At 36.5% G+C, this 72,089-nt stretch overlaps 1 pseudogene; it reads left to right on the top strand.

The window, feature by feature from the left end:
• Positions 1–23,868: 23,868 nt before the first annotated feature.
• LOC100682863 lies at positions 23,869–30,413 on the top strand (annotated as a pseudogene).
• The last annotated feature ends 41,676 nt before the right edge of the window (positions 30,414–72,089 follow it).

The raw sequence follows: 72,089 nt of genomic DNA, 5'->3' as shown, positions 1-72,089 counted from the left end.
TGACTGAAAAATAAGTAGCATCACAGGGTCCTGATTAGGTACCACCTAAGTTAGCAAATTTATGTTGGGAATAATGAATCAGTGCATCAGAGACATCCAAAAAGATACCCCAGTGGGAAAAATCTACATCCAAAGTGTTGCTAAGTTGATTAATAGAATAATAATAATATATTGCCCCTGTAAGTTTCTGGTAAAGGGCACAAACAAAATGTAACTGAAACAAAGAAAGTAGAATGTGAAGAGGAATATGGCCAAAAGTCCCAAAGAATAATGTTTTTATAGTTATTACCTGTTGCAAAGTTTTAATGCAAACTCAACTTTAGATATACATGTATAAGTGTGGTAAAATTTCATTCAGTATTAGGTAACTAGACAAAAAAAATTGAGTTTGTTATGCAAAGGATTACGTTTATTATTTGAGTTTTAGTTTCAGCTGAAAACATTATTGAAAAGGATTACAAAAAGCACAGGACAATTGTTGTGACCGAATTTAACACTATAGTGATTTTCTTTTTTCCCCTTCCCTTAATTACCCGGTTTGTTGATATATTTAGCAGGTTGATTGAGTAGTCAGCATCACAAAATTCTATAATAAGTCACAAATAGCTAGTGATGGGTTCTGTTCCTATAAAAATATTCTAAAGAAATGTTTGCATGTATTTTTTAAAGCTTTATTGCAATTTTGCCATTAAGAAACAAAAATAGCAAAGGGTAAAATTCCACATTCATATAATAATCAAATATATTGTTCTCAGTGTCTACGAGAAGAAACATGGAACCAGATCACTTACTTTTCAGACATATGTTAGGATTCTTAACCAATAAAATTTTCTTCTGCTCTCCTCTTACAACAAACACAACTGATGTGTGAACTTTTAAGGATAAATAAGAACACTTTTGTTTTCTTCATTACATAATCAAAATTTCCAGATCTTATCATTCATTAATTCTATATCATTTTTTAAACTCAGTTTTTAAAAATAGTAATAAAGACTAAACATTTTTTAGAGCAGCACATAATAGGTTTTCAGTTTGGGGATTTTTTTTTTTTTTTTGATGACTTCTAAAAGCCTTTTGATGTGGACTCCAAAAAAGGCATATATTTTTTTTTCCCTTAGAAATGTATTTTAAAACATTAAAACCTTGAGAATTGTAGAACTGGATATTCTCAGCTGCAGCTCTGAAAAAAATATGGGTAGAGAGATGAAGCCTGAGAATAAAATTTTAGACACTGGATAACGAGGAGATTTAGTGTCAGAAGCAAATCAACTGGCCAAATAGCAAAGAGGCCCTCTCGGAGCAGGAGAGCTTGAAGCCAGTTGAGTTATTTGGGAGATGGGGAGAGAGGCCCACATGACGGGCGCACGGATGGCGTGCACATGGCACCTTCCCCCACTGTGCCTGTCCAGTCAGCTCTGCCAAGTGTGGGCTCATGATTCAAACTGACAAGAACCTTGCTCCCTCCCTGATCCAGAAAGAAAGAGCCTTGTCAAGTTGAATATCCTGCTTGCTACACAGGAGCCGTGTTGCCAGGAACAATGGGGGGGACTCAAAATGTGCTCTCAATCAGCAAGAGGCCTTGGGCCCTGGTGTGGCTGCTCCCAGGGCAGCAAGAAGTGTAATTGAAGCTTAAATGTCATTGCATTCTTTATAGAGGAAATGCCGGTTTGTTTTTGTTGTTTTGTTTGTTTTGTTTTTCTGTGGTTCTTTGCTTACTTCTGAACTTTGAGAATAAGTTCGTAATACCTCTTTTTTAAGGAAAACAAATAACTACTAAACAAACTCTTGCCCAAAAAACCAAATTCAATTTAACCAAGTAATACACACATTAAATTCCACTTATGCCAGGCAGAGGAGCCTTTGGGGTGTGTGGGTGTAAAGATGAATAGAATCTTTGGCCACGGGGAAACTGACACAGCCTGTAGAGAGTGACTCTGTGCATTTGGAAGACGCAGGAAAACTACAAATTCTGAAGGCTAAAGGCCTGCTTTTGATGGCTTTTTTACCTTTGCTCGCTCTGTGATCATTGGCCAGTCATCTGACTTCTCCCGAACCCTATTTTTCTAGATGTAAAATATTTATGAATAACTAACCCAGAGGGGAAGGTGAGAGAACTAAATGATACAATGTGTGGGGGTAAAAAATGCATTTTTTTATGTAAGAAGTTACAAAAGTTAGTTATAATTTGGCAGGAAGCAGGCAGGCAGGACCCATGGTTTCTAGCTTGCACTCCTAACTTGATCTTGCTCTGTATTTTCAGAGACAAGGTGTCTTTCAGAGCTCAGATTCTGTCTTCCAACAGACTATATTTCAAGAAAGAATTAAGTATAATAGATAAGAGGAAGTACCAAAAATAAATAAATAAAGCCCTGAGGAATAAAGGATCATATCCAACTGGGGCAATAGCAGAAGGCTTCTCAATTAGAGCTAACATGTACCTAATGGAAATGGCACAGATTCCCACAATGGGATGCTTTATATTGGTTTAAATGCCTAAAAACCAGTGATCACTTTCCTCGGCTTTCCATTCACAACTCCAATCCACTGTGTGTGAGCATTTCAAAGAGATTGGTCATTAACAAGTGAGGGAGCAGGATGCAATGCACTGGCACCTAAAGTTGGCTCTGCATTTCCATCCTTTATCTGGAACAATAGAGTGAAAGGCATCTGTGCTTGGAGCCTGTAATTCCCACCAAATACAGTTATGTCTTCCTGTGGTTTGAAGGGAGACTGTCTTCAAAATGAGAAAGATTTCTAGGAAAATAAATTTGCTGTAAAGTAGTGAGGAAAGGGTGAAAGAGAAGGTTGTTGCCAGATGGAATACAACCCAAAAGGTCAATGTTGACGTTTGTGAAGGAAGCGCTAGGTCTGTGGCCCTGCAGCATCAGAAATACCTTGAATGCTCGCTAGAAATAAATCTACTGAAGCAAGAGCTCTGATTAGAGGTTAGAGCCTGGAACTCTGCTTTTAAAAAGAAACCCAGGGGCGCCTGGGTGACACAGTCAGTTAAACATCCAACTCTAGGTTTCGGCTCAGATCATGATCTCTGGGTCATGAAATTGAGCCCCACATGGAATCTGCTTGAGATTCTCTCTCCTTCTCCATCTGCTCTTCTCACTTGTTCTCTCTCTCTCTAAAAATAAATAAATCTTTAAAAAAAATAAAATAATTTAAAAACAGAAAACAAAACCCACACTAAGAACGAGATTTACGAAGCTCCTGTCCCAGACAAAATTTTTATGTGTCTAAGAACTTGTACTACCCTCTGATACTCTCCTGATTCAATCGGTGGAAGACTTGCTTCTCATTAGAGAATCGCGGAATATACAAGTACCGGGGACCCTCCTGTGTCAGCAAGTCACAGCAATGAGGATGCCTCTTTTCCTTCAGTTTAGGTTAAATCCTATAACACCCCAACTGTGACACTTAGCACATTTCACTGCACTGATCTATCAATGTGTTTCTCTCCCCACCCCTAACTCAAAGATCCTCAAAGGTAAAAACCATCTCCTTCATTTTTATATCTAAGGTCCTCACACAGTGTCTGCCAAATTCCAGATGCTCAATAAATGTTCATTGACTAGAACTAAAACTTTGATGCCAAAGAAAGTTGCCTCAGCCATGAATCTTATAGGAGAGCCAATCCCAGAGTAGCAGCTGCAGTTGGCAGCCATGGAGCGATCAACAGGAGATGACAAATGGTTGGTTTGGCAGGAGCGTGGAGTTAAGGCTGGAAACAAAACAAGGCAGTCCCACAAAGGAATGTACAGTCTGTATCTATTATAAACTCTAGTTCAAAGAAAAACACAGAGGAACAGAATAAAAACAACTTCAAAGAGTCAAGCATTCAGCAATATTTATTAAGTAACCACTCTGCGCCAGGTACTCTGCTAGATGCTGGGGATGCAGCAAAAAGCTAAAAAGACATGCCTGCCCTTCTGGAACTAATGGTCATATACATATGAAGGTGCTATGGAGGAAATGGAGAAGGGGCTAGGAGAATGTGTAATAGGAAGGCCTGCGTGTAGCTGTAGCTGCCAACATAAGGACTGACGGGGTGCTAAGGAAGATTTTTCTGAGAAAATAAGATATAACCAGGATCTTGGAAGGATAAGTAAGCAATGATCAAGAGAAGAACAATCTAGGCAGATAAAGCTCTACGTACAAAACCTCTGACGTGGCAAAATTTTGTTGTGTCAGAGGAAATTTAAAGTATTTTAGATAAGTCATCAGAACAATAATTCTTAGTGCTTCTTGGTTCCCAAACAGATCACTACTATTTCCTGTGGCTGGCTGCTGCAAAATCTGCTTTTCCCTACCTACCAGAAAACCTGAAGCTCCAGGAAGGTCTTTCTATCCCTACACTGCTCCCCAAGTTGTTCCATCATGGTGACATCTTGAGCCACATAAGTTCCAAAGGAGAAGTCACTTGATTGGCACCTCCATGGTCTGAGGATGTAAGAGAGGGAGGATTTGGGGGTATTCTCAGTTGACCAAAATACTATGCTCTACAAAATAAGCTTTTTGGACATGAGAGAGAGTTTTGTGGCCAAATTGTATTTTCCCCAAAAGTAATGACTTATACAGAAGGTTCGTAAAAATCAATCTCTTATGCCTGTGATGGGTCAGATTGCACTTCAACGTCAAGCAAGCTGGCATGATGGAATACCACAAGAGTTGTATTTCTTGGCAACCCTTTTTGGCCCCCCCTTTTTTGCCACAGTTATTAAACCTATCTTGACCCTTCATATTATCTAAAAAATGTATTTTTCTCTTCTGAATGAAACTTCTAGTAGAACTACATTTCTTCAGGGGGTGGCTCAGCGGTTTAGCACCTGCCTTTGGCCAGGGCGTGATCCTGGGGTCCCGGGATTGAGTCCCACATCAGGCCCCCTGCATGGAGCCTACTTCTCCCTCTGCCTGTGTCTCTGCTTCTCTCTCTCTCTCTCTCTGTGTGTGTGTGTCTCTCATGAATAAATAAATAAAATTTAAAAAAAAGAACTACATTTCTTCTGGTTGGTATATACTTCATCTCCTCAAGATTATTTTAATAACATTTTTTGAAGACCCTGAATGTCCTCAAGAAATTGGGGCTCTTCAGTGGCTTCACTCTCATTATACAAAAGTAATTTGTATGCAATGTTTGTTCTTTGCCTAACAAAGAAGTACTAGACTCTTATTTTGATATATTATATGTGGTATATGCAATGTTTACCCACTAGCTGTTTCAGCCTAGAGAGAATTTTTATGACCAACTAACAAACCCTAAAAAAGTATTTATAATGTAAATACTGATATACCATTATTTATACTTCAGTTCAGTAGCAAAAATTGGTTCTATGATAAATAAACTCACGTTACCCAATCGTTAGTCTATTGTAGCCACACTGACAAGTCATGCCACAGGCAATACAATATCACTAACGAAATGAATTAATTTATCTTTTTCAAAGGCACATTGGGGAATTGGAAATGTATGTTTTATAGCAACACTCCAAATAGAAAAAATGTCTAATAATTCAACATTTTAGGTAGACATTTCAACCCATCAAGTTTATTTTATTCAACAATTGTTCACTGAGAACTTCCTATGTTCCAGGTACTTTTCTAGATGATGAGAGTAAACTGGACTGGGGAAAGGGAAACAGAGGATAAACAACAACAAAAAAGACAAGGCAATTCCACCTTCTGATAATTGCTATGAAGAGAGAGAGAGAAAAACCCAAAAAGCAGGAAAATCAGGTTGATAGAATAAGGAGTTACCAGAAGACTGTATTTCATAAAGTGACCAAAAAACACTTTACATCATTTCAAGGCCTTTTTCTGCTATAAAAGTCATGGTGATAAATTTACATTGGACCCCATGAAATTGCTTATAATCAACATTTTCACCCATAAAAATGACAATTTCATATGGTTCAACCTAATAGCCAATAACCCTGAGAACTAACAGAATTTTAAGAGCTATGATTTTTATTATTAATACTTTCTTTCAAACTCATAATTTCTCTGAGTCTGAATTCTCAAAGACTTAGTTTTTTGTTTTTGCTTTTTGGTAGACCCTAGATCTAGATGAAAAATCACTTCATAGGTCAGATAGACTCCTGAGCAGTTTGTCCAGTCCATAAATAGACTTTAAGGACATGATGTCTGAAGAAGAGGCTTTCCCAGGATTGGAAGGAACATGGTGGAGCTTCTGTAAACAATATAGTAGCAGAGCACTAGCTTCAAGGCTTGTGTGCACGGGTGAGAACATAATGTTTTTGGAGCAGTGCTCCCTCAAACTCAGCTTTGCCAGCTGCGAGATCTATAGCATGTCATTGAAGCTCCCCTAACCTCAGTGTTTGATCTTTTAAATGAGAATAATTACCCTACTCTGCAGGATTGTTGCAAGTCTTATGGATACAGTAGGGTAACATGATATGCACATTCACTTTGTGGTAAAGCAAATTCAAATTTACACTCTTGGGCCTCAAAAGTGAGGGGAAAGGAAAGACAGAGAAATAGCACTTTTTAAAAATGTAGGAGATTCCATCTACTTACATATTCAAAGAACTCACAAGCCAGTGTGAGTGAGCATTAGCCGAGAGGTGTGAATCCATACTTCCTTCGGCTGGTCTCAGGTCCCATGCATCTCGTGGTGTAAGCTTCTTGCCATCTTGAGTTATTTTTATAGTGTTTTAGGATAAGCACTTCCCTTTAAGTTCAAGCTGACTATTTAATCTGTGAATTAAAACAAGAAAGAACATTCTGTCCCAAAGCTGATAGAAAAAAACTGTTTTTTATTATTAAGAGATGGAGAGATTTTATTAACTGGTTTTATTTATTAAGAGATGGAGTTTCAGTCTCCATGGTAATGTTTTAAGAGATTTCCAGGAATAATTTTGATATTAATGAATTCGGCTCTATAAGATGACTTTAGAACCTAAACTCACAGAAGATGCAGTGCTAAAGTGAGATATGTCAAGTGGCACTAGTAGGGCCTGGCAGACTGTAGATGATGAACAAGGTTATTTTCTCCTTTGAGAAAAAAAAATGGGATCCTCATTCAGGAGTGGACTGTCAGAGAGTGGACATTCAGGCTGTCGCAATCTGAATGCCCATGAACAATGCACCTCCTTGGTGCAATTTTGCACTTTTCAAGCTTGTTCTTGTGTGTCACTGTGTTCTGACCAGCATAATAACTTGTAAATGATATCTCATACACTAGAAGAATTTGAAGAAATTCATATATTCAGTAAACATTTCTTGGTTGATTTAATTTAAAATTGATATTCTTTCAAAGTCTTTTTAGTTGCATCGCAAGTCCCAATTTATAAGTAAGCATTTTGTCCAACAGGAGGTAGATGGAAAAGCAAAAACTGCCTATCATCCTCTTTCTTTTCTGTTTCTCATCTAGGGGGAAAAAAAGCCATGTAAATCACAATAAGGAGCAACCAGCATGGCTGTATCAGAGTTAGTATCAGAGTTATTTATAAGGGACAATGCTGATTGGTCAATACTCCTTCTGTTTAATGGGCACCCGTGCCTTTAAGATTTACTACACATTTAAATATCACTCATGATTCTAAGGACATTAAGCTGTTGTTATCATAAGTAAGTTCTTATTTAGAAGTTTTATAGGAAAAGATAAGTTATTTTTTGCAATTTACCTTAAAAATTATTCTGTGCATTATTGTCGGGGAAAATAACTTCTTTGTTGTTATGAGGAAGACACATATAATTCTAAGAGTACATATAAAATCAGATAGAGAGGTCTTCACATTTCTATAGTTTTCATTAATTTGTAGGTTCAAATGGATCTGATGAACTAGAAATGTAGGAATAAGCATAACAAAATTGTTATGTTTTTGTGTCCGTAAATGTGATTCACAACTCTGGTGGCAGGAGTTGGAGAACAGAGGAGAAGGTATATATTTGAAGGAAGCCTTGAGAAAGAGATGGACTTCGTAAAATAAGCAGCTTAGATAATAAAGCTCTTATTCATCTAAGCTCTCCAACCAGTATTTATTTAAACAGCTAGATTGGCAGCCGTGAGAAAAGGACATATAGGCTGAGCATATATACTGAGCAATTTGAGAAAACCTCTCTCACACACTCTGTAGCATTTGGCAGAAATATCTTCCATTTGGAACATTCATCATTTTCAATTTTTCAAGGATTGTGGTAGCTCATTTTCAAAGTAAGAGCAAATTATGGTCCAGATGGGTTTTTTGGTGATTTTTTTTTCCTGTCATTGTTGCAAATGTATTAACAAAAAGTATTTTAGGCAGAGCGATGGCTTCATCAGTACATATGCATTAGCTGTGTCCAGGCTCTGACGAGCTCTATGACTTCAGGTGGGTGCCTTGTTCATCTCTCCCAAGAACTCCCACTCCGGCTAACTTTGGGGACCACAAGCAGAGGATTCTCAGAGCAGCCACACAATGTTAAGGACCACAAACAAGTGGACAGTAGTGTCATGGACACATTTTCCAGTCCATTTAGTGCTTCCCAAAACACTAAATAGAATTTGCTACCTTTGGTGGAGGTCTCCAGAGGTCATGGTCTTGGAGAACCGATAGGGGTAGAAAGAATTCTTTAGCAGGCTCTATTAGAAAATAAGTGTCCCTGGCCTCACAAAAGTCACAGCTTAGCTAGACATCAAGGCCCTGACCTGTCATATATATTATACCTGAGAAGTATCAGACAAGCTGTTGGACTCTGCCAAAACAGCATCTCTAACACAGGCCAGACGTGTGAACGACAGGTAAGGGAATTTTCTGCAGCTCAGCAAGGAGAACAGAGCCGAAGACCATCCCTGAGCTTGCAGAAGGGGAAATGTGATTCTTCACTGCAGGATACATTTCTTTGTTCATTTAGAAAGACACATCAGAGGTGGTTTTAAAAGTTAAGTTCATCAGTTTATAAATGCAAGCTTTACAAGGAGTATTTATTTAAACAAATTGTTTAAACACTCCACCAGCACAGTGGACTGAATCCAGACTTGAACTTAAAGATGCAGGGTGGTCTAATATTATGAAAGGGATGTGTTTCTGAAGACCTCACATCATTCGACTTGCACATGACTTAAGGTGGACTTTCCCATGGAAGTAAATATACAGGTTGTGTTTTTGATACGCGTAAATTTCCACCCAAGGCGGCTTAGAGACACTTGGCCCTGATTTTTGTTTTTTTGTTTTGTTTTGTGTTTTTGTTTTTTTTAAATCTTGCAGCCAAGTCAGGTCACACATTCTTTTTTCTTCCTGTTATTTTTCTTATTATTTTTGCCCAGTATACGAAGTGTATGAATCAAAAAGTGCCCTATTTTTCTTAACACTTTCTCTAAAACTACTCCAAGTACCTTCTCTTAAATTAAAAAAAAGCACGGGGTGTAGTGGGATTTCTAGATCTTCTTCAAAGAGTTTTTTTTTTTTTTTACATCTAAACATCTTTCCAAAGTCTTTCATGTTTTCAGCACGTTTTAACACCGCAACTTAAGGAGAACTCAAGCAACATAGTTTTAGGATTTAAAAGAAATTTTAATGTTAGTAATTCGAAAACTAATACTACAATCATTATCAAAATTACTCAGAAAATTTCTGATGCATGTACAGCATGATCGATGATATTGCCTATTTTGTACTTCTGTGTGTCAGAAAGCGATGCTGCCAGGTGACAGTAGCACGAATACAATTTCCGTTTTACTTCACCTATCCCTCTAAAACTGCACAGTTCTTGGCCATTTTCCAAATTTGGTGTACAAAATGAGACTAATACGCTATCGTGCTCTTTGTAATTCACTTGTTTCAATAAAATGACCTATACAATAAAAGCCACTCACTGACAGAGACTATATGATAGGTACTACATCCAGTGACCTTTATCCTTGATTTTTCCCATTTTAGAGGTAAGGAAATTGAGATCCTGATTGGGTTAAGTAATGTGAGAGAGCTGTAACCTAACTCTGTGGATTCCAGAGGTTACTTTTACTTTGCCACTGTTTCTGAATGTAGTGCCCTTTTGAGAAGGATTTAATAATGGTGATAAAATAACGGATATGGATGTGATGGCACTTTAAGACTAGATTTTAGGGAATTAGGAGGAGAGGAGGTGGTGAGGATGCAAAGTCAGTAAGAGCTGGCCTCTGGATGGAGCTATTTGGCATCAAAAATGAGAAGGAGAAAAACAAGATTACAGGAAGCCTCAGGTTGGAGAGAAATCTTTTTAAATTTAGGATGGAGATTTGTATATTCATGTACCTCTACAGAAAGTAGGAAACATTTAGAAAGGATTTGTCTCATGTTAACAGAGATACAGATGAGTCTAAATGTCTGAAGAGGCTCAACTATAGAGAAAACTGTGAATTAGGCAAAGAGTGGTTTTTCTTTTAACACTTTGCATGTTTTTACTCTCTTCCAGGGCTGTCTCCCTAAAAAAATAGCAACAATATTTATAACAGCTGCACATATTAAACTAAGTAAATTTAATGTTAATTTACATTAAATGTATGTAAAACTTTAAGCAATATTCTAAGCATTTAATCTACATTAACTCATTTAATTTTTACAACACTTAAAATAGGATAGTATCATAATCCCAGTTTTATGGATGGAAACCATGGCACAGAAAGATTATGTAATTTTCCCAAATTGTCCTCTGTCAAAACTATTGTGTTGTCTTCCAGGATCCTCACTATTTTCATGGCCCGTGGGTCTGTCTCTTTTCACATCTCTTCTTGCCTTTATCAAAATGTATGTGTCCTATGTCCCCAGAATCTAACTACAGAACTCATTGATTAAGTAGATTCAGACGAAGTCATTTAGCCCAATGTGTCTTATTTCCAAGATAGCCTATCTCTATCCAATAAAAGAAGAAGGTTAGTAATAGTTGGGGTTTTCTTATCAAAATACACCAATTCACAGAAGTAAAAATCATTTTACACATCTCAAACAAAAATTTATTTGTCTAACACAGACATTTCGTTACAGATTTAGAACAGAATTTGGTTTAGATTTCTTTTTGATTAAAAAATAGGGAAATATAAATGGACAATAGGTCTTACAATAATGTATTTAAAAATAAAAATATAAAAAACATATTAAAAAATAAAAATATAACAACCCTGCGGTTGTATATCATCTCCCTATAATGATGATTTAAGGGAATAAAAAGAAGGTGAAATGTACAGATCGATAAAGACAAAAATGTTAGACATATAGAGAAAAAGAAGAACAATCCAATTTCTTGCCCTAGCAAATGACTCATCCTTCAGGATACCACCTCTTCTTTTTTTTTTTCTAAAGATTTTATTTATTTATTTATTCATGAGAGACACACACACACACACACAGAGAGAGAGAGAGAGAGAGGCAGAGACACAGGCAGAGGGAGAAGCAGGCTCCATGCAGGGAGCCGGATGCAGGACTTGATCCTGGGACTCCAGGATCAAACCCTGGGCTGAAGGCAGGCACTAAACCACTAAGTCACCCAGGCATCCCAGCATACAACCTCTTCTTATAGGACCCAAATTCCTCATAGGTTTAGATTTCGTCTTCCAATTCTATCACCAATCCTTCTCCAGCAATATTAGCTGTCCTTCATGGTAAGACTTTCAAGAGCTGGAACAGTTTCCCCTGAAAGAACAAGAAAGTCAGAAGGCCAGATGTGAGTCCGAATCTCTTCTTTTTTTAGTTTGGTGAACTTGGTAAATGGCTTATCCCCCATGTGGTAGGCAGAACAACGTCCTTCACCCCTAAAGATGTCTATGTCCTAATCCTTGGAACTTATGGATACAGTAGGAGAATTAAGCTGCAGATGGAGTTAAATTTGCTAATCAGATGACCTTAAAATAAGAAGACTATCCTGGATTATCCAGATGTGTCTTTATTTAAAAGTAGAAGAGGGATTCAGAAGACAGACCCAGAGAGATGGCAGTGTTAGGACTCAGTGCCCTGTTGCTGGTTTTAAAGGTGGAGGGAAGAAGCCATGAAATAAAAAGTGTGTACAGTCTCAAGAAGCTGGAAAAGGCAAGGAAATGGATTCTCCTCTAGGGCCTCCAAGAAAGAATGCCGCCCTACTGATAACCTTGATTTTAATCCAATGACAATGGATTTCTGAAATGCAGAACTGTAACATAATACATCTGTGTTGTGTTAAGTCACTATGGCTGTAGGGATTTGTTACAGCAACCATAGAAAACTAGTCACTCCCTAAGCCTCTTTCATTTTTCTTGTGTAAAACAAAGATACAGAAAATAAGGTATAATCTCACAGAATTCTTGCAGTGGAGACAAAAAGTTACCATGAATGTGAAGAGAGCATTGTAAATTAAAAACACCACAAAATTTTTAGATGCTATAACTCATAGGACTATTAGTCCTTCAGGCCCTCAAACTTCTTTAAAGAATATTCCATTGAATTGATTGTACTCTCAATTTTATATTTGACATTAACTATTCTATTAGTATTTATGAAGAAGTCAGAAATTGGCATTTTTTATATACCATAATGTATAACTTGATTCTGAAAATAAAACATGAAGTACAGTGCTCTAAGCAAAAGTTCATAGATTTTGTTGGTAAATACGCCAAATTATTTCATGTTCTGGACTAAACAAAATGGCCCTAGCTATGATTTTAAAAATAAAATTGTCATTTGTAGTTCACAAAGCTAGATGCAGAAAACCTCAGAAATCAATGAAAAATGTTGGATTTTCAAAACCTAAGTTTTTATTCAAAGTTGCTAATGATAACTCTAAAATTTGTTCTGACATTCATATACAAATTTATGGCATTTAAGGAAGATGGCAGATCGACTAGACCTATATAAATGCTAGTTATCATAGACTAGGTGGTTCTCCAGTGCAGTCTGGGGACCTCACGGTTCCAACCACTCTTTCATGGAGTCTAAGATGTCAAAACTATTTTCAAAGAAATACTGTTTAATAGCAATGTTACTTAATTTTTCATTCTCATTTTCCTACATGCATGTAGTTTCATGCAGGTGACTACTGATAGATAAAACCTATATAAACAAGTCTAAGAGGTCAAAACTCTTTTCAAAGAAATACTGTTTAATAGCAAAACTAATTAATTTTTCATTCTTATCTTCTTGCATGCATATCCATACAGGTGAGTGCTGATAGATAAAATCTATATGACAAAATTCTTTGGAGTATTTCAGAATTTTTAAGAATAAAATGTGGTTGTGAGGTATACTGATAAGTCAGTTCTTCAGACTATCCAAGATCAATCATAGGTAGGGAAATGTGATGGCTAATATGTATTATACAAAAGAGCTAGGAAAGAGAAACAGTTGAAAAATTCATTAAGAGGTTTCCTTATGGTTAGAATACCATGAGAAGGGCAGCCTGGGTGGCTCAGTGGTTTAGCGCCACCTTTGGCCCAGGGCCCGATCCTAGAGACCCCGGATAGAGTCCCAAGTCAGGCTCCCTTCATGGAGCCTGCTTCTCCCTCTGCCTGTGTCTCTGCCTCTCTCTCTGTGTGTGTGTGTGTGTGTGTGTGTGTGTGTGTGTCTCATGAATAAATAAATAAAATCTTTATAAAAAAAAAAAGAATACCATGAGAAGAGCTTATATAGGGAAATGGGGTGGGGTTCAGGGGAGTAGCAGCTTATTCAATAGTACCCTGATGGCTTCAAATATATGATACAAACTTTCCAAAAATGTCTTATTTACTCCAGGGGAGTAGTTCACACCTCATTATGAGTCCACGATTGCAAATAAATGCACGATAATGAGAGCAACAATAATATTGCAAAAATATGCCAGGATAACTACAAAAGAACAAATTTGTACACAGAATTCTCCCCAACCATAGAGCAACCTTTGCCAATTACTAATATCCTATATTAACTATATAATCTAGTCATTAAAATCTTTCTAAAAATTATTTTTGACTCATTAGTTGATGATTACAGAATGAAACATCCTTGATATATTCTCCTTTGATTTCACTGCAATTCTGTCTCTTGTCAGTGAGGGGACCCCATTGATTTCTTTTATGAAAATGTCACAGCTGCCAATTCCTCTTTACTTTCAGTGCAGATAAGGATCTCCCTCCTAGGCCACTCTGAAATATGTTGGTTTTTTTTTTTTTCCCCATTTCATGTAAATAGATCAAAAGGTTTCAATGATTCATTATTTTCATTCTTCCAATTAAACTTATTTGCTACCTACTACATTTCAGGAATGCCTAAAAAAATGGTTTTTCAGCTTTGGAAACATGGTGAGGAATAAGACAAAAAGAATCTGTGCCCTCACAGAGTTTACATCTGGGTAGAGGAAGACAATGAATAAACAGGTATACAAATACATAAAGTATTTCACATAATGAGTAAAAAACAAGGGAGAAAATGCAACTAAGTAGTGTGACAGAGGATGATGATGGGGGTGGTATTTTAGGTAAGATGGTCAGGGAGGTCTTCCATGGGGACTTAACATTTAAGGTGAATCTCAATAATAAGGAGAAAGCCATGTGAAGAGGAGCAAAATTATTTAAAGTATACCAAAAGCTAGGTTCCTAAAGCCTATTAACCATACATAGTTTCTAGAAAATAAGGAAGACAAAGAATGCATGGCTGAAGCATGGTGAGACAGAGTAGATCTTGTAGGTTATGCAGGACTCGTAGGACATGGTAAGGAGTTTGAATTTTATAAAGTTCAAAAGGAAGTTACTGAAATGTTTTGAACACATATTGCATGGAGAACATCATGCAGGGGCCCAAAAGTGAAACAGGGAAAATAGTTTGTATTCGAATAGTCCAGGCAAGAAAAGACAAGTAAATTGGGTAAGATGGATGCTTCAGGGTATACTCTGGAGGCAGAGCCTACGTGTCTTGTTGATAAATTCAAGGTAATGAAAAAAAAAGATGGAAGAATCAAACAAGGCTCCCGTGGTTTCCAGCAGATGGGCCGTAACCTCTTTTGTCTAGCTTTCAAAGCAAGTGCCCCCTTTCTATCCACCCTGAGTTCCCCTCTCTGTTCTACAAAACCCCCGTTGCCATTCTTCCTTATTCTTGTCACATGTAGTGCTCATTCTCACTTTGCCCAGAAGGTTTCCAGTCATCAGTCACCCACGTTCTCCAGTGCTGATTATTACAGTTCACATTCATAGCTTGTATCTCCTTATTGAAGTTCCATATTTTATTATTTGTTGCTTCATATTAGTGAGTATTGTGTCCCCAGTAATAAACAAGGTTTTCAGAAACCACACACTGACTAGCCACATTTGAGAAATAAAGCCTTGCTGATTAATGATGAATTTTATTAAATTTAAAATTCTGTTCTCATCTGTTATGCCAGTCGGCCTTTGGCACATCTCTCTTTGTACTTCCTCTTGTCCTTCAGGCTTCAGCTCAAATGTTGCTTCTCAGGAATGCTTTCCCTGATCACTCAAGCACAAGTGTCCACTACCCCATGACCCAATTTTTTGCCATGTGTTTTTTATACTTATTCCTTGTAGCACTTATACCTAATCTGATGCTATCGAATTTACCTGTTTACTTGTATATTATCTGTTTTGCTCATTAGAAAGTTCACATAATGAAACTTATCACTTCCTGGACCCTATAGCAATTACAATAGTGCCTGCCCTAGAGTATCATATTTTTTGTCAAGAACTGTTCCAGGTTCTAGGAATAAAGAAATAACAAGACAACAAAGATAATTGCCTTCATGAATTTTATATCCCAGTGAAAGGGACCCACACTACGTAAGATCAATAAATAAAAATATAGAGTCTATTAGATAGTGCACTTGGAACTCTCTAGCAATGGTCCAATTTGCTAAGGGTCTGAAACAACATGAGGAAGGGGGAAAAGAGGTGGGAGATGCAGTCCGGAAAAGTGGGGGTAGAAGATGAGAGTAGATAATTTAGGTTCTTTGAGGTCAATCAAAAGATTTGGCTCTTACTCTTAGTGAAATGGGAAATGACTGGGAGATTTTACATAGAAAAGTGCCATGAGATAATTTATCCAAGTGCAAAGGCAGAGAGATCTACAGAGAGTCTACTGCAATGACTCAGGTGAGAGATGACGGTGGCTTCCAATGGAAGAGCAACAATGGGATGGGGAAAATGATTGGCTATGATCCTTGATAAATAGTTGTTAAACTAATGAAAAGTAAAAGTAAAAGGTTTCCCATCTCAACAGTGATGGGAAAGCTTATATTTAAACATATAAGCTCGTAAACTGAACAAAAGACATGTCCAAAGATTTTTTAATTAGATATTTTTAAATATCCATAAGTATACATTTCCACTTTTGTTAATATAAATTCATAGAATATTTATTCATAGACAGGTTACATTTGCTTTTATAAAGTGCCAAATGGATTATTCACCTCGTTTATTTACTTTAAAGGCATATATTTCCCTTTGTAAGTAATTCCAACAAGATGGTGGCATTTGTAGGAAATTCAAGAATATTTTTGTTTGGAAGGAGAAACAAATAAAACAAACTTGAGCCCTGCTATTATTCTGCCTGCTTTGAACATAACAGAGATGATAGTATCGTTTAAAATTCTAAATTAATAGTTTTATGAAAATGAAAATCCTTTTCCTGTCTGTAATAGAGGTGTTTTTAAATTTATTTTTATTTTTAGTGTTTTTATCTGACACTTCCTAATTGCTTCTTTTGGATGAGTGCTAATATATTTTCACAGTGCTACCTGGCTGGATGTCATCCTCAGACACAGACACTTGAGTTCTACTTTATGTTTACCAGTAGAACTGTTTATGACTGATTCTGTAATGAAGTGTATGTTCTTGAGCTGTCTTCAAAAAGAAAAAAAAAAACAAACACAGAATTCAGAACATGTGAAATTTCTTTTTTTAAAGAAATTAATTAGCTTGGTAAAATTGCCTCATTGTACCTCTTTGAGTTGGTTTACATTCAAATCATTGTTTTCAAAACAGAAAAATCTGTGATTAGGTGGAGTTAAAAATCTAAACAAGAGATCCCCAAGCTCCAAATCATGTAAATTGTAATATTCGTGACAGTTTACAACTTCTTTCCCCCCAATGGGAATATCCTATGTGGTTTATTACAAGCCATCAAAGGCAGAGCTCTCAAAAACTGCAATATGGTGTCTCAGCAGCTCTCACAAAACCCAGCTCAAGCTGATAGGTTGCAAAAAGTCGAAAACAAACAAAAGCAAACATAGTATTTTCAAAATATGCTGATGCGCACAAATCACTCATATTCTGTAGCCTCAGTGCCTATAGTTTGCTTCAGTCAGCTTTAGAAATGCTTTGGGATATTGCACACATTACAGCACATTTTACAATCATCCAAAATGCACTGGCTTTTGATATCAGTACACCAATCACATTCTCTTTGGTGCACAGAGGCAATCTTGTTTACATTTCTAACAGATCTTTGGTTACATTCGGGCAGTAAGGGCACTATTATGAATAGAATAGAAAAAGATGGCCTGTGTTTGTTTCTGAATTTTTGTGTGGAGATATTGGCTTGCCATCTCTCACACAGTTCATAAACAAACTTGGTAAACATCAAAGGCTCTAGCATTACAACCTGCTGAGCCTAGATTACACACCTCAAAAGTCAATGTTACCTCAGTGAAAACTCTTCTGAAATTTAAAATCAAATAAAACTCAAAATGTCCAAATGGTTTCTTTAGAACTCAGGCATTGTGTGGGAGGATGTTTTTTTTTTTAACAATGATTTTACAATGATTGGATCATTAACCCTACATTTACTCAATTATGTGCAATCCCTCATTTGTTTGGTGCACGTTTGTTGCCTCTCCATTTATCTTCACACCTATGTTCCACATATGCTTTGGCACTGGATATGGGAAATACTGGATGTAGTAGAAAAACAGGACTACAGGGGATCCCTGGGTGGCGCAGCGGTTTAGTGCCTGCCTTTGGCCCAGGGCGCGATCCTGGAGACCTGGGATCGAATCCCACGTCGGGCTCCCGGTGCATGGAGCCTGTTTCTCCCTCTGCCTGTGTCTCTGCCTCTCTCTCTCTCTGTGTGACTATCATAAATAAAAAAAAAAAATAAAAAAAAAAAATTAAAAAAGAAAAACAGGACTACAGATGCCCCTTTTATTACTTTTACCATGCACCATACTAGTCATGTTAGAATATAGGTATATTGGGGGCACCTGGGTGGCTCAGTGGTTGAGGGTCTGCCTTTGGCTCAGATCATGATCCCAGGATCCTGTCCTGCATCAGAGTCTCTGCAAGGAATCTACTTCTCCCTCTGCCCATGTCTCTGGCTCTTTTTTGTGTGTCTCATGAATAAATAAATACAAATCTTTAGGAAAAAAAATATAGGTAAATTGTTCTTGAATTTGAGATTCAAAGATCCTATCGCTAGCAGTGGTAGCCACTTACAAGCATATCATTGGCCTTCATGAAGACTTATTTTTCATGATTCCCAACTAACTCTGTTTTATTGATACCCACACACACATACAAATACGGACGCCATAAACAATTGACTAACTTCAAAACAAAGGCAGCATCAAAGTGAGAAAGAGTGACATAAAAAAAAAAAAAATGAGAAAAAAAGTCCAAGACATCTTTTTTCTGTCCAGTTTTGTGTTTCTACCACGAAAACACATCTGTGAGAATGAGAATTTCTCCTACGGGAATCCACAAGATCATGTTATATATTACCCTTAATTATATATCAAACACAGTTATGTGGGAAGGATTCCAAAAATCTGAAAGAATTTGAGAGAAAGTATCTCTTGATTCTTAAACTTCGATTGTTCAAAGTGACTCCAATCGGACACTAGTGATATATATAGTTCATGTAAATCTTCACTGCTAATATTGACTGCTAATAAGTCTTAAGTCTCAGATATTGTATATCTATAGTCCAATTTTTATCACCTTACTAGCTTGTGCCCTCAAAGAGAATTTATTGCTCCCTCATGTGTGATCTGATAGCACTGACCTAATTAATACCTGCGACATGACAACTACCAGACTGTATTACAATTACACATTATGTGTCTGCTTCCTCAGACAGCATGGGCTTCTTGAGAGCAGAGCCATCTATTGCTCATCTTTCATCTCTAGCCCCCATCATCATGCTTGGAACATAGTAGCTGATAAATGTAAATGTTGAATAAATAAATTTCAGCTCAAACCACTTTCTTTGTATCTCAGTGGAAAAACATCAGCTAAAAACATTTGGTCTTTGCCAATGACATACTTTCAAAATGTGATTTCCCAGTGAAGATGCTAAATCATTCTTGTGTTTATACTATAATGTTATGAAAATGATAATTTTTGCAGAACCTCTAGTCTGTGGTAAGTGTATTTAAAATCAAATTCAAGGGGATCCCTGCCCTGGGTGGCTCAGCGGTTTAGCGCCTGCCTTTGGCCCAGGGGACAATCCTGGAGACCCGGGATCGAGTCCCACATCGGGCTCCCGACATGGAGCCTGCTTCTCCCTCTCCCTGTGTCTCTACCTCTCTCTATGTCTATCATGAATAAATAAATAAAATCTTAAAATAAATAAAATAAAATAAAATAAAATAAATAAAATAAAATAAAATTCAAGAGATATATTGCTCTATACTTAGTAGCGTGGCTATAAGTCTGACAATACCCACTGGGATTCCCATATATTGCTGGTTGAAAGGCAAAATGGAACAGCCTCTTCAGAGATGTTGGACAATTTCTTAAACATTTTAACATATACTTATTATGTGATGCAGAAATCCCACTCCTAGATAGCTACATGAGAGAAATGAAAATTTATTTTCGCACAAAACCTGTACACTAATGATTAGAGAGCCTTTCTCTGATCACCAAAACTAGAAGCACTCCAAATGTCCTCCAAGTGATGAATAATGAACAAATTGTGATAATCCCTTCAGTGGAACTCAGTGATCCCTGTAACAATATGAATGAGTCTCCAATGCATTATATTGAATTTGAAAAGAAGCCAGTTCCAAAAGGCTGCATTTCTCTGATTTCATTTCTATGACTATATTAGTTTTCTATTGCTGCATAACAAATTACCACAAACTCAGGTGCTTCATCCATGTATGAGCTCACACTTCTGTATGTCAGCAGTCAGGGGAAACCCAGTGGGTTCTTTGCTTAAAATCTCACAAAGACAAAACCAAGGTGTCAGTCAGGCTAGGCTGTTACCTAGAGGTTCCCGAGAAGAAACTTTCTAAGCTTATTTAGGTTGTTGGCAAAATTCAGTTCTAGAATTCAGATTATAGGATTTGGGTGCTTCTTTCCCTGCTGTCTTCAGGAAAAGATTCCTCATGGCTTCTAAGGGCCATGCTCAGAGACTTTCCATGTGGCCCCCTTTATCAGAAAGCCACAGGGGAGCACCTTGAATCGCCTCCTGCTCCAAATCTCTGATTCCTTTTCTGTTACCAGCTGGCAACAGTTCTCTGCTTTTGAAAAGCCTGTGTGGTTATGTTAGGCCCACCCATATCATGCAGCATAATTTTGGGAGGTTTTATGGCCAGGTTTGTGCTTCCCTCAACAACTTCCTGGAAATGGCAAAACTAGGGAAAGAGAACAGATCTGTAGTTGCAAAGTGTTAAATGTTGGGGGAGGGTTTGGCAAGAGAACCTTTTTGGAGTGAATGAAAATGTTCCGTATCTGAGTTTCTGAATTTCTCATTACTCTGAACTCTTCACCAGATAGTGAATTTTACTGATTATTAATTTAAAAAAATAAATTAAAAAAAGAAAAATAAATGAAATGAAGTCTCTTTCTTCTAAGATTGACTGAGCTACATTAACTTTCATTCTAAGTGAATCTAAACCAATTATTTCTATTCTTTTTTTTTTAATTTTTATTTATTTATGATAGTCACAGAGAGAGAGAGAGAGGCAGAGACACAGGCAGAGGGAGAAGCAGGCTCCATGCACCGGGAGCCCGACGTGGGACTCAATCCTGGGTCTCCAGGATCGCGCCCTGGGCCAAAGGCAGGCGCCAAACCGCTGCGCCACCCAGGGATCCTTCTATTCTTGATCAACTTGGGGACTATATAAAGGACAGAATAATCTATAATAAAGCACTCTAATTAGAAAACCTAAACACAAATTGGAAAGAGTCGGAGTCCTTTATTTGTACATCACTTTTTAATTTTATCTCACATTTTTACCAGGAATTTTTGCTCAACATTCAAAGCTTCTAGTGAAATCTCATCCTCAACTACGTCAACATCTGATTGCTCTCTTCCCTGAACCTCAGATAACACTTGATTTTGTGTCTTCAGTTCTTCTTGTTTAAATTTTATTTATTCGGGTAATCTCTACACCCAACATTGGGCTCAGACTTGCAAGCCAGAGATGAAGAGTCGCATGCTTTCTGGACTAAGCCAGCCAGGTGGCACTGTCATCAGTTATTTCTTTTACTAAAACGTTTTCTCCTAAATTTTGCTTAATCGCAACTTCTGGGTATAAACCCGAAGTCATGCTGACCAGTCTCCCTTTCTAATCTTATGTCCAAGCAATAATCAGGCTTTATCCATTCTACATGGTCACACCTCCCACATTTACTCCTTTCTCTTCTCTTTCCACCATATTCACTAATGCATGACTCCATTGCTTCTTGATCCTTGTCATAAATTCATATCTACTTCCTGTTTTCCATTTCCAAGCATTCTGTTTATTAGTTTTAACTTCCTCTGCTATCAATTTAACCTTTCTAAACTACTGCCCCAACTATTTAGTTTTCTTCTTTAGAAATTTCAATATCATCCTTCACATCGAAAAAAGTCTGATCTCTCTAATGCTGACACTTATGATTTTCCCAAGTCTGGCAGAAAACTTCTTTTTTAGTATTTTCCCTTTCATATATTATATTATATTATATTATATTATATTATATTATATTATATACAATGAAAAGATTTTACTGGAAACATGCCCCAATATTTTAGCATGTGTCCATGCTATTTTCCCAATCTGGCATAACATTTCCCCTATTGAAATCTGCTGTCTTATTTTCAAGGTCCAGATGAAATAAAATTCCTTCTCAGAAGTCCTCCCTAGGGTCCCACCACTCTCAACTAAAAGTAAGTCTCTTTCCTCTCAACATTCACAGCATTTTTCCTTGAATATATTTTATAACACTCCATAGATTATATACTACATTAAATTTTTGTAGTTGTCTCATTTCTTCCTATTTATCTTGAAGTCCCTAATATTCTTCAGAAATAAGATTAAAGAATTTTTGAATGGATTAATTAAAACATGAATTTGTAGTAAGTGTCATGCAACCAACATTGCCTGGTAGAAGCAGAAAAGAGTAAAAAAAAAAAAAAAAAAAAAAAACAAAACAAAAAAAAAAAAAAAACAAAAACTTCCAACGTGGACTAAATTGGCAAGAACTGACTAAAAGGAGAGGTGAGGTACCACTTCTATCTCACAACAAATGGTTTAGTCAGAGATTAAGTGTATATGGCCTTATGCTGCTGAATATTGTGCACCCACACTTAGGCCAGATATAGGCATGACCTCTGCCTGGGCAAAGAATAGACACAGAAACCCAGGGCTGGAGAATGGCATGATCTTTGTCTCTGAATTGATGCGAAATTGGATGAAGAACAAACAATGTGGTTTAACATCACCTCAACTGACAAGAGTCTTCACCTTGAGATATGAATAAATAGAGCTGGAGTATATTTGGTAACATTTCCTCACCTAATTGGCCTCATCCTTTCCCCTAGATGTTTCTAACCTCAGAGAGGCAGGAGCTCCAGTTTTGTGCTAGACGTCTCCAGTAAGAAAAGAAAGGTAAGTTAATTACCAACCAACAGAACAGGATGTGAAAGTCAAATCTTCCTTTCTTAGTTTTAGCTAAAGCCTCCAAAATAGAGAATAAATATTATAGGTGTCGAGAACTCCAAAATGAGGGACTAGACCATTTATGCATGATGTGCAAAAGAAGGTGGTTAAGAACCAGTCTTCTAATTCCCACTTTAACACTATCCTTGTGGATATTTACAGGTTGGAGAAACCAAGAAAAATGACTATTTCTAGGGAAAGAATTTCTTTGGGGAAAACTATTGAATTTTCCATTGCCTGTGAGAAAGGGGTCAGGGTAGAAGAGACCACTTGCAGAGAGTTTGCTGTGTCCTCCCGTATCAGATAGCATTTGACCTGCACCTGGGAGATTAAAAGGCTAAAGACTGACTGGAAATGTTTGTGTAGCTGGAGAACAAAGAGATATGATGACGTTGAGGAAAACTTCACTTGGCAGAAGCAGAGGCATGAGTTTTCCATGAGCCAAACACGGACCAAGTGAGAGGGAGCCAGGCTCAAGTTGGCCTAAAGAGGACTTTCCGGAGAGAGATTCCTGGAGTAATGGTGGAGCCTCATCTGTGAGAGTCTGTGTGGCACGGACCTCCCACACCCTGGGAACTGAAGTTGTAAGCAGCTAGCCAAATGGAGACCCCACCGTAGGAAGTCATTGCAACTAGAGCATCCCAACAAGGCGTTCTCCAAATTATCCATATAATCACCCTCTGGGAGAATCAGAATTAGGAACCCCGGGTGTCCTTCCTAAGAAAACCATCACTGGATTAAGTTGCTGTCGTCAAATAAGATATTTACCATGTCAAACTTCTCCTTTTCCTCCCTCCATCTGTAAGAAGGATTAGAAACCTTAGTCAGCAGAGAAGTAGAGACAGGGTGGAGGCACTTAGGATAAGGAACAAAGATGGAGCCAACCATGCTCTTCGTCTCCCTTGCCCTATGCCCAAAGCAATACCAAGCTGGAATACCGAGACCAAGCATTGATTTTAAGTGAAATTCATGTTATTTTTTAATGTTACCATAAATAGGACATTTTCATAATGCCTGTGAGAACTTGTTTCTACCAACACTGACTGTAGGACTTAGAATCGAAGGATGTCCAGGGAAGTTATGGTACTTGCTTCAGTTCCCGTCCAAGGAGCAGAAAACAAGTCTGGAAAAGAGGTTTGGAAGATTAAGGTGAGGATGACAGGGAGTGGAGATAATAGGGAGAAGGGAAATAGAGTTGCATTCCTGGGGCACCTATGGATTCTCCCTTTTTCAAGGTGCTAGTTATCTTGCAGAGACAACAGGCCAATTAACCAAAGGAATATACAGTGGAAGGCAATCATTCACACAGCTTTAAGGTGCAATTTCATCTCTGTCTTTCTATAGGACATGTTTACTGATAATTATGTTTCCTTAATAAAGAATTTGAGGTAGAAAAAAACGTATTGATTATATTAGTTGTATTTGGTGAAATAGTAATCACTGCCTGGAGAAAATTGATGTTTATGCTCCCTAACAGACAAATACAATCATATAAAAGTGACCAATTTTTTTTTTTAAGATTTCATTTATTTAGGAGAGAGAGAGTGTGTGCAAGCACTCACAGGTGTGTGTGTGAGCAGGGAGAGGGACAGTGGTGAGGAAATGGATAAGCAGACTCTGCTCTGATGCTGGACATGGAGTGCCCTGCAGGATTTGATCCCAGGACCCTGTGATCATGACCTGAGCCAAAACCAGGGGTCAGATACTCAACAGACTGAACCACCCAGGTGCCCCCAAAAGAACCAAAATTCTTAACTGGAGTACCCATGATTGTTTGAAATAACTGTGCACAACTTTCACATTTACCTTTTCAAGCAAAAGCAAGTCTAAAATTTAATGCTCCCTTTGTGTTACTCTTGCAACATTTCAGTGATATTTATTTTACCTCTTTTATGCATCTAGTGCCTTCCTACTTTCTTAATATCCAGGTCCCGGAGGAACAAGAAAGAAACTAGCAAACCTTTTTATCTTAACTTTTCCAATTAGTGAAATAAAGCATTGAAACCCTTTATCTCTATTACTGAAATTGTGAATTCTCTCCTTTGAAAAAAAATTGCTTTCAGAAAACAGTTAAGAAGGAAGAAATCACTTGGGGGGTGTTCAGTGGAAAATTCTTATTGCTCCTAAAACTCAATATGTTGAGTGTCTATGTTGACCCTGAAAGAAAAATTATTTTTAACATTTTATAGCATGCAAAAGGTAAGGCCAGAGAAATAAAAATTCAGACTCCATACTTCACAATTATCAGTCTAATTGGTTTACAAATGTTAATTTCATTTTCTTGTGGTAAGGGATCATGATTCATATTTTCTTATCACAGTTCTTAGAACTTCCTTTGTTCCACAAATATTTATCAAATGATCGTTATATTGCAAGCACTTCCCTGGACATTCATATATGTGCTATGTAGTTAATTGGGTCTGTCACTAAGAAGACTATAAGTAATTCAAAAGTATTGATGTTTGCATTTTGTCTCCCAATCCAGTGGAGAACTGGTATACTCTCTAATACAAAACCTTTCCAGTAGACTAAGCCTGATTTCTGGTCAGTTTTGAACCTCAAGTTCCTAGCGATTGCTGGTGACTTCATTCAAGGGCAAATACAAGGTGACTCCAGGAATTTAGGTCTGGACTGACATTGACTATCCAAGAAAGAATCCACACAAGCTTCACTGGTTTTCAAAGATCCTGTTAAATAACAATATTTTATTATATTCTCACCTTGAATAAACTACCAAATCCAGATCCAGATTGTTACTAGTTCAGCCTCAGAGGGCTATGGGTAAACAGTTAGGGCTGACATGGCAACAAAAAGAAAACATGCCTTGCTAAATTTTCCTTTTTGTACCCAAAACCCTTTTTGTTATACATATGGCTCCAGTGGGAGTAATTACAATGTGTCCAATGTCATCCTTTAATAAACTTTTTTGTCCTATGCAAGACTAGTCTTTATATGTTCCATAAAGCACCTGGCATATTGTGAGCATTTAAGAAGTGTTTAATGATGCAACAATGGCAACTAAGAATCTAAACCTTGGTTTCCTGTGGCTATTGTAATCTAAGTGGAACTCTGCTATGACAAAGGAGGAGGAAACCTCACTTTGGTTACTGCAATTTTATAGCCTATTATCCCATGTGATCTGTTTATTAGAAATCCTCACACTCTATTTTGTTTTAAAAAAACACTTGGAACACAATCTAGTTTTGAGAATAAAACAAGTTCATCTTATACAAGCTCATAAGTATCTATAATTCTCTCATTAAACCTTATTGAACATGATGAGATCTGCAAAGGATAAAGGAATGTTACACGAGAAATGGCAGGACCATTAGAATTTGGTTTAATTCTTATAATTCTTATTAAGAATTTATAAATTCTTATTAGAATTTGGCTTAATTCTAATAATTGTCTTAATAATGAGACTCAGGAAATATAGAAAATTGACCTTTTCTTTCATTACCAAAATATATTTTTTAAGAAGAGGATTCCAGAAGCCTTGATGATAAAATGGCCACTATCAGGCAATATACAGACAGTTGCAAATTCAAAGGATGACCTGATCATTTTTCTTCCATAGGGGAAAAAAGTTTCTATTTTTAACTTGACACAAATAACATATGCTCATGAATTCTTAGAGGTGGGAAAATTTTAGAGATTCTTTAGCCCAAGTCTGAGACCAGGCATGTACAGATTATTTAGTTTAACAATCCTGCCATTATCAGATATTAAATGGTGGTCTTAGATGCAGAGGGTCATATTCATGTTTTTAAGGGTCAACACCAGCCAAATGATCAAATGATCATTTTTACCTGGAACAGGTAAAACAAAGGACAGAGGGAAGAGACTGAGAAAGTAACTCAGAAAGAAACATAAAATTGTCAAAGAAATGGCTCCAAAGTCAAAGAGAACTCCATCTCTTTCCCCCTCCCCCCACTTTTAAGAAGATTTCACTTTATCTAAAGAGTAAAGCACATGCTTTTAGATCCAAGGGTACCTGGTTCAAATCTCAGCAGGGGCAGATTTCTCACAAACTAAAAAGGCACTCTCCCTATTAAAGGAACTGACTTAATACAGTTATATGGACCATTACTGTACAGAATGGGGATTCACAAACTATTTTCTAAATGGGGCCTTTTTGTGCATGTACAGTAATTCCTATAGAAGCCTTTTACAAATAAAAAAAGGAAAAAATGTAGGGGAAATCTAAGAACCCATGATTTGAGCCTTTAATAACTATTGGTGTATTAGAGACAGCCATCTGCAGTAATATAGCAGATCAGGTCTTCCTGGAAATGACCTGAAAAAGCATTCTAACGATAAAAGCTTAATATTTGTGCAGACGTCAGATGCCTAGAAAAGATGAACAAAATACACCTTGAAGTTTGGCCTCAATGTTGGACCTCAAAATGCATGGTTTCCATGGAACTTCATTTAAACAGGAAGTAGCACTCAAACAGTTCCTCAATAAAGACACTATTTTGCTTGAGATTTCCACAAGAAGACTTTGTTGAGCAAAGTTTTATATGACATCATAATTTGACTGCTGAAAGTCTTCCTTAACAGTGAAACCATGGAAGACATGTGGTAAACATTCTATCTAATCCACTTTAGAAAAGAACTCTGAGGAAACTATTAGAAATCTACCATAATTTTATATATGGAGAGCTAGGCTTCATTTGGTTCCACATATTTGTGATAATTTATATCACTCACCCTGAGAACAATCATTTAGAACAGAATAATATTGAATTCTGAAAAGACTTCCTTCTTCACCAGTTTCATTGTATATATACTTCTCTGGAACCTACTAGAATCTAAATAATTCCAAAATTGGGCAGAGATTCCAAAATATGAGTGACCCAACATATAAAGTCTTTTCAAAAGTAAAATTTATTTCCTACAGAATAAATCTGAGCACTGGGTCAACATTTCAGGTAATAGACATCAGAGAAATTAATTTATTTGTCACCTACAATTCATCCCCAAGTTTTAGGAACATCTTATCTTGATCATATTAGCTTCAAGTGACAAAAACAATAAAATTTTAAAAGCTCAAACTGGTTTAAACTGGTTTAAAGAAAAGATGTAGAGAAACATTTTGGGTTTTATTTATTTTATTAATAAGAACTGGTTTGGGAGCAAAGATACACACAAAAGTTTGAAGGATGACCTCAGAAGTCAGCCTACTTCTCCCTGCCCCTCAGGTGGTCTTCTCCTTAGGTTGCTCCTCTCTCAGACAAGCACCCCTCTCAGTCCAACAGGAAGGCTGCCAGCACCTGCAGGATTGCACACATGCTCACAAACTCAAGTCCTATTCCCCTCAACATTGCAAATCAAAACCTTCTCTTGAAAACTCAAGCCTCAATTATTGTTTGATTGAACTGGCCCAGGTTTAAATGTTAAAATGCACAGGGATTTCCTTTGATCTTAGCCATTGGAGATAAAAGCAAACCATGTGGATTTCTTTGGAGTTTGAACAAAAAGAGTGACCAAAGGACATTCTTTTGGTTCCAAAAGTCTTCTGCATAACAATGACTGACTCCATAAATTCTGACCTGGAGGGGCACCTGGGTGGCTCAGTGGTTGAGCGTCTGCCTTTGGCTCAGTTTGTGATCCTGGGGTCCTGGGATTGAGTCCTGCATCAGGCTTCCTGCAGGGAGTCTGTTTCTCCTTCTGCCTATGTTTCTCCCTCTCTCTGTGTGTATCTCTCATCAATAAATAAATAAAATCTTTTTAAAAAATTCTGAACTGGAGTATATCTAGGAATACACATGTGCATACACATACACACACATATCACACACACACACACAACAAAATCATACAATTTTGGAAACTAAGGCTGAGCAATAATGTAGCGTCAGAATCTGGAAACAATTTTAATGACATATAAAGCTACGGAGTCCTGCTAAAAATATAATCTTGATAACAAAAAAAAGTAGGAGAAGCATAGCTGATCCTCAATAAACATGAATAAAAAATGAAATCATGAGAAGAAAAACAAGGTGAGTGGTGTGTCATGGAAGCTGACAGAAGTAACTACTTCAATGAAGGCAAAGAAAATCTCATTAATAGTCGGAGTGTATTAAGAACGTGGGGACACCTGGGTGGCTCAGTGGTTGAGAGTCTTCCTTCAGCTCAGGGTGTGATCCTAGGGTCCTGGGATCAAGTCTTCCATCAGGCTCCCAGCAGGGGGCCTGCTTCTCCCTCTGCCTGTGTCTCTGCCTCTCTTTCTGTCTCTCATGAATAAATAAGTAAAATCTTTAAAAAAAAAAAAAAATGTAAAAGCGGCTTCTTCTTTAGCCAGACTGCACACTTTTTGGATCCACATCTAGTCTTCCCATTGCTTGAATTTCTCTCCATAGGAGAGATATATAATGAAAAAGAATTATTACAAGGGGAATTAGACCTTCTTCTTCATGATACCAATGTGGTAGGCTTTGTGGGTGATGTATACAAAACCTTTATTCTGATGATATTCCATTTGTTTTGAGAGAAAAAAAGAACCTCAGCTGTTGCACAACTGAAACAGCTTCAGGCAGAAACGGGACCAGTCATGATAATGTTTGATCCAGAAACTACAAGGAAGATGCTGTCAACCAGAGATGGTCAGATGTTGGTTGACTCACTGGAGGACAAGCATGATTTTAGGCAGGAATGTTTAGATACATCTCACAGGTATGAAAAATTCCAATATGAATGTGGGCATTGGGCATTACCCTGGAATGTCTTTACTTCTTTAGAGTGTTGGTTCCAGCAGCAGATAGAAGTGCTTTGAGTTCACTCTGGGAAAACTGGCCTCTGAGATCTTAATGTGGAATTGGGATGCCTCCATGGAAGACCTGACAGGGTTAAAAGAAACCACAGAAGTAATTCTGTGAGCTCTCCCTTTCAGCCTCTTCGGCAGCAAACATGGCTCATCCACTGGTCTTGGTTTGTTTTCTTCACCCACCCCAAAGGGCGTGATAACTTTATTGATCTCTTCCTTTACCAGCCACAGTGTCTTGATGTAATTCAGATGATGTGTCCACTTATTCTGCACCATTTGACTACACCCACCATAACAAACAAAACATCTGAAAACCCCAACAGGTGTTAAAAGATTCCGTTAAAGTTATTCAACAGGAGTCTTACACATAGAAAGACCCAGTGACAAAATTAGTTGAATGTTTATCTGTTAACTTTGGCTTCAGTAGGGCTCAGGAAAAGCTGAGGGACTGTGAATCAGTACTTATGAATGACTTCTTGGTGGCTTGTTTTGAAGATTTCACTGAAAATGCACCTCTCATCACACTTGAGACTTTTTATTCACCCACCAGTGTATCAACATTAACATGTTGGCAGACAAACTAAACATGATTCCAGAAGAAGCTGAAAGGTGGCTTATAAATGTGATCATCAATGCAAGACTGGGTGCCAAGATTGATTCTAAATTAGGTCTTGTGGTTATGGGTAACAAAACAATCTCACCCTATCAGCAAGTGATTGAAAAGACCAGAAGCCTTTCATTTAGAAGCCAGATGTTTGCCATGAATATTGAGAATAAACTTAATCAGAATAGTAGGTCAGAAGCTCCTAACTGGGCAGCTCAGGATTCTGGCTTCTACTGAAGAAGAAGCCATCTTGTGTAAAGACAAGATGAAAAAAACTATAAAATAAAGATGAAATAAAAAGCCATTTTATAAAAAGTGACATACATTTGAGAAACAACATATGGAGTACACATTTTAAGGAATTTGAATCAAATTGGCTATTTTATTTTAAGTGGAAGTGAGTTTGGGAAGCTAGAAAAATCCTTCATGAAAAAAATCAAATTTGATATTAAGCAACATTCTGTCCTGATTAACATTTAGTTACGGTTTGAAAATTTTAAATCCATAAGATAATTCATTCATCAATTTGGCAAATGAAATAATTATTGACCTTCATGATACGCACTTGGGATATAAACTGAAATTAGGGAACTGCTTCTCAGAGTATCCCTATGAACAACAAGCAGGGGAAGGTGGGCATTTGTAGAGTAGGAAAAACTCAAAGAGAGTTCGTTAGACTTGGAGGTTAAGTTCAAGGAATACTAAGTGTTGAGTGAGGAATAACTTAGGGAAAATTAAACTATTGACTCTAAAAGAGAGTTGATCATGTTCCTTTCACAATAAGAAATTAATAGACTGTGCCTATATATACAAAAAGAGTGGGGTTGAACATGATGTCTAGGAGATAGATGTGAACAAATGTCTGCGCCAGGGGATATGGCAATAAGGTGCATAAGTAGGACAGTGGTATCCAGAAAGAATCTCAGTAAGGCAGGGCAGTTTCTAGACAAATCTCAAATATTATCCAGTGAAGCTCAAAAATTTCTTCCAGATGGTCTTTCTAACATGTTTACCATTATATTTATTCTTTGACTTGTGGGATTAATAATTTATTTAACAAACTCTGTTATTAATTTTTGCAAGGCTCACTGAAAGGAGCCATGAAGTCTGGAAAAGCAGTTTTCCAGTAGCCCACGGGATAGCCATGTTTTCTAAAAACATCTTTGCTCTCATCAAAAGAAGGTGGAGTTTGGTTTGGGAGAACAATGCTTTAAGACTGGCTAATTCAAGAGATTTAATCCAATAATATTTAATTTCAGAATTCCAAATCATAGTGCAAAGCATTTTAGCCATAAAATTGCTTGGAGCCTCACATGCCTCAACTGGATAATAGAGATAATGGGCACTTCACAAGGTCATTAGAAAAATTAAATTAGATAATATATAGTAAACCACAGCACAATGTACAGCACTGCATAAATTAATTTTTTAAAATTTTGCTTTGACTCGATTTCCTAACTACACACTAAAAAAATCCCCACATTTGTCTTAGTTTCAATAATCCATATTTAAATTTTCTTGTCATCCTAAAAAAATCCTGGCAGTGAACTTCTCAAGTGGTTAAAGTCACTTGACCTTTAGCCTCTGGCTTTAAAAATCTCTCAGGAGATATGTTAAATGGCCCAGAAATATATTGCCTGTCATGTCTTATTGCTTAATTAATGGCCAACTACGATGCCCTGTATGGACTGCCCTGAAGTAATTGTGAACTGATCTTGTACTCAAGGAAATGAATTGGCTTCACATCAGCAGTTGTCATAGAACATTCACTGTATTGAAATTTCTGTAGCCCTTAGAGTAGACAGTGCATGCAAGGGCTGGCTAGCTGAGCACGCAAACATCAGCTGAGCAGATAAAAAATGTTTTGTCGCTCACTGTACCAGACGGCGAATCATACATTACCGGTTTCTGAAAACTGCTTTGGGTATCGAATAAAAAACTACCAAGTAAGCATTTTTATTTTAGCCATATTTGTGATAGAACCGGGTGTCACTGGATTCTCCTAGTAATGATAAAAAAAAAAAAAAAAATCATGGTTTGAAATTGTTCCCTTTGAAGACAGAACTCTGGAGAATGGGAAGGAAGCAAATATATTGTGAAAGTTCATGACACTAAATGAGTGGTAGAAAATTAATCCCAGAATAAAGGAACTGGCGCTACTTTAAATTTTCTTTCAACAGAGAGAGCCATATGACCTGACTTGCTGATAAAATGTCACCAAATAATTCTGGAACTGTCTGGATGGATACAAGATTATTTACAATTAAATACTGAATTTTAATCCTCTCAGAGTCTCTGATCTACTCATCTGTAAAGAACTCAGATCACTAGTGCTTAGACATTCATAATAGTATCCTCAAAATAACATTTTCAGGATATCTATGGAGCTATGACATCTCTAGCTTTAAAAACTTACTTTGAGCCACTTTGAGACTGGAGGGTAGGGTCCAGATGGATCCTTCCATTTAAAGCATCCATCCCTTTACCTGGGCTCTGGTTAAGGAAGACAGGGGGGAAAAAGGAGAGAGAAATAAGTGGCAGGTAAAGATATGAAAAAAAAAAAAAGAAAGAAAGAAAGATCAGTGAAAAGTAGAAAAATAGAGAGAGGACTGGGTGAGTAAGCAAGCCAGGATAACTTAAAGTTCCTCAGATAGGAGAAAACTGAGGCAAAGCTGTCAGGGCCAAGAAGCAGTGCCATAGTGCTATTTATAAATCAAAATGCTGCGTTTTCAAAATAAGATGATTTTTTTCAAAAATCGTTAAACTAATTCTTAATTTCATCTTGGCACAATGGCACTTTCCCCATTTCCTTGCACGGATACCCCACCCCTGTGAACAAGCCAGATCTACTCACGAGGGTCAATGGCCATGGCACATGACCAAGAGCATTAGGGCTCCGTGGCAGTTACTCAGAGGCAACGAGGCAACTGCAGAATGCATTTATTTAGGACACCACCCGTCCCTAGGGTGAGTATGTTTTATGGTCTTGGCTTCTCAACCTGACCCCTATCCGGGTTGCCAAAAGTAACATCATTCAATTTGTAACTCAATGTTTCACCAACAAGATTCCTGTTTTGTAGAGGCACAGAAGACAGAAATCTTTGAAACTAAAAGGTGCCTGGATTAATGGGGCTGACACACAGCCCAGCACTAAAGGGCAGAGGACCAATGAAAACATTCTCTGGGGCCTGTGTCAATTCTGTGTCTAGGTAACTTTGCCTTCCTGCCTAACACGTGGATTGTGTATCATCCTTAAGTTGCCATCATATTGAGACATGAAATTTGGAGGATTTGAAATAAATGGAGCTAAATGGAACTTTTGGACAAAGAATCTCTGCTTTGTTCAGATCTGTTAAAGTAATAGGGAAAGCCACAAAGGATCAAGGCAAGAAAGGCCCTAATCTTTGTCCGATGAGTGATAAAACAGTATTACTCGGGGAAAAATTGGCCTGACCTTCCCCTGTGTGATGCTTCCGCTGCCTCAGTGATTCTCACTTTGCTCTGATAGGTAAAGATTGTCCCCTTTCCCTGCAGAAAAAGTCAAAGAACAAAAAAGGGGGAAAATTCTCAACTTGATTCTGAAGGGTTTATTATTTTTTTTAATCACAGTTGGACTCGTACAAGCCAGTTGGTAATCTTATTTTTGTAGGCGAAACAAAACAAACACCTGCCTTTTAAAAGAAATTCTTTGGATCATTTTCTTTACAACCTCTACTCTAGATGTCAACTCACATTTCTTGGATGTATTAAAAAAGGGGGTTGCGGAGGCAAAAAACTCTTCCTCACTTGAAATGATAGCTTTTTCATTTCTTTTAGGCTCTGGTCTAAGCTCTGCCAGGAATGGACGGAAGGGAGAAAGACACAAGGCCCCCTCAGCTGGCTGGAACTGCAAGTAAAATGCATCAGTTGGCAGAATTTTGCCACCGTTCCAAAGAAACTCAAAGCGGGTTCCCACCCCCACCCCTCCGTGGATGCCCGTGGAAGGCAGAGCTCCATGGAACCATGATATTAAGTTGCAGACTCTGTTCATACAGACCAGAGCTTTTCTGTGACATTACTGTCAAACAGCCCCCTGTGTGACTAATATTTTTAACAGCATGCTATTTAAAATTTGACAAGGATATAATAATTCATTCTTCAGATAGTCAACATACTACGAGAGTAAGTCATGTCTTCAAAGTATCTTTCAAAGGGGCTATTAAAAGTAGGTTAAATTTTTCCCCCTACAGCATGCAATTTCATTTTGGCTCTAGCACTTCAACCACATAAAATTAAATTTTGACTCGAGAGTGACCTACTGAAAATTAGATGGAAAAATAAGGGGAAAGATGGAAATTACTGATTCAAAGGAAACTAACATGTCTGTCTGCAATTTAGCATACAGTTTGCTAAGCCCTCTGAGAATCTTATGTTTCTGGTAGTCAGTATTTTCCTCTTAGGATTCGGATTGTATTTTTAATGGAAATGTTGTAGAACTTAATGGAATGTAATATCTTGTGATATATAGACTTAAGGCAACACAGGAAAAAATTATCCACACATATTTTCTGCCATAATCCTCCTCTCTACTCCCAGCCTTCTTATAACCTATGATCTAGCCACCCAAATCAACCAGACATTCTCTAAACTAAACCATGCTCCTTAAAACTCTTACAAAGTTGTTACCTGCTAGTCCTACTCCTTTGAAATTCTTCTTTTCACCAACAATCAAAACTGATCCTAAATTTTTATAAAAATGAAATGATGCTGAAACTCTACTTTTAGACGGGTATAAGGCAATAGAAAGTGATGATCATCCATACAGAGTACAGCTTGAGTTCTACTCAAGAAGACTTAGAGACATTTACTGCGGAACTACGTATGGTATATTCCAAGAGGCCAGTGGGAATCACAAAAATGTCATAGAATATTTCACCAGTGGATTTTTGGTCTTCTTCTTTGAATTGTTGTATTAAATTTCTTTAAAATTTTGTAGGTATATTTAGATAGACACACATGCACAAGCATACAGGTTGGTCAGGAGAGGCTGGGTGGTGCTGTGGTAAGGAGGATAATGTGTCCAAATGTCAATGGTTTAACAGAACCAAAATTAAATTTTCGACCAGGCAAATCCACTGCAGCCTCCTTGGTTATTTTCCACTGCACCTGTACTCCACATGTTTACTTGGCATTCTGATGTGCTTTGCTCCCATAACACACATACCTCTGTGATCATCTCTGCAGAAGAAGGGCGTGAAGCGAGTTCAAGTAATCAAATGCTTCACTCAGCCTCTCTGCTCATATTTCATTGGCCAAAACATGTCCCATGGCTAAAACCCACCATCAAGGGGGCAGAGAAGTGCAATTTTCCCATGCACCTCATAGAAGATGAGAGAGATTGGTGATCAGTAGTAGCGCCTACCATAAATGCAGACAGAATTTCTCAATCAAAAGCCTTGCTCTTCTTGTATCTCCAAATTACTCTCATCTTTACTCTGTGGCTTATAATTATTGCCAAGAGCAAAGTGTATTACAATGCTAACACTACTGGCATTCATCCACAGATGCAGATTTATTTTACCATTACTTAATTTTTTTTTTTATTTATTTATGATAGGCACACAGTGAGAGAGAGAGAGGCAGAGACACAGGCAGAGGGAGAAGCAGGCTCCATGCACCGGGAGCCCGATGTGGGATTCGATCCCGGGTCTCCAGGATCGCGCCCTGGGCCAAAGGCAGGCGCCAAACCGCTGCGCCACCCAGGGATCCCTATTTTACCATTACTTAAACAAAGAAGGACATCATCCTTCAAGATCTCAAGTGTTTTGGGCATCTAAATATATCTGTGTAACATAACTTTTCACAAAACATTGAAAGTATTAGAAAGAATGAACCAAGTAACGAGAATATGTTACAAAATCACCCACAGTAAAAATAACCTAAGTGGAATATGAGATAAAATCCTTTAAAAACAGGTTGATACTTTCCTTTTCTATTCTTTTACAGGAGAAATGTGTAGTCTATACCTGCCAATTTTAACGGCTTGGCAATTCTTCCAAGGATTTACTCATGCCATGCATTTAATGACAAATGTATCGGCATCATCTGAGATGGGAATTGAGATGCTCAAAACTGCAGTCAGTATCTCCTATTGCTTTATACTCCATCAAAGATGATGCAAGCTGACTTCAAAGGGAGCTCAGTACTTGCATCAACTCTGCAGGGGTGTTGAGTAAAATGAGGAATGAAAAAAAAAAAAAAGGAACACCATTATGTTTTGAATTTCAAGTCCTAAATCATTATTTCCTAGCTGTGCATGAGGTTACGTAGACAGAAAGTAGAATATGACAACTGGTCATGTCATTGGGATGATGATATAGGAGGATCGCGAAGCTTAAGAAGGGGAATTTTTTTAAAGTCACATTAAAAAAAATCTCTCTCCCCTGGTGTTCAGATATTCCTAGGACATTTTTCAGTGATGGAGTGACACTCTGGTACCCCCATAATGTCCAGGTGCCTGCTGAGGATTGACCTGTTTCAGAACTCTCTTCTCAGGAGCAATAATGTGCTACCCCTGAAGATAATTAAATGTGAGGTATCCAAATAGTCACTTACGTCTGCCGTCGGGCCTCTATTTCTAAACGGGAATTCGTATAGCTATTTGTCAGTAATGGAGAATTCACTTGTTATTAATCTTTGAAAGCTAAAAGTATTCAATTTTATTTTAAAAATACATTTATTTTGCCATTCCAAAGTGTGTACAAAATGCTGTCTCCGACTTGGTGCTAAATTCATAGTGCGGACTTAAAGGCCTAAAAGAAATTTACATGATCCATTTATTTAAAAAAAAAATCTTTGAAAGTGCCTAAGTATTTAGTTACAGTCAATTTCTAAAATAATATTTATATCGAAATGTGTGTGTGTATGTATGTGTGTGCATATTTAGGGACGAAAGGCAAAATAATGTATAGTACTAATTCTGGGTATATATTTAAACAAGATAGAATTCATATTTATCTAAAAAGCAAGAATGCCTCTGGATTTAGTTAAGTATCTCAGTATAGTAACATGTGATTTATAACGTTCCTGGAAGTGTTTTTTATAGCAGTACTTCTGAAAAATAAATGAGGAAAATTTCAGCCAAGGCTGTACTTAAATTATGGTGTTATGATACAGCATGAAAGCACTAGGAAGGCACAAAAGGCAAAATGAAGCTGGAACTCATTGTGTTTCTCCTGGTCTCATTTGAGGAGAAGCGGACTTTACCATAAACGCTTGGCTCTTTTTGAACTAAACTATATTAGGTGATCTTCAACATTTATTACATAATGGCTTTTTGTTCATTCCACAATTTATTTATTTTTCTTTTTTTTTTTTCATTCTACAATTTAGAAAACACACATCTACATCCCATAGAATCAGGTGATGGTTTTGCTACAGAAGGATAAGAAATCTTGATAGTACTTAGATTCATTGCCTCGGTACTGATTACGCTGCTGGGACATCCCCGTTTTCCCAGAGCTGGTCCTGTCACCATTCCTCATTGAAGTATTTAGTGTTTTCGTCGTAGATATTGCTAAAAGGTCCCTTTTCACCATAGTTCCTGAAATGTACCTTTTGTTCCTTATGTACATTTACCATTATGAATCTGATAGCCTTTAGATCAGCGGTTTCCAAAGGAGGACACGTGGAACTTAGCATCTGTGCAAGTCAATTCTTTATATAAAGGTAGATATAATTATGCTTCATCGTTTTTAGTGGTGTTTATCCCTTATAAACTAAATGGTAAATTACATATAAAAGTACTTGTATTTCATTTTTTATCTATTTTTGCTTTTGTTTTTTGTGTTTTTTAAGCTTTTAATTTACATTCAATTTCATTAATATATACCGTATTCTTAATTTCCAAGGTAGAATTCACTAATCCATCAGTTGCATGTAATACCCAATACTCTTTACTTCAAGTGCCCTCCTTAATGCCCATCACCCAGTGACCCCATACCCCCCCACCTCCCCCTCCAGCGACCTTCAGTTTGTTTCCTATAGTTAAGAGTCTCTTATGGTTTGTCTCCCTCTCTGTTTTCATCCTATGCTATTTTTCCTTTTCCTCCCCTATGTTCATCTTTTATTGTTTCCTAAATTCCACATGAGTGAAATCATATGGTGTTTGTCTCTGACTGACTTGTTTCTCTTAGCATAATACTCTCTAGTTCCACCTGCATAATTGCAAATGGCAGGATTTCATCATTTTTGATGGCTGAGTAACATTCCATTGTATATATATATATAACACATCTTTTTTAGCCATGTATCTATCGATGGACATCTGGGCTCTTTCCATATTTTGGCTGAAAATATTTGTATTTTCATTTAAAAAATAGATAATATACATTTAAACATTTATAATGGGGCAGCTTGGGAGGCTCAGTGGTTTAGCACCACCTTCGGCCCAGGGCATGATCCTGGAGACCCGGGATTGAGTCCCACATTGGGCTCCCTGCATGGAGCCTGCTTCTTCCTCTGCCTGTGTCTCTGCCTCTCTCTGTGTGTCTGTCATGAATAAATAAATAACATCTTTAAAAATAAATAAATAAGCATTTATAATGAAAAGGACATACATAAAGTTTCAGATCACTAGTCCAGATATCATTAAGCAAAGCTTAAACATATATTTATTATACTTTAAATTTATTATACTTTAAATGCCCAAATGTAATTTTAGATTAATACAGATTGTACCTAGATTGGCAATGGAAAAATTATTGGTATCAGACAGTAATTTTCTCAGAGATTCAGCATGACATCACACAGGAAACTATCCTAATGGACAAGACTCACACTTCTCAGATCCACTAGATTTGTTTGATAATTTTGTTTCCCAATGTAAAGTGCCTGATCTATGAAATTACATTAAAATTTTGGTGTAGAAAATTAGTTTTACATGTAAAGTTGTTGACTAATAATCTAAAAGTCAAATATTTCTAAATAGAACTAATAACTTTCTGATTGAATATCTTCTGCTCCTGGTATGTATCTACATATGATGATGAGTAGAGAATAACTGTCAGTAAGAGCCTCCCCGCCAAACCAGAAACACTGAGACCTGCTATGTACCACCTAACATTTCATCTTTGTACCTGCAAGATTTCGTATAACATTACTCCAACTTCATAAATAAATTTTGGTAGAAGTAGAATGCTAAGGAGTATTTTTAAATTAACATGCCATCCGGACAAGTTTATAAGAGATGATTTTTTTTTTTATACCTTCAAAGTGACGAGAAGATACAATTACTGAAATGCTTTGGTGTTATAGGAACGGCATTGCTTATTTCTCCTTTAAAAAATATCAACTACTTTAATAAAATTCACAAATCTCTATATTCTAATACGTAAAATGATATGTATATATATATATGTTTAAATTCCTGTATCATCAGAGCAGCCTTGTCATTCCAAAAATACCACAATAGCTTTACTCTCTGCTACTTCAATTCTCTTCTTCCCCTTGTCCCTTCCTTTCTCTCTCTTTCCTCCCCAATCCTATCCTTCCCTTCTTTTCTGCCTTCCCCTCTATTTTACTCTCTTCCCATTACTGGCTCAATCACCACACAAAATATAGGATATAAAACAACTTTTTATTTCCCAATGTTTTCTTCTTGGATTTCATCATTTTTGACATCTGGCCTCTTTCCATATTTTGGAAATCACCACACAAGATATAGGATATAAAACAACTTTTTATTTCCCAATGTTTTCTTCTTGAACCTATAGTCTTTTTCCCTGAGTAATTTCCTTTAAATAATAGTTACATCTGCCTTTTATTTTAGAGCAGTAGTCTTAAAAGCACTAACATTTCCATTATTTTATTACATACATTCTTCTCCCGTATGAAGAAACACATTTTAAAAATATATTTTCTACAGTGAGTAATATAGTTTGATCAATCATCAATAAAGGCCTAAAGGAACTTCCTACTTGATATATTGGCACATTAGGAGATGAGGCTAGGCACTGTGTCAAGCTAGGGCAATAAGGCTAAAAGATAACAAAAACGAGGCCGAGAATAAAAGGTGTTAAATTCTACGTTCCATATAGAATTCCTGAACAAACTCAAAAAAGAGAAAAAGAAAAGCAACACACACACACACACACACACACACACACACACATACACACATTCTGATGGAGAGATTGGAATGGCATCAGTAGAAATGTGAGATTTTACTACAACCTAGATGGATGGATAGTTGTCAAATGGTTAGGAAAGACTGCGTGTCAAAAGGAGGCCACTGACTTCAGTAGATGGTATGGCCTGGGCATGTTTAAATTTTGGGTCCAAGCTAAACAGCAGATAACCTTGCTGCCCCTTTCTGCCTCCATCTTCCACAACCCTTCCATGGACGTAGAAGTGATCCACATATGATTTGGGCATCAAATCAACAGATGATGTTTATTAAGCACCTACTATATTCCTGACACTATACTGTATATTAGAAGTGTATCACTGGAGGAAAAAAAAGGAAAAAAACCCTCTCCTTTACCCCTACCCCAGTCCATTTGAACTAGAAGAGCTCCTCATAAAAGTCTAACTTAAATGACAGAAAATATTCTAAAACATCATAGCTATGTTTCAGTAGTTCTTGAGGTGACCAGTGTCATAGACTACCCTGATATCCATTTGAGATCCCAAAGCTTAACTTAGCTTTTCTACACCCAGTGTAGTTTGGCATTAGACTGGGAATTGGCCTGTCTCTGTGCAGTAATGCTGCCACTAAGCTTCCAGCCTGCCTCACCTGTTACAATTTAGTAAGAAAAATAAATGACAGCAGATGTTATACCCAGTTACATTAGGGAGAATTGCACCCATTTAGTTCTAATCAAGCCATTTTTCACCCAGCTGAAGAAAAGATAAGTTCCTTTTAAAGGGTTCTGAATCAATGGGAAAATATTTGCTGAAGCAATGAACCCGAAAGAGATAACCTGACTACTCCTGGGGGAAACATTTTCTAAAATTTCCCACAATTCGATATGCTATTCTGTAAGAACAGAGTGTTATAAAAAGGATATATTCTGGTTTATATGAGGATGAGAAGAACTCCTTTTATATTATTTTATTTTCATGCATTTACTTGAAAAACATTATTTGGGTTCATTATACAAAAAGAATTGTGAGCAACAATGCTCCAGTCCTTGAAGTCAATTCAACTTAATGTCTATTTGGAAAGAGAACTTGGAGAACCAGGGAAAGTGAGACAATAAAATAAAACCAATCAAGCAAGATTAAAAGACAAAGTCTGATGAAGTTGCCAGTCTTAGATATGAATCTATGCGACCTTGGGAAAGTTAATTAATCTCTCTCATTAAGAGAGCAATTGTTACAATCATAGGTTCAAAAGAAGCAGCTGTGAGTTTTGGAGTGTGAGACTTGCTTGCTCCTAATTGTGTAATCACCCTGAACCGATATGAGCAGGCTTTTTTCAGATCCTCATACCTCAAGTTGGCTATTCCAAAATGGAAAATTATTTTTCTCTTTCTCTCCTACTTTCCTTTTTCTTCACTTGCTCCCGGAGTGTTGCTTTGTGCTTGTTGTATGCTAGGCAAATGCAGGGATGACTGCTATTCACTCAGTGTGGCATTCCCTACGCCAATATCCAATTGTCTTATTCCCACTGACTGTCAGGATACCCAATGACTGTGCATGAAAGCTCCAGCCTTCTCACCTAACAATTACTGTTTCTAATAGACAAGTGAAACATCAGAGTCAGACCGTGATGCTCTATTTCTAACCCCACATTTAAGAAAACCCACAATGGTGGATCTCCAGTGGAGGCGGGATTGAAAAGGCTATATATTTAACAGGCCTAGGTTATCAGTACAACAGGACACCACCCTATGACTTCCCTACTTTCCTTCCTTCACCCCAGGCTTTTTTGTATCAGTGTCAGTTATAGAAACTATGGAGACAGTCCACGGAGGAAATTCTTATTTGTTATGTTTATGTTCATAGTCAACTCCATTCCCTTCAAGTACTACTTTCATACAGAGTGGATAAGAAAGGAAAACCTTTTAGAATTCAAGTGCTTCAGTTTCTCGGCTTTCATAAGCTTCATTTTTTATCTATAACTGGCTGAATTTTTTTTAAAAAATGGCCCATATCAAGTAGTTCCCAAACTTATCTTCCTTCTTGTAATATTGAGATAATATGACAAACACTTTTGTTGACCCCCCCCACCTCCACAACACACAACTGTTCTCACATGGATGCTCAACTCAACTATATGTCCCTGCCTCCCCTGTGGTTAGGAATAGGCACATACCCTCTCTCTGTCTAGAGTACTCTTCCCCAAATAGCCAAGTGGCTAATTTTTCATTGATGAAATGTGAAAAAAGTAAGCAGAACTTCTACTTAAAAGGCACTAGCCCTGAACATGCTGTTCCTTTTTCCTTCCCATTGACTGAAAATGAATAGAAATGGCTGGAGTTATCTTGGAAATCATACATAGAAGATGGATCTCTAGAGTTTCAAATGTGAAGCTCAGTGATGAGGACTCTTGACTGCGTGTGGAAATCATGTAGGGAGCTTCTCAAAGGAACCAATGGCTGAGCCTCAAACACAGGATTCTGATTTAATTATTTTGGTTTGGGGCCCAGGAATATTATTATTGTGCTATTGTTTCCCTGGCTTTCTAAAGGTAAGAACACTGAAGCAGAGTCCAGTGCAATAAATGGCTACTACCTAATTCGCTCTTCCACACTTCTCCCTTCCCTTGAGATGGATACCCTTACTGCCCTCAAACACAAGATTCAGCAAATCTAAGCCTACAGAGAATAGTCTCCCCATAGAGGCTAATTGAGATGGGAGATTATATAGGAGAGAATCAGTTATCCATTTAAAGCAAACAATACAATGAAACTTCCTCTTCAGTGACTGAATCTGTCTCTCATGGGTCTCTGCTCTCCCTCTTGCCCAGGCAGCCAGAGGGATCCCTTGAAATGATAACCAAATCATGCCACTCAAAGGCCTGCATTGGCTCTCCATTTTAATTGGAATAAAAGCCGAAGTTTTACAATGTCTCACAAGGCCCCACACACTACGGTCCCTCTGAGCTCAACACCTACTTCTCTTCCCTCTGCTTATTCTGCTCTTTGTTGTTCCAGGAATTCGCCACATACTTTCTAACTCAGGCCATTGCACATACTCTCCTTCTATCTAGAACACTCTTCCTTAAATAGCCAAGTGGCTAATTTCCTTACTTCAAGTATTTGCTCAAATGTTGCCTTTTCAATGAGGCCTCACTCTCTTCCTCCTCCCCTCCTACTTAAAATTTCAACTTTCCTACCTCTCAGCATCCCCAAATTTCCTTTTTCTATTCTATTTTTTAACTTGAAAATTATTACATTACTGGAAACTCTATACTTTACTTTTTTATGATGTTTACTCCATCATCTTCCCCCTACTAGAATGTAAGCTCTATGAGAATAAGGATTTTTTATTGTCTAATTTGTTCATTCCAATATGCCAGGCCCCTAGAACAACATAGAGTAAGTACTCAAATATTGAATGAATGAATAAATGAAAATACCTAACTCGTTTTAGAAAAGATTTATTATTCTACTATGGAGAGACCAAGGAAGTAAAAATGGTTTCTGTCCCCAAGGATGTCAAAGAAGGGTATACAAATTTGATTTTGGAGATAAAGAAAAAGGTGCCAACATTGTGTGATCCATAGGCCTTCAAGTAGAACTCTCACTCCAAAACACCTTTCTACATATTTACATACAAACACACACACACACACTCACACACACACACACACACACACACACACATTGCCTATTGCTTTATGTTAGCATTGGATTTTAATCTTGGGACTTTATATGCTAATGTTTAAAAGGAAATTATAATTGAAAGGAGAGAATTAAGTGTTAGCATGTGGGATCGATGAATGATAATTCTGAGAATGGAAGAGGCAGGGTCTCAGAAGAGGGAAAAGCAAGGTCTGTAGAAAATTCACTTGCTTTCACAATATTGCCTAGAAATGACCCAAATCACACAAATCCATTCATTCAATGGAGGAAGGTGAGAAATCTGCTGTGGCACAATGGCCAGCCAACACATAGTAGGGACTCAATAAATATTTCTTTAATAAATGGATGAAGGAAGAGTAAGCAGTGTGATTTATCATTGTCTTTTTCTCATTTACTTTTCCCTATAAAAGAAGGTCTCCTTATTTAGATTAGTATGCTCACTTTTTTTTGCTCTTCCTCTCCCCACAAAAAGGCTGTGAGGTAAAAGTATAAAACAAATGTTTCAGCATAAAAACTATGTGTGATATCTGTGCAGTATCTTCCATCTGTACCTGCTGTGCATAATTTCAGAATTCACTGCTTTCATCAAGTAAAGAAAACCCATTTGCTCTTTCATCTGTGTATCATATCACACTAATTTTCATCAAAACCAGCCAAACCTTTATGGGCTACCAGTCCTCAGGCTTCCTGCAGGACTCCCCTGTCTGCCTCTAGTATAAGCAGAATTAGGCTATGACTCTGAACTGTGGAAAATTTCAGTTTTTGTAAGCTACAATAAGCACAGTGTTTATATCTGGAAAACTGACTTATTGATTATTGATGATTATTTTCCTAAACAGAGAGTCTCATGAATTTCACATGCTCATGCCTTTTTTGGTCTTTATTCTAAATTCGACATCTTCACATGCATAAAGTAGACCAATCGTAAATACAAATAAATGGGTTATCATATTAATGAGAAAATAAATACTTTTGCTCTGACTATGCATCCCACCTCTTTTTCAGGAAGTTCTTATTCTCCATTCGAATCCTCATTCATTTATTTGTAAGTTCTTTGTCTTCTGTGCCTCAGATGACATTCTGATCTGTTCTTAGTTAAATCTGAACACTGATTCGCAATCTCGTGACAAAGATGATCAAGATGACAAAGCTGCTCCAGAAGTTGGTGATGCAAAGGTCTACATCGAAGCTGCTGATATTTATTGCTGAGAGGACTGCCTCTATAAAAGCTAAAATAGCTATGGTTTGACCACAGAATGTCATCACTGAAAGAGCTGGGTCCCAAGGCCATAAAAACTCTAATAAGCCACTCAATATGCCAAGGCCACATTATGTATTCTGTAACCTACCTATGTATTCTGAAACCTACAATGCTGTGTTTCATACCAAAATGACATCAATCATTCCTTCTCCCATTTGAATTTCAGTGCATTGAATGCTTTGAGTTTTGTGCTTTAAACATCTTAAAAAGTTTTTAGTTACAGCTTCCATTTATTATGGTTTTGGCTAAGTGCCTTAGTGGCAAATGGTGTGTATATCAGAGAAGAAGGAAACACATGAGGAAATCAGTTGGGGTAGTCAGTAAAGGAAGACAGTATAAATTAAATATTACCATTTTCCACAGCTTTCCATGACAAATCCATTGTATGCTTGGTCTCTCTCTTTCCACAAGATGATTTCCTTCTAAAGGGGCCTCACAAATCCCTGAAAAGTTTAACTTCCTGGCAGTCTTGTCCTCAAGCTTCCCCAGTTACTTCTGTACATATTAACTCATGATAAAATATAAGATAGCATCATACCATCTCCAGGCTGCTATGAAAAAATTTTCAGAGACTACAGGTTTTATTGATAAAGTCAATCAAATATGGGATTATTATATGGCAGGTATAGTGACAAAACAAACTTTAAGTATAATTTAATATTAGTTATATATTGTAAATTATAATTTATCTTTTCACAAAAAGAGAACAATCCTATCAGTGTCATCTTCAAGTAAAAAGTACAGAGTTGATGTACTGTCTTTGGTAAAATGAAAGAAAAGTACAGAAATCAGAACACTAAGAATGAAGATTATATATTTGGAGGAGAGAGAATGGAGTATAAGTATTTCTGAGTGAAAAAATACATAAAAACAGACAAAATAATTAATGACATAATAAAAGAAAACTTTCCTGAGGTAAAGAAATACTTTATTCTATAGATTAAAAAGTATTAATCAGTTTAAAATAAATGATTTAACCAAGTGTGCTTTTATAAAAGTAGACGTGCCTAAACTCAATCCCTGAAGATTGATTGATAACTGTATTTTTAAATGCTTCAGAAGTGATTGTGATATGTATCTTTAGATTGACAATGATTCTTCTAAGAGTACTTATTATAGAGAATAATAAGTACATATCTAGATAGTTTCTAAAAAAAAAAGTGAAGGAAGTAGGAGAAGAAGGAGAAGGAGGAAAGAAAAAAAGAAAAGAAAGGTAGTTCATATTTTAAAATCAGGAAGAGAGTAGGTAAGAGTTGTTTATATGAGTTAGATCCTTACCTATTTTAATATGAGGTTTATAGATATTGTACAAAATTAATAATTCAATAAATGGTAATATCACATCATCTAGAGAAAACGTTTTAATCACTGAAAAACAGTTACAATTGGTACAAGTGGCTACTTCCGCAGGCTAGGACTTTTGGTGTGAAGAAGAATAGGCAAATATTATAAGAATGTGTATAACAGTTCTATCATGCCTGTGCATTATTTTCAAATACAATGTAAACAATTAAAAGGTAATAACATTGATATTTATAATAGTTACTAATATTTATTAAACATTTATCCTTTCCAAGTTCTACTAAGCAGTTTAATTGCATTACCTAATTAAAATTGAAAAACATTTATTTTTTTCATTTATTTATTTTTGTTGTTGTTGTTGTTTTGAAAAACATTTGAAAAGAAACCCTAGATGGTAGGTAAAATTATACCTATTTTCTGTAGTAATAAACAGGAGGCTTAATGAAGTTGAGTAACTTGCCTAAATTCACAGAATTAAAATTTCCTTCTAGAGTTCATGTAAATATCAATGCTCATGACAATTGAAGAGAATTATGAAGAACCTCTTTCATATCAACATATTTGCCATCTTTTAAGAGTATTCTGGGAAAAATAAGCTTTTTCTTCAGTTTTACACTTCCAGAAATTATATGCTGACTGCTAGTCTTCATTTTGTTCAGATTATGTTAAATTTCTTAACAAAAATAACACAGTAATGAACATATTAAAGAAGGTGTCACTTTTGCATTCCTCTAGAGAGTCTCAAGGTTGCAACATCATTATTGAGAGACTGTCAAGGGATCCATGGGTGCCTCAGTGGTTAGGCGTCTGCCTTGGGCTCAGGTCATGATTTCATAGTCCTGGAATCAAACCGCATTGGGTTGCTTCCTCCCCTTATCCTCTCAGCTCACTATCTCATGCTCTCTCTCTCGCTTTTTCTCTTTCTCTCTCTCTCAAATAAATAAATAAATAAATAATAAATAAATAAATAAGTTAGTTAATTAAATTCTTTTTTAAAAAACAACTTAAAAATAATAAAAGATTAAAAGAGAGAGAGAGACTGTCATATATCACAAAACAGCTTTCCTTTGAAAAAAAAAAAAAAACAAAATATAAATGACTTTGCCTTCTTGGTTTGATGTTTTAGCGCAAAGACTAGTTCCTCACTTCTTCACTGCTTGTGTTCTCCATTCTCCATCTTCGAAAAAAATCATTAACCTCTGACATTCAGTATGGAGAAATATGTATGCGGATGCTTCAAGAGGAACAAAATATTACACCAAAAATAACATATAATGAACCAAATTATGGAGTAAATGTCTGTCCAAACATTTTTCTAGAATAGGGATTGGCAAACTATGACCCATTGGCCAAATCCAACCCAGTGCCTGTTTCTGTTTTGTGTATCCCAGCAGCTGCAACTGGGTTTTTTTTCGGGGCGGGGGGGAACTGAAGGAAGAATAATATTTTGTGACATATGAAAATTGGGAAAGATATAAATTTCAATCTCCTTAAATATGGTTTTATTGGAGCAGGGTCACACTCTTATATATATGTATTGTCTATGACTGCCCTTATACTACAACAGAGTTACAGTTGCCATAGAGACTAGATAGCCCTCAGAGCCTACAATATTTACTATCTGGACCAGAAGAAAAAAAACTCGCAGAAAAAATTACCATCCTCTGTTTTGGGACAATGAAAACTTTCTAAGCGCGATATTAGCTATTACTTTTTTTAAAGATTTTATTTATTTATTCATGAGACACAGAGAGAGAGAGAGAGGCAGAGACAGGCAGAGGAAGAAGCAGGCTCCATGCAGGGAGCCTGACGTGGGACTTGATCCCAGGTCTCCAGGATCACACCCTGGGCTGAAGGCAGCAGTAAACCGCTGAGCCACCTGGGCTACCCCTATATTAGCTATTATTAATGGGAAATAAACACTGTCCAGTTGCAGAGCTCTTAATGACATCATCACCACTTCCAGGTAAGTAACCAAAGGTGACAATGCAAATGTAATGTACTCAAGCATGTGTATGAATTCACACAAAATATTAAGAGAACAAATGTAGTAAGAAAATAGTTCATTTTTATATTGCTAACATTTAGATATATGCTGGATAAACCTCAAGTTTGTTGGGGACATTTTCCCCCATAGTTTCATTATTTTCAATAAAGAGACAATTGCCTCTATAGGAAGAAAAGCATATCCTGGTACAGCTGTATCAACAGAATATTCTTTCCTTTTGGAATGCAGTTGACATTGCATGTCAAGTTTGACATACTTGGCCAATGATGCAAAATATGACCTCCATTGTCCATGAGCATAAGTTTGGAAGACTTCCCCTGAGTGAGTTTTATTTATTTTATTTATTTATTTTTTGTTTTTTGGAGGAAGGGGTCTAGAGGGTATAATTATGGGTCCCTATTTTATGATTCTATAATTTATCTAGTTTATTTAATTTATAATTCTATAAATCATTTAATTAAACACAAAAGCATTCAATCTTCTACAACATATTTTTCTTATATAGAATTATACAAACACTATAGATCTGTAACTCAAACTACATACTAATCAGTACCCATGGCCAATATGAGGAGAAATGTGTGGAATTATTATTTGCTGTTGAAATAAGAATATTCCTCTAGCATCTACCTATTTAAATAAACATTGTTTTGGCTTTTAGCATTCATAAATTCTCTTAGTGAACAATAAAAGACAACAATAACAAAAACAACAATAATAATACTTCCATGTTTCAAATGTGTTCTTAAATGGTTCCACCTAATTCTCCCAAACTCCAGGTCTGGAAACACACCAATAAAATCACTTTCAGTTGGTTAATCTAATATTCGTGGTCTATATTGTATCAAAAACCCTAATTTGAGAAAATTTCAAGATCAAATTGGCTTCATCCAATAATTCATGAATTGGGTAGCATTCCATTTAGCAAATTGAGAGGAGATCCAAAGAGCTGTCCAAAATGGAAGACTTTAATAAGCAGAAAGGAGTAGGAGCAGATAAGCCTCCAAAATGGAAGACTTTAATAAGCAGAAAGGGGTAGGAGCAGATAAGCCTCATCTTTTGGGGGGACAGAGGCAGTCTGTTAAGCAGGTTACCTCACTGCTGCTGACCAGGAAATTTCAGATTGAATGGTTTAAGATAATATTCTTAGGAGACATTGAATTTCCAATCATGTTAGATACCAACTCTTGATTTCCTGAGGTGGAGTTTAGCACACTTGACTCCAGTTTGCATCTCTCTCTCTTTTTTTTTTCCTTTCTTTTTTTTCCTTTTTAACACTACCAAACATCTTAATTGTCATTTTAAGTTGTTACAATAAGAACCTACTAAAATGTTGAAGGCTTCTTCATTATAGTTATATTATAAAGTTATATATATATATATATATATATATACATATACATATATATGTATATATATGCAGACAGGCTACACTGACTTCTAGAAGAATTAAAATTTATATGCATATACAACTGCAGGTTGATAGTTGATATTCACCTATCTAAATAAGTAACCATAGCTTGATTTATTAACCATAAAGAGATACTAAGATTGAAGAATTCAGAAAGTCACATTCTCTATACAATCATTAACAAACTGAAGAGCAAATTTAACTTTATCCATAGTTCCTGGAAATAACAATGACATCACTAAATCATTACTGTAGGAATTAAAATATTTTCCTAGTATATCTAAATAATTGGTGGATGAAACACATTTTACATGATATTTCACTCCTTTGATGTATTGAAAGCATCCGATGTTGCTTAGGCTTACTGTGAGAGTCAGGAGTCCGTTGTGAGATATTAAATAAATCATTTCCTTGTTGAAATGATGTAGCTTTACATGATAAATATACTTTTAAGAAGAAAGGTGAGTAATGCTTCTTCAATGGACACTGAACTTCCCACTAAATCCTCTAACCTTAGAAGAACTCTAAACAGATTTCTTCCTAGACCTCTTTTTCCTTTCTACAGGGAACATCACTGAGATGCACCAGGTTCTACTTGCCATCCATTTCTTCTTCCGTTTTTTTTTTTTTTTTTGTCACAAATAGATGGTCAAAAATAAAAATTGCTCATTAGAAGAAATATCTCCAAGTTGTTGCCAACTTTCAGAGATTATCTAAAGACATTATCTGTGGGTTTCTTTTTTAAAAAAAAAAAGGTTAAAAAATAAATACCTAGAATCTAAAATTATATCCACCACCCTCGATTCTTTCCAGTTATGGTGGATGAAGTCCTCTTGCAAATGTTAAGTTCTGATGACTCATCCCCTTAAATTATTGTTCTGAAAGATCAGTGCAAAGTATATTAGAAGTGTTTTCAATAAATTGCACTAAAAAAAATAGTGTCCATATTTCTCTTTTCTCTGATTTCGTATGTTCAAGAGAATCACATGGATGGGACATCGGAAGCAGTTGCTTGGATGCATATGGCAAATCTCCCATCTCTGAGTTTATGATGGATGTCAGTAAAGTTTGTAGCTGGATAACAGTAGTTCTACATCAAGGAGATTTATGGGGAGGATGCATTTAGTATTATTCATGAGCCACTTAACAAGCTTCAGCCAAGGATACAATATAGCCTTTGTTTATAGTCCCAGGAGGTCTTCAGAGGGCCTTTGAAAATTGAAGAGATTTTTTGATAAATGGTAGAGGATCTTGAGGTGGGCTTGAGAGCTATAAGTGTATTTTCCTGTTACCTTGAAGAGTCCTACATTTCATCCTAACTTCCCTGTTTCCTCAATAAAAAATTATCAGATATTCTGCTGGTATTTTGTTTTGCTATTGTTCTGCTACATTAAATAACCAAGAGGGACACATTTTGTAGAAAAATGTTCATTTCACTCTCTATTACAGGAAGTTGGAGCATCTTAACAGGCTATCCAGACTATTTGAACAGAAATGAAGCAACATATGTTTGAAACTGTCTTTTATATTATATTCTTTATGTTTATGACCCACATTCTTCTCAATGAATCATTATTTATGGCAACTTATGTGTATAATAGTTTCGATTTAACCAAGAACTTCAGTTCCGCAGCTAACTGAAAGACCTGGGAATCAGACGATTGCATTGGTGTGGCTGGGCTGAATTAAATTAGGAAAACAATTCCACCAGTCTTATTAGTGTGAGAAAGAGAAGGGAGCTACCTGATAGGGCTGTTAACTAAGGGCGATAGTTGATATATTTCGATAAGATGTTTAAAAATATTTTGGAATATCACCGGTTTTTTGAGCAATTTGCAACCAAAAAACAAAGGGACCTTCGGAATGTGACCATATTAATAAGCAAAAAATGAAAGTATTTTTATTTTAGTGAAAGCACAGGACATGACAATGATTTCACCTGACTTAATTCTTAAAAATGCTTCAGAAGCATGTTTATTCAATCCATTTTATGGCCACTTTGCATAAGGTCTGGAATTGGAGTGTGCCTGAGATTGCAGTTTGAGGTTTAAGAAATAGCTATTACCGTTGGAGAGGGAAACCTCATCGGAACGGCATGGTTTACAGGCTTTATTTTATAGCTAATACTTTTTATGCAGAGAGCTTCATGACACATAAAATGCTTCACTCTCAGCCCATCTTCCCTTCCATTTTCAATTATGGAGCTCCGGTCAAACTGCAAGAGGTAGGACCTCAGACTTCCCATCCACTACAGGGTCTGATATGACTCCAGCATGGAAACGATTCACAGAATCTTCTGATCAAGTCCTTGATTTTTTAGATGCAGACATGGACAAGTTACTAGCAAAACATCGCACCATTTGTGAGGTGAAAGAAAACTTTTTTGTAAGAGTTTCTTAATCTATCTCTTATCAAGTCCCAAAGATGTCTGAGGATGGTTTACATGCCCTCTGAGATAGTCAGCCAAACTACTAAATCAACGTACCTGGAGAGAATACATTTTTTTTAAGAAGGCATATCCATCTCATAACTGCTTGGAATGGAAACCAAGTTTAAAGTATAGCAATATGAAAGCATAGAAACTTAAATATAGTGTGGCTGTTGGAAAAAATGTGAAGCCATCATAAACAATATACTGGCTAGATACTGAAAAATACACCACTTTTAATAATTCAACACACACACACAAACATGCTAAAATAATTTGAAGGTTAACACATAAAAGCTGGGACAGAGAGAGGAGGGAAAAAGAAGGCTCACTCAAAAATTCTATTAATCCTCACTAATGTTCTGTTTTGCCTCCCCTAGGCACTAATTCTTCGGGAGAATGCCAAAATGCTAGATGATATTACCTTGAGTTTCCTGAGCAGAGAGCTCCTTTTAATAGTATGATACAGCAATGTTTATGTTATAAAGGCTGGCAAGCAAACGGGGGCTAATATCTGCAAAGTGGAAAGCCAATCTGGAGTTCAGGAAAGGTATTTTGTTTGTACTCAAATGAGCCCAGAAGCTGGTCAAATAATTATCATGGTCTTCCTTAATTGTTGACATCAATTACCATGAGTACATGACATTGGGTGTTTTGCCGGGGCCAGCATTTGAAAATCGAAGACCATCTCTAGGAACATATTTGTTTATTGACTCCTGTGGCCAGTGGCAGCCAGCCCTAGCTTGGGCAGTGAAAGTGGTACATTTCTTCACTTAGTCATAGGCATTTTTAACATCCCGCTAATTCAAATCTTCAGACTAATAACCTATATTGTGCAAGGCAGGTGTGCTTAAAAGCAAAGGTGCTGACAGTTTGCAGATAAAGGGAGCAAATGTCTTTTAAAAATCTCTCCAGGTGCTTATCAAATTCTATCAAGGCGGTGATTATAACAGGAAAATATGATAGGGTTCACTGACAAAGGTGATGCGAGTGACTGCCAACAGAAGCCCCGCCATAAGGATCGGGGCCTGGTATTATGTCTATTTTCAAAGTTAAACTTATCCATATAGTCATTTCTCTGGAAGAACGAGAGATCATCTCCAAAGGTGAAAAGCAGCTGGCCCCCTCTCTCTGCAAAGTTTCATCTCCTTGTTTATAAGAAACAAGGGATTTAGTTTCCAAATGTAAAGTTTGCATTTGAAGTAAAATTCTTTGTTCTTACGTAAATATCACAGAGTTCCAAGATCTTGAAGACATGGTAGGTTTTCATTTCTGAAATTCATATGGAAGCATCCTGGGATGTATATTCCTGATGTGAATTCCCAGTTATCATCCCTTTCCTCTTTCTGGAAGGACCTGCCACCCTCGAATGTTGGGTTCCACCTTCAGGTTCAGGCTGCTGACGGGTCCCAAGTGAAGTCCAGGTGCAAGCCATGGAGAAACGGAAACGAAGATGAGAGAGCAGAGCAATACTTCTGTCCAACTGAGAGAGAACCGAATGTCATCAGGTGACAAAACTGCTGACCCTTGCAGTCTGTTCCCCTGTCTTCTTTCCTTCATTCGGTATTCATTTAAGAGCTATGACTACTGAACACTAAACAAGGTGACTCTGGGGTTCTTTAAAAAGAAAGAGAAAACTGGGGCACCTGAGTGGTTCAGTGGTTGAGCATCTGCCTTTTGCTCTGGTCATGATTGATCCCGGGGTCCCGGGATTGAGTCCCACATTGGGCTCCCCACAGGGAGCCTGCTTCTCCCTCTGCCTATGTCTCTGCCTCTCTCTGTGTGTCTTTCATAAATAAATAAATAAATAAATAAATAAATAAATAAATAAATAAATATTTTAGAAAGAAAAGAAAGAAAAAGAAAAGAAAAAAGAAAAGAAAAGAAAAGAAAAGAAAAGAAAAGAAAAGAAAAAAGAAAAGAAAAGAAAAGAAAAAGAAAAAAAAAAGAAAAAGAAAAATACTTGGCCCCTGCCTTCAAGGAGCTTATGCGGGAGACACCTGCATGTGAATGACTCTAGTAGTAATTCAAGGCTTACCATGTTCCATACTTTGCAGAAATTCCCAATTTAACCCGCTTATCAAGTCTATCCTGTAGGCACTATTCTGATCGACATTTCATGTGTGAAGAAACAGAGCACAGAGAAGTTGAGTAATTGGAGCGCACGCAGCTGGTAAATGAGAGAGCCAAATTTCAGCCCCGGAGGCACAAGGTCAGGTTCTCACCCCTCTGACTACCCTGCCCCTTACTTACTTGACTATGCTGGAGAGACAGAGAGAAGAGATAAAGAGAGACAGAGAGATACAGATGGGGGTGGGGGGAGGAAGTGCTGGCAGAGAAGGCCTGAAGAGCGTTTGGCTGGAAATTATCAAAGAATGATTTCAGAGGGAAAGAAGGGCATGAGCTGAAACTTTAAATTTGACAAACTGTTCCCGGAAATATGCAAAGAGACTTTCTAACAGTTTTGGAGAAAAAAAAATTTATTTCCCTCCACTTGTACCTACGAACTGTGTTAACTTCCTTCCCTTTGTATCAGTTTTTCAGGAACCTGGAAATTTGCAGTGTGTCTCTCAGCATCAAAGGCTATTCTGTAATCACAATTCAGTTTATCTGGGAAGTGTAACCATTCTTCTCAAAACTCAGACATTAAAAACAAAACAAAACAAAACAAAAAAAAACTCAGACATTACTTCTCCATAGCCATGGCTATTTTGGAGGTTAAACACTCTGGTAAAATGTGAAAAAGCCACCTTGCCCCTAGTTATCTAAATTGAAATTTAATGAAATTTAATGAAGTCTAATGTAAAGAGCTGTCTCTACCCTTTCTTGCTTGCTTTTCTGCAGTTTGGTCAAATCTGCTTCAGTAGCCTCAAAGTTGTGATTTACATTTCAGCAGATAGGAAATCTGAAGTCCTTTGGGTCTGAGAAGCGAGTAAGCACAGGAAATCGGGAAAGGATGCATTTGGTCCCAAGTAGACTCCTATAAAACTCCGTGCAGAGTACAGGGATGCTCTTTGACGGAAGCACCATTTGAAGTAACAACTTTCGGTCGGAGGCATTTTACACACATGGTCATAGATAAATAAGGCCTCTCCTCCTCCCTTCCTCCTTTCACAACAAATTTCTATGTTAACTAGAAACCGACTGTTTCGAGGGATGCTATATTGAATTGTAGGATAGTAAGAAAGTCGTGGAGCTGATATACTGTGAGGGGAGCAGCTTAACAGCAGATTTAACTGATAATTCCTAGTTTTCTGCAGGCTCATTAGCGCGAACAGTGCGGAATTGGTGAAACACTGTCCTAATCAGTACAGTTGTAGGTTAGGCATTAGACATTAGGGTTTCCAGAAATTGGACCCCTGATAGCTCTTAGAACTAGAGCCTGTGTCTTATTTCACTGTCCTAAACCACTGGAAAAAATAATAGCCACAGCATGTTTAATTTCACTGTCTTCTAAGTATTGGTGGTGGTGGTGGTGGGGGGGGGGGTCTTTTAAAATCACTTTCGGATTTTCATTAATATGTCTCATAATCTGTTGAGAAATTTCTATCAGAGCAGCCAGGGAAAATGTGATGATTACAAGGTTTGGATTTTAATGAAGTATGGTTTTTGTGTGCTTTTTATTCAGGTGCCTATAACATCACCAGGATTATATTAGTAATTTATGTTCTACTTTCCCGTATTTTGATACAAACTGTCTTACACATCTCAGTTTTATTTGCTAGAAGGTGATTGTAATTTTCCACTATTTGTGGACTAAGTGGAGTTTCAGAATTCAACCCAGTAGTCACCCAGTACTACCTTAAAGTAATGAAAATAACATAAAAATCAGCCAAACATTCTGCAATACATGAAGTGTGAAAGTTTAAGTATTCTGGTGACAGCCTGTAAGAAGAATAGAAAGCGGCATACCATTAATCAAGTTACTTGATATGTTGTAAAAAGGTGGGATTGGTGGAAAACACAGATATTTCCACTGTATTCTCAAGACAGTAATGTCTGCAGGTATTCTTCTGAAGCCTTCGTGCTGAGGACCCTTTTGTCCAAAGCATTTTAAGAAGGTCTCCTGTGAGCCCTTTTCATTAATCACCAGCATAGTCTACACAGGCGTTTCCCAAAAGGGGTGGAGGAGACTCTTGTGTTGAGAGACCTTCAGAAACAGATGACAAGAGCCCCCCAGCCCCGAGACGGGGTCATGTAGAGTGGAAATATGAGCTCCTAACCCTTGACCCCTTTGCCTCTTTATTTTGATTCCTTGAACAATGCACAGTTGGCAGGCACAAGCAGTGGCCAGTCCTTCTTTCTTTTGTTAGGCTTGGGAAAAACTCAGGGCAGCTCACTGTGACTCCCACCTAAGGGCTTGCCTGGTTTTTAATTAGAAAGAATTACAACTCGCACCATATTTTTTCAAATCATGGTTTTTAAAATGGCCCGAGCAATAACACATTTTTCAAATTTCCACAGTCAAATGAACTTGTTACCAAGCGCCCTTATTTTATGAATGAGATTTTTTGGTGGCTCTGCTTGCATATATAAGCCATAGCTGTTTCGTCTCTTAGAGTTAATGTCTTCTGGAAGGGATTTCACAAATGTTAGTCGTCCCAGATCATAGAAGGATGTTAAGAAAAAAAGTACTACAACTCTAGAGGAACAAGAATAACATTATCTATATATGTTCTTACAGTCTCGTAGAAATCACAACAAAAATTCTAGCAATTTCTCATACAACTGCCCGTTCAAATATGACCCCATAGCAAAATTATAAATACAGCTTTTTCTGAAAACACACCTTAGTCTAACTTAATGCTAAAATAATCTGGTCCCTTTATATGTGATAGATTCTGAGATTCTAAAAGCTTGTGTATTTGTTGCCCCAATGAAGGAAGTTGCCATAGTCTTTTGTCCAAAGAAAATAGAAAATGTAACATACAAAGAAGCTGGGGAGTAAATGTCACATGGTTTTGGGTCCAACAATTCAAAGAATAAGCAGAGAGTTAATAGTCAACTAACATTCTGGTACATAGTACCAGGGAAAAAAAAGATCCTGCTTTTCTATTTTTTTTCCTAGAGAAATACTTGTCCCTGCCTTCCCTTTCTCTTTTTTTATTTACCTCTACCACTTCTTCCTGTTCCCATGCAAACAAAAATACTGAACTCAATTTTACCATTTTCAGTTAGAGTTGTCGCACGGATTAGTATTTATATCCCATGATCTAGCTAAACTTTTTAAAAAGTTACTTGGGGTTCTTACAGAACTGGTGCTGGCAAACCTGGTATCACATGCAACCACGGAAGTTCAATTTGTTCAATTTCTGCTCAGGTTCAAACACAAGCACCAAGGTTGAATATTTTAATTAGGAGGTTGAAATTTTAACAATTCCCTTAGCATTTAATGAGACTTTAAAGTGGACTTCACAATTATTGCTGTTGTTTAGACTACTCTGTAAATGCTAAATCATTACCTCCTCGATTAGGCTGATAGCCAAAAAATAAATTAAATGTGATATTTTTCTTCTCTTTAGAATGCATAATTCCTGCCTATGCACTCTAAAAGAATGCTTTATACAATTACTCCTTCACTAAAAGTAAACTATGGCCATCAAAATATTTAAAAATGGGCTGTGCTATTTTTCATCTCAATAAGATGCTTTTAAAAATGCAAAGAGGCAGGTTTGGTGAAGAAGATTATGGAGTTTAAGGTGAAACATCCAAATGTCAAATTTCCGAAGCCAGTTAGAGATGTGGGCCTGAAAGCGGACCCAGTATCAGGAGAATGGACATGTTCACAAGGGAGATATTTTAGAGAAAAAAAAGAAAAGAAAAGATGTTAGGACATATGATTGTAATTCACATCCCTATGTTTTTTGAGCTATGACATAATTAAAGATAAATTATTGCATTTTCCAGATTTGAACACCTACTGTCACACCTTTAATTTAAAACATGTTCTCTATATTAATATTCTACTTCCCTTATTATAATCTAAGGGATTTCATAAAGTGAAGTTTCAATTTTCAAGAAGAGCCACTTTCCAGTTAGCTAAGTTGAATTCAGCATTGCCTCCTATCCTTTCTGTGCCTTTCATCCCTGCTCCTACTTTTTATTAGAGCCCTCCCTTCTAAATCATTACCTCCTTTCCACTTGTCTTCAGTTCTTCCCCCTTCCTCTCACTGGCCAAACGTGGGTCCCCATCCCCATTTAAAAATGCTCATACCTCTCCAACTTAAAATCAAAGAAACAAACAAAAAAAAAACCCCACAATTCCTTTATTCCTTTCTACCGTATTTCTTTCAACAGCTAAAACTCTAGAATTTGGTGTCTGTATTTCCACATACCACTTCATTTGTGCCCATGACAAGCAGGCTTCTATCTCTACAAAACCTTGGAAATTGGCATCACTAGCAACTCCCCGCTGCTAAATCTAATCTAAATCCCCAACCTCACTCACCTCTGTGGCATTTGACACTGCGGACAACCTCCTTTTTCTCTGGATTCCTCTGACAGCACACCCTCCTGAGCTTCCAGCTCCTCCTTTTAAAAACTGTATATCTTGAAATCATTCTGAACAAACAAAAGTTGCAATAATTATACAAATAATTCTCTTTACCAAGATTCAACTATTTGTAATCTTTTGCTACTTTTGTGCTTTTTTTTCTTAATAGATGACAGATAAATACATGCTAAGTTTTTTCATGACTCTTTTTTTTTTTTTTAAGATTTTATCTATTTATTCATGAGAGAGAGGCAGAGACATGGGCAGAGTGAGAAGCAGACTTCCTATAGGGAGCCTGATGTGGGACTCGATCTCAGGACCCCTGGATCACAACCTGAGCCAAAGCAGCCACAACCACTGAGCCACCCAAGTGCCCCTACCCCAACTCACTTCTATATGTATTTCCTAAGAACAAAAATATTATCTTACATACATCCACAGTACAATGATCAAATTCAGGAAACTAAATATTGATATAAAACTGTTACCGAATACAGTCCATTTTCCAAATGTATTTTATAGCTTCTTTTTGGGTACAGACTCTTGTGAAGAATTGCCTGATGCATTTCTATGTTTCTGTTAGTCGATTTAATATGGACAAGTTCATCAATCTTTCTTTGATTTTTAGGCCATTGACATTTTTTAAGAACATAAGCTAATTGTTTTAGAGAATGCTTTTCACTTTGTGAGAATTCTCTGGCGTTTCCTCAATGGTCAGTTCAGCTTGTAAACACTTTGGGCTGGAATACTGCAAAAGGAATGTCATATGCTTTTCAGAGTATCACATCTGGTGGGCCACAATGTCCATTTGTCCCTTTATGAGTGTTATTAATTTGGATCACTTGGTTAAAGTTTTGTCAGATATCTCCACTGTATGTTTATTATTTCTCTCTTTGTAATTACAGTTGAGCCATTGTTCAAAATAGTTATGTTTTATGGACTTTCTCTGAACACCAGGTTAGCAAGTACTGAACATTGCTTCCAAAGAAAACACAGGGTTAAGTTCCTAAGAGCCGCTAGTCACAACATTTTCATCAACTAATCAGTATATAACCTTGTTTTATGTGGGTTTTCGTTTTTTTAAAGACACTTTATTTAATATATGTTGTCAACTCATTAATGTTAATTAAACCCATGGACAACAACATTGTAATTCATGCCTGAAGAAACTTGTCTAACACAGTGTTTTCTCTATAAGGCACATAGGATGTTCTCACCCTTTGGAACATGGACAAGGACTTTGTTACCGCACTTTGGAGACAAGTTAAACAGCAAAATAACCAACAAAAAGCACAAAAATAAAAAGCCTGACTATAAACATACCTTGAAAAAGACTGGTTTACAGAATGACAGCCGAAATAAGAAGGCAGAGTGTTGCCTTGTTCGACCTTGACTGAACATGTGCACATTGGGCATCTCAGATTTTTCACCCTTCTGTGCGTATCCATGAATAATGACTGAGAAAATACCATGAATATTGAACTTGGGGTTACCAACGGATTTTAAGGAACAGGTGAATTCACAAATGTGGAATTCGTGAATAATGAAGATAAACTATAATAGTAATTTGGGGAAAGATACTCATTTTAACTCCACCTTCACCTCTGATTCCTTCTTGAGTCAATTTTTATAATTATGGTAACACAATGATGATTCCATCATTCTTTCTATATTTATTAGTCAGCATGTCACTGTAACAGAAAAGTTTCCCTTCTTTTCTTTATCTACCTACCTATTCATCCATCATCTATCTATCATCTATTTTTCACTCTTATCAGTAGAGACTCATGGAATCAAATTTTATTTAGTGAATCCTGGTATATTACTACTGTTCAGGCCTAGGGGAGTCCCTCATGTTGGTTCCTGGATCCTTGTGACTCTTCTACACCATCTTTTCAAACTTATTCAGTACTTATTTCTGGTACCACCAATATTTCAGCCTTGTCTTGAATCTTCCCTTACCCCCTTTGTCATAGAAGTAGCCATCTTTTCAAGGGATTGTGGTTTATTTCATTGGGGAATGTTCAACGGAGAATGCTTCCTCCTCTCCACCTCCCCCTGATGCTCTTTCTCAGTATCTTTCTAGAGTAGTCTTCTTCTGTCACCCCTTACATGCAGGGGTCTTTATGTTTCTGTTCTAGGCCTCTTCTCTTTGCACATAAATAATTGCATCACTTCCATGGCTGCATTTCTCTCTTGAGTATCAGAGCTTCCTACCCAACTTCAAAGTAAATTCTGCTGCACTGGCTATGTCTGTAATTAGTATAATTAGTTCCTAAAATCATAGATAATCAATGAACACTTTTATGAAAATGGGATAAGGATGAAGCCATCCTAAATTGTGTTAGTCTGGGCATATTATACTTTGACAGATTATTCTCTAGCCTTTAGTATATCTAACTATAAGTGATAATTCATCATGTCAGAATGGGTTCCTATTGTGGTCTTTTTCTTAGTGTTAGAATTATTTTTACTAGAAAATTTTAACAAATCAACAAATAAGACTATAAGATAGAATACATCGCTGCAAATTAAATTCAAATTTCAGGTGAACAATGAGTAATTGTTTAGGAAACAATGGCCCAAATAAGTTTTTGAAATTCCATGATTTATCTGAAATCCAAATTAACTGGGTATCCTATATTTTTATTGCTAAATCTGATAGCCCAGTCAATAGATTATAAATATTTAATAGGCTATAACAGATTTAATGGGGTATAAGTATGAAGTGATGTAAGAGATGCTCATATTATCTCAATATAAAAGTAAAATCGTCTTGAAAACTTATCAACTTTTAGTACAGAAAAGAATGAGAAAAAAAGAAAATTCCATTTTCCTGACTGGTATATTTTGGACATTTCATGAGGATGCCTCTGAATTATAATTTAATTTAAATTTAAAAGGTCTTTAAATATACATACAAATAAATTTAAGCATTGTTCATCATTGTGATGATGTAGCAACATGATGCAATAATGTTCCTCCCTCTCAATGGTGAGTGGAGTGGGTTATGTACATGATTTAAAGCAGAACATGATTCGTGGAGAGTACAAAGTAATGAGTCCAGGATGACCTCAAGTTGGCACCAATGCTCCAAGTCAGCACTCTTGCAAGGAAGACTTTTGCTTCTTCCCAAGTATACAAAAAGGTCTAAACAGAGCAGAAAACTCTGTTAGGTAAATAGCAAAGACACACTGAAAGACAAAACAGTGGAAAGCACAAACAGTGGATGTAATTTAATTCCTTCAATACATAACCTAAATTCTAGAGTGTGAATTTTTGTAGTAAATATAAGAGTGGCTGTACTCACTGGTGTGGATTAATAGTGTGATACCACAATCAGTACATTTGTTTACTATCAAATCATGGATTAATTCAAATGTGTCTAAGAGTTTAATGGTCATAGAAGAATTGAGAACTTCAGTACAATCTCATATAACTATTTTTTACTAGAATGTGCTTGAGTTGACAGATTCTAATATTAAAAGTGTCAATTTCAGTGACCAATTTAAATGGGAAATACTCTAAGTTTTTAGTTCACTGGGCATAGGATATTTCCATTTTCTCTTAATAAGTTGACTAGACATTGCACACTTGTATGGCTTGTAATAGAGTGATGGGTAGAAAGCTCAAGGGTTCTAATGTTATATGATATCCAATTCCAGTTTATAATAGAGAATAAAGAAAAATAATAAAAAATATGATATGATATAATATATGATATGATTCTCTCAACCTATGTTGATTATGGCTAGCAACTTGTTGGGATGAGGATTCTCTATTGCCTAATAGAAATTAGTTTTTATCTTTGTAAGAAGTCTACCTTAATCATTCAGTTAGCATCTATTTCATGCATGATTAAGTACTATACTTCTATTGTGTATACAAAGGCATGGTGTTGGCCCCAAGAAGCTGAAGTCTATGGAACAGAAGCCACAAACGTGCTGTGTTGGTAAACGAGTAGAGATTTTGTAAATATTTCCACCCAGTAAACCTTGATGTCATCTATGAGTTTTGGTACTTAAAAAAAAATGTGCTTAGTTTTCCCCTTTCAAGATATTCCTTGGGACAGGACTAGCCTACAGCAGATGGAAAGGGAAGTGGTAGGTAGAGTTTGTTCCCTGTTTTTTTTATTAAATGATAAATGAAGAGTTGAGCTTTTTTATGTAGAGGAGACATGCTTGACAATTCTGAGGAAGATTAATGGAAATCTGGATTCTATAAATCATTAAAATGCTTTCCAATTTAAGAGACTGTGACACATGGCAACAATATAGATCTAGTAATGGGGAATCTTACCCAATTAGTGCTTTCTCTAGGATTTCACTATTTAGCTCACACTTTCCATAACAAATTTCTTGATGGGAAAATCCTATTCCATGGGCATAAAGTTTCAGTTAAGCAAGATGAATACACTCTAGAGACCTGCCATATAACATCGTACCCATAGTCAACAGTAATGCTTTGTGCACTTAAAGATTGTGGGTTTTTTAAAGATTTTATTTATTTATTCATGAGAAACACACACACACACACACACAGAGAGAGAGAGAGAGAGAGAGAAGCAGAGACACTGGCAGGGGGAGAAGCAGGCTCCATGCAGGGAGCCTGATGTGGAACTCCAGGATCATGGCCTGAGCCAATGTCAGGCGCTAAACTGCTGAGCCACCCAGGGATCCCTCTTAAAAATTGTTAAGAGAGTATTTAACATAGTACTGAAAGTCTAGTCACAACAATCAGACAACAAAAAGAATTAAAAGGCATCTACATTGGCAAGGAAGAAGTAAAACTTTCACTACTGCAGATGACATGATACTTTATATAGAAAATCCGAAAGACTCCACCAAAAAACTGCTAGAACTGATAAGCAAATTCAGTAGAGTTGCAGGATACAAAATCAATGTACAGAAATCTATTGCGGAGAATTGCAACAATAATGAAGCAGCAGAAAGAGAAATTAAAGAATCATTACCATTTACAATTGCACCAAAAACAATGAGACACCTAGGACTAAATCTAACCAAATAAGTGAAAACCCTGTACTCTGAAAACTATAAAATACTGATGAAAGAAATTTAAGAGAACACTAAGAAATGGAAAGATATCTCATGTTCATGGATCAGAACAAATACTGTCAAGATGTTTATAAACCCAAAGCAATGTACACACTTAATGTAATCTCTATCAAAATACTACCAGTATTTTTCACAAAACTAGAACAAACAATCCTAAAATTTGTATGGAACCACAAAATACCCTGAATAGTGAAAGGGTATTTTTCTTTGAAAAAGTAAAATTGTAAAACTGGAGGCATCACAATTCTGGACATCAAGTTACATTATAAAGCTGTGGTGATCAAAATAGTATAATAGCAGCACAAAGTTAGACACATAGATCAATGGAACAGAATAGAAAACTCAAAAATGAACCCACAACTACATGGTCAACTAATCTTCAACAAAGCGGGAAAGAATATCCAATGGGAAAAAGGCAGTCTCTTCAACAAATGGTGCTGGGAAAACTGGGCAGCAGCATGCAAAAGAATGAAACTGGACCACTTTCTTACACAATACACAAAAACAAACTCAAAATTGATTAAAGACCTAAATGTGAGACATGAAACCATTAAAATCCAAGTGAAGAATATAGGCAATAACCTCTTTAGCATCAATTATAGCAGCTTCTTTCTAGATATGTCTCCTGAGGTAAAGGAAGCAAAAGCAAAAATAAGCTATTGAGACTTCATCAAAATAAAAAGCATCTGCACAGTGGAGAAAACAACAAAACTAAAGGACAAACTCTGGAATGGGAGAAGATATTTTCAAATGACATATCAGATAAAGAGTTAGTATACAAATATACAAAGAACTTATAAAACTCAACACCCCCAAAATGAATAATCCAATTCGAAAATGGGCGGAAGACATGAACAGACATTTTTCCAAAGAAGACATACAGATGGCCAAGAGACACATGGAAAGATAATCAACATCACTGATCATCAGGGAAATACAAATCAAAACTATGATGAGATTCACCTCATACCTGTCTGAATGGCTAAAATCAACAACACAAGATATCTAGGAATAAACCCAATCAAAGAGGTAAAAGGATCTTTACTCTGAAAACTATAGAACCCTTATGAAAGAAATTGAGGAAGACACAAAGAAATGGAAAAATAAACCTGCTCATGGATTGGAAGAACAAATATTGTTAAAACGTCTATGCTACTGAGAACAATATACACAGCCAGTGCAATCCCTATCAAAATACCATCCACACCTTTCACAGAGCTGGAAAAAATAATCCTAAAATCTCTATGTAACCAGAAATGATCCCAAGTAGCCAGAGGAATGTTGAAAAAAACAAAGCTGGGGGCACCACAATCCCAGACTTCAAGCTCTATTACAAAGCTGTAATCATCAAGACAGTATGGTACTGGCACAAAACCAGACACATAGATCAATGGAACAGCATTGAGAACACAAAAATGGATTCTCAACTTTATGATCAACTAATCTTTGACAAAGTGGGAAAGAATATCCAATGGAAAAAAAAAACAGTCTCTTTAACAATTGGTATTGGGAAAATTGGACAGCCACATGTGAAAGAATGAAACTGGACCATTTTCTTATACTATACACATAGATAAACTCAAAATAGATGAAAGACCTAAATGTGAGACAGGAATCCATCAAAATTCTAGAAGAGAACACAGGCAGCAATGTCTTTGACCTCAGTGGCAATAACTTTTTGCTAGACATGTCTCCAAAGGCAAGGGAAACAAAAGCAAAAACGAACTTTTGGGATTTCATCAAGATTAAAGCTTTTGCACAGCAAAGGAAACAGTTAACAAGACCAAAAGACAACCTACAGAATGGGAGAAGATATTTGCAAATGACAGGTAAAGGGCTAGTATCCAAGATCTATAAAGAACTTATCAAACTTAACACCCAGAAACCAAATAATTCAGTCAAGAAATGGGTAGAAGACATGAGCAGACATTTCTCCAGAGAAGACATACAAATGGCCAACAGACATATGAAAAAATGCTCCACATCACTTGTCATCAGGGAACTACAAATCAAAACCACAATGAGATCCCACCTCACACCAGTCAGAATGGCTGAAATTAACAACTCAGGAAACAACAAATGCTGGAGAGGATGCAGAGAAAGGGGAACCCTCTTACACTGCTGGTGGGAATGCAAACTGGTGCAGCCACTCTGGAAAACAATATGGAGGTTCCTCAAGAAGTTAAAAATACAGCTACCCCCACAAACTCACAATTGCACTACTAATTATTTACCCAAAGGTTACAAACATTGTGATCATATATATATATATATATATATATATATGATCTAATATATCTTATTAGATATATCCTTATCTAATATATATATTAGAATACTACTCAACCATTAAAAAAGAATGAAATCTTGCCATGCAACAACATGGATGGAGCTAGAGAGTATTATGCTAAGCGAAATAACTCACTCAAGAAAGACAAGTACCATATGATTTCACTCATACGTGGAATGTAAGAAATAAAACAAATGAGCAAGTGGACAAAAAAAAAAAAAAAAAAAAAAAAAAGAGAGAGGCAAACCAAGAAAGAGACTCTTAACTATGGAGAACATAACCGATGATTACCAGAGGGAGGTGGGGTTGGGGGATGATTAAATAATTGATGGGGATAGGGAGTGCACTTGTGATGAGTACCAGGTATTATATGGACGTGATGAATCACTATATTATACACCTGAAACTAATATTACACTGGATGTTAAATATCTGGACTTTAAATAAAAACTAAAAAAAAAAATTGTTAGGAGAGTAGATCTCACGTTGTGTTCTTGCCAAAGTAAAATAAAATAAAATATTAAAAAAGAAGAAAACAGGACTATAGATTAACATCACAGTTTTTTGCTGTTGTTTGATGGCATTCAGGAAATAAATATCTAAAAGGACACCCAAATAAATGTTCTGGGAAGAAAATCCTGAGATAGCAGGATAGAAGTTTGTTTTTTTGTTTTGTTCTGGGTGTTTCTGGGTTTTTTGTTTTGGGTTTTTTTTTTTTTTTTTTTGATGAATTAAGTCACATGTAGAGTCTAATTTCTAAGGTATCTATACCACATAGGGCCCCTGAGAGTATTTTCTCCTTTACCCAATCTCAGTAAATAGTGGGGGCATGCTGCAGAATTAGAGTGGGCTGTCTGTAGGTATCATGCACACCATTACATCATTTCCACAAAAGCCTGGTGTGTGTCCCAGCTGATGTACCTTTAATCTGCACAGAAAAACCTTATCAGAATCCAGTAAATAACAGTACTTGGCGCATCTCTTTTAAACATGCTCTAAAACGTAGGATCAATATCTACCTACAGCTGCAAGTAAATTAATTTCAATGTTTAATAAAATATGCTTTCCATTTTCATTTTAATTCTCAATCCTGTGGAAATTCAAAGTCTTGAACTCTAGGGGAAGAAATCACCGAGAGTGTGGTTCAAGTAACATTCTCAGAAAATAAAGTTCATTCTTTGGAGTTTAAGAACCGTTCTCAAAGCATGCGTTAGCATTTCCAGCTCAATTCAGCCAAGAAGAAAATGTCTCTCAGTAGGTAAGGAAGTGACAGGTGTGATGTGCAGATCTGGAACTGGAGCTTGGCTCCTTTCTTTCCTCATCATGGGAGATGGATTGTTTTCCACAGTGGAAATGTACTCTACGAGAGTCAGCCAGAACCTTAGAACTACTCAGTAAGTGTGGGCACATGCTTTTGACTATTTTGTGGTTTATCATAAGAATTAGGACATTACAATTTAGCTATGCAAACATAAATTGCAGTTGAGGAATTTTCTTAAACTTCATTTCAAAATGTTGAACAGGGACAAGAAACATGCTTAAAGTCCTCTCCCCTGCACCCCTGCCCCTGCCTCCTTTTTTTTTTTTTTTTTTTTTTGGCATTCTCATTATTAGAGAGGTTTTAATTGTAACCATGTGGCTCATATTGAATCTGACAAGTCATGTAGCGATTAAAAATTGGAATGCTTTGACAGCAGGGTGAGCATGAGGATCAGTTGCTGTGTTCCTCTCCAGGATGGGGAGAGCCTGGCAAATGACTAGGCTCTGGTCAGGGGGGAGTCTTCAACATCAGTGCCCAAGGCGGAGAGGACTGACAAATCTCACCAGGACAGCACCTGGGGATGGCAGATGCACTGACCAGTTCCACTACTTGCTGGTCTTTCCCTTGTGCTGTTTCTCTGCAAAAAAAAAAAAAAAAAAACAAATGGAAATGGATTTTTCACAGCCTGGAGATGTAGATTTTATTATTGGTTCTGGAAGTCAAATGGGAGCTTCAAATACAGCCTCACATATAAATAAATAAATAAATAAATAAATAAATAAATAAATAAATAAATAAATATATATACACACACATATGCTTTCTTGCAAAAAGATAATACATTGTTAAAGCTCTTATATCTGTGAGCCAAATTTAAGGATGAGAGGTTCTAATTTATGTTCATTTTGATTCAAGCAATCAGAAGATCATTGTTTTATCAATTTTTTTCTAATTTTAGTATAAATTGAAATCTTCGTTTTCATCAAATGTATGTCTTTGTCAATGATGTGATCATCTTTTGCTGGTACTGATTTTCAGAATCCATAGAAAATATCTTGTTAAAAACTTCAGGTTAAAAATTAAATAAAATTCAAATGCTATTTACAAAGAAAAGAAACTGTTCTACAAGTCATATCCATGTATGTGTGAAAAAATGTGTTTCCAGTTAGCACTCAAAGTTTTTTTTTCAGGAGGAGTTGTATTTCCTTAGAGTGGTTGAACCCACGGAGTACAAAGCAAAGAAACCAAAGCAGAAAGTTCAGAGGAGGAAAAAAAATAAACTGATGAAGGAAAAAAAAGTAAATGTTATTTTCAATATTGCTAATGTAATTGTCAAATTTATAACCTGCAGGTTTTAATATTTTAGAATTAGTATAAAATATCTTTAAGCTGCATTTCATTGAAACAGCATTATAAATAAATATTGTTAGGCTAAAGGGACAATTTGAAAAATATTATTTTTTTTTACCATTTTATCAGTTTTCAGAATGGTAAGATAGTGAGTAAACAATTACCAACGGTAACTGGTTGTACAAGTCCCTGTATGTGTGTTAGTACCATTATGATCTCATTGATATTTTTTAAAGCATACTTCATTCTTTTTATTGCTGAGTAATATTCCATTGTGTACACCACATTTTGTTTATCCATTCACATGTAGATAGTCATTGAAATGCTTTTTTGGCTATTATGAATAATGCCGCTATGAATGTCCACACACTGGTTACTGTGTGGACTTATATTTATCCAGGGTACAAAACTAGTTGTGAAATTCCTGTGTCATATAACACTCTATATGTTCAATATTTTGAAGAACTGCCAAATGGTTTTCCAAAATAGCTGTCCATTTTACATTCCCACTAGCAACGAATAGGTTTCCAATTTCTCTACATCCTTGCCGATTCTGGCTATTGTCTGCCTTTTTTTTTTTATTAAAGCCACTTTCTTTGTGAGTGATATCTCTGTGATTTTTGATTTACCTTTCCTAAACGCTTAATGATGTTGAGTGCTGTGTGCATGCTTTTTACCATTTCACATATCTTCATTAAAGAAATGTCTGCTCAAATCTTTGGGCCACTTTTATAATTGGGTTGTCTTTCTTTTCGAGTTTTAAGAGTTCTTCATGCATTCTGGATACAAGTTCTTTATCAGAGGTATGATTTTCAAATATTTTCTCGCAGTCTGTGGGATGTCTTTTCACTTTCTTGATGAATCATTTGCAGCACAAAACTTTTAAATTTGGATGAAGTTCAACTTATTGATCTTCCCCTTATTGCTTGTGGGGTTTTTTGGTATTGAATCTAAGAAATTATTACCAATCCAAGATCATGAAGATTTGCTCCTACATTTTCTTCTAAGAATTTTATAATTTTAGCTCTTACATTTAGATAGAGAATCAGTGATTTCCCCAAGGACCCCTGGATCCTGGTTCAGGGATACCACAAGCTGGGCAATGATATTTAGATACCACAAGTTGGGCTCTAGGGATGCACATTGAACAGAATTCTCATGACTCATTTTCCAGTGAACAAAGCCTGGAAATAAATGATGCACATACATGGTGAATTTGAATCAATATCAATATTTTTAATTTAAGGTTATATAGTTTGATATAGATTTACTTAGCATTTGTATTTTATAATTTTATCTTTTTTCTCTACCTCAAAAATTTATGATTTCCAAAGATATTAATATAGTTGTTTGTTTTATTCATTTAAAAATATACCTATAATAATATCAAAATTATAATATGACTATTAAATTAAAATTAAGAATATTGAACTCACTATTTTTCATTTGAATTTTTTATCATTTGAATATGCTTCACTAAGACTATTGAATCAAGTATTGTAATTCAGTGTCAATTGAAGTAATTCTCTTTTCACTGTGTGGTTATTCCTCCAACAGATATAAAGGTAGGCTCACTTGCTTCAGTTGTTTTTCAATTTTTAAGGAATCTTCACATTTAAATTTGCATCTAGATACAGTTCAGTTGGTTGTTTTTAACTAGACCATTTCACAATTGTTTTCAATCATGTTAAATAGTTACACAGCTCCATAACAAGATGTACCACAAACACCTTACTTCCATCCCTGTTCCATTCATTTTGTTCTTTTGCTCCCTGAAAGTTACCGATCTTATTAATTTTGAGTTTATTTTTCTACTATATATTTTTGAAAATATAAGCAAGTAATACATATTAATATTTGTATATCCATGATATTAATATTTGTATATCCATCTCAAAAGATGCAGTCTATGTCCTTCGTGATCTCATTTCTTTCCACTTCTGTGCACTCCTCCCTCAGCCTCTGTATTTACTTCTTTTTTTAAAGATTTTATTTATCTATTTTAGAGAGAGAGAAAGAGAGAGAGAGACAGAGAGACAATGCGAGCTAGCAGAGGGGAGGAGGTAAAGGGAGAGGGAGATGCCTAAGCAAGCTCCATGCCCAGACATAGAGCTCATTGTGGGGCTCGAGCTCAGGATACTAAGATCATGACCTCAGCTGAAATCAAGAGTCAGACGCTTAACCAAATGAGCCAGCCAGGCACCCCGAGTCTTTGCTTCTTATGGTTCTCAGCTGCAACTAGAGGACTGCCCTCAGGATACTGGAGCAGGCACCACTGAATTTATCTCCTTCCGTGGAGGCTTTTTGCAAAGGATGAATTGGTGTCAGAGTGTGAAAGCCCAGGTATCCTTGTGAAATCACAAAGAAACTCCTTTCTGAAAACTTTGCCTGAAAGTGAATTCTTGCAAGACATCTTCACCTTCCTTGCCCTCACTCCTTTAGCCGTTTTCTAGGAGCACTTCCCTAATTACTCATTTGTTCATGAATCTTTACCTGAGGGTCTGCTTTTAGAGAACTTGACTCAAGATTCTGCGTATATGTAATTTTGCCAGATATTACCAAATTTCCCACCACATGGGATTTCTCATTTTGCATTCCTGTTAGCAATGCACAAGTGTGCCTGTTTCTACAGATGCTCACCAACAGAATGTGTTGCCAAATTTAATTTGGTATTTTCAAAATAGGTAAATGATTTCACATAATTAGAAGCTGTGATTTAAAAAAAACAACAACAACTGAGGTTTTATTCATCTTCTATTAGGTGCTCGGTTATCCTGAAAAAAAAAAAAATAATGGTAAGGCCTGATGGTTCAAGGCTATTGTCAATAACCAGACAATCACATTCTTCCAGTTGATCTCTTTCAAACATAATGAATGAATGAATTAGCACCAAAAAAGAAATAGACTTTAAAATCAATCAGTTAATTCACAGGATTTTTAAGCACCTATAAATTATCTAAATATAAAGAATAGTAATCAATAAATTAAAGAATAACCAATAAATTAAATAAATAGAGTACAAATAACCATGCAGCATAATAACATAACACAAGGTGGCCCCAAACAGAAAATATTTTATATTCAAACCACAATCTAGTATAAATGTTTTCTTTTATTCAACAAGTATTTATTGAATATTGCCATATACCAGGCATTAATTTAAGTGTTCAGAATGCCATTGGCACACAAAACAGATATTCTAGGGAGACACTCAATAAACAATAGCCATAATAAATAAGTCAAC

The sequence above is a fragment of the Canis lupus genome, chromosome 23, assembly GCF_011100685.1.
Source record: "Canis lupus familiaris isolate Mischka breed German Shepherd chromosome 23, alternate assembly UU_Cfam_GSD_1.0, whole genome shotgun sequence".
NCBI lineage: Eukaryota > Metazoa > Chordata > Mammalia > Carnivora > Canidae > Canis > Canis lupus.
The sequence above is the reverse complement of the archived record's forward strand: the minus strand, read 5'-3'. Positions and strand labels throughout refer to the sequence as shown.